At 37.4% G+C, this 72,089-nt stretch overlaps 1 protein-coding gene across 2 annotated transcripts; it reads right to left on the bottom strand.

The window, feature by feature from the left end:
* Positions 1-50,379: 50,379 nt before the first annotated feature.
* Positions 50,380-62,556, bottom strand: LOC114300624 (flavin-containing monooxygenase FMO GS-OX5). Of its 2 annotated transcripts, none has more exons than XM_028245484.2 (7): positions 61,901-62,556; positions 53,768-53,838; positions 52,700-52,849; positions 52,225-52,307; positions 52,005-52,140; positions 51,505-51,678; positions 50,380-50,842 (listed from the first exon to the last, which is right to left on the bottom strand). In XM_028245484.2, exons 1-7 carry the CDS (start codon positions 62,409-62,411, stop codon positions 50,687-50,689), a joined length of 1,281 nt encoding a protein of 426 aa, XP_028101285.2. In that variant the 5' UTR covers positions 62,412-62,556; the 3' UTR covers positions 50,380-50,686. The 2 variants fall into 2 exon arrangements, with proteins under 2 accessions (XP_028101285.2, XP_028101284.2); XM_028245483.2 differs by having other exon boundaries at positions 53,768-53,841; positions 61,901-62,541.
* Positions 62,557-72,089: the final 9,533 nt, after the last annotated feature.

Below are 72,089 nucleotides of genomic sequence, written 5' to 3'. Positions count from 1 at the left end.
CAAGACTTCAAACCACCTTTTTTAACACTGAAAATCAACTGGTTTTTAGTGGTGAAAGGACCAAAACACTGAAGTGAACAAAGCCTTACCAAAGAGGCACCAAAATGGACCAAACAAGGCCTAGAAGGGTGAGTTTGCACTCAAACTACAAAACGACCTTAATGAAAGTTCTAAAGCATGAAAATACAAGCCCTTTTTATGTTATACACAAGAGCTAAAACAGCAAGCAAGATAAGTAAAAAGCTATTGCAAGTTTGGGGAATATAAAGCAAGATGCTCACCCTTGAAGAACCCTTGAAGAACAAATGGTCTAGCCCTCTTCTTTTGATCAAAACCAGTCCAAAAACTCAAGAATCAACCCCCCAAGTTCCTCAATCTCGGAGTAAGGTGTAATAGTGTGTGTAATGGTGCAAAAGTAAGGTAAAAACCACCTTTAGGCCAAGGAAACACACACAAAGGAGGGGAGAGAGGGAGATATGGAGATAGAGTGTATCTATATCTCAAAGCTCTAGTTTTTGGTTCCAAAATTCTAACCTAGATCAAAGAGGAAGGCCCTCCCTCTTATAAGACTCCCTCTTGCAAAGCTTATACAACAAGCTTGCTTAGAGGGAGATCCCTCCATACACGTGTATGGAGGGAGGCAGAGTTGGTGCCAGCTATCACAGCTGGCACAAAATATCTCCATAAAGTGGATGAACAGTGGTCGGCTGCCCAAAAAAGTTGTTTCGACAAAAAAGAGTGCCGACCGGCAACAAACTATGCCGACCGGCAATAAAATGTGCCGACCGGCAACAAATAGTGCCGATGGAATCAAAAGACTAGCCGATGGCCTCCAGCCACTGCCGGTGGTGTGTGGGGATGCCTCACAGGGCATTACCTGCCCTTCCAAGGCAAAACACAAGTGTTTGGTATGAAACCAGACACTAAACGGTCAAATTCGGAGATCCTGAGGTAGGGCGCGCGAGCCGAAACCTCCGGGAACTCCAAACGAACACATACATGAATAATCACCGAGTGTTCCAAGCGGTGACGTCCAAGTCTCGAGGACGATCAAAAATGGGGTGTCTACAGTAGGCAACTTTCGAGTTCAACCATTGCATTGCCATTTTGATTTCTTGCCCAAGTCTTGCAGCCGTGTCAAAAGGGTCATCTTTGGGCTTTGACATTCACTCACGTCATCTCGTGACTATGAGCTCTGTCAAAGACGGGCAATTGTAGACACTCCATTTTTGACCGCCCTTAAGACTTGGGCGCCTCAGGTTGATCACTCGATGATGAAATGTTACACTATGTACGCTCAAGTTTCTCAGCAAGAGCTTTAGTTTTCCAACTCTAGAGCCTAAAATTGTGCATCAGCTTTGCACCAAACCTGTCTTGGTTTCCAAAAACCTGTTTGTTTCATACCTGACCACCTAGAGGCCTGCAGGCCAACAGGTGGCCGGCAGGCCAGAATTTAGTGGTCGGTCGTCCACTTCATGGCTGGCCTGCCATGTTTTCTGGCTGGCAGATATTTTGCTGCCAGTTGTCCCCCCAGGTGCATGCACTGCACCAGCTGTATCTATACAGTTGTGTTCGACAGAGGCTCATGTTTTTCTATATATACATGAGCACCTCTCTTGAAATGAAGGTTAGAAAACATTCTTAAAGGCCAAAAACTTGTAGAACACACACTCTCTCTATCTTGTAGAACACTTCCGATCACATCGTCCCGAGACGTGTTGATTCTCCAATACCAACATGCCCTGACCATAAGCCGGAGCAAGTCGTATCCTTTTGTGGGTAGTTAGAGACCTCCGAGTTATAAGCTAGAGGGTGAATGTGTGGTGTTTTCCAAAACACCACCGCTTGGTGTTTTGTTTCTCTTTTCTTAATCTTTTCTCTGTCTTTCGGTTTATCTTTATTTGTTTATCGCATTTTTTATCCTTGTCGAGTGTGTGTATCCTTTTCTTATTGCATGTTGATTTATTTATTTATCATTAATCTCATGCCAAGGTGTATTCAGGGCCTTTACCTCTCATTCTTTTCTTGGGACGTATGAAGTCACGTTCTTGAATGGTTTTTTTTCTTACAAATATATGTTTTCATTAGTACCGCTCTTGTGCATCTTTTCAATTACATTGCATGGAACATGCATTGCATCATTTTTTATCACTTGTATCACATTGTACCTCATTTATATAGTGTACCCTTTGTGGTTACCTTTTCTACGTAAGACGTAGTCAGGTTTGCACCCTCCACCCTCTCTGCGCGAGACACAGTTTGGCATGGAGCGTTGACTCCTTTCTATGTGAGACGTAGTTTGGATTGCATCTTTGACTCCTTTCTACGTGAGACGTAGTTTGGATTGTATCTTTGATCCTTTCTATGTGAGACGTAGTCAAGTTTGCACCCTCCACCCTCTTTGCGTGAGACGCAATTCGGCAAGGAGCTTTGACTCCTTTCTACATGAGACGAAGTTTGGATTGCATATTTGACACCTTTCTACGTGAGACGTAGTTTGGATTGCATTGTTTTATACCCTTTCTACGTGTGACGTAGTTAGGTTTGCACCCTCCACCTTCTCTACATGAGACGTAGTTTGACATGGAGCTTTGACTCTCTCTACGTGAGACGTAATTAGGCTTGCATTTTCTTACATCCTTTCTACGTAAGACGTAGTTTGGATTGCATTTTCTTATACCCTTTCTACATGAGACGTAGTTCGGCTTGTATTTTCTTACATCTTTTCACATGAGACGTGTTTGGTTTGCTTACTTCTTTCTATGTGAGGCAAGGCTCAATTTGTTTTTCTTTGGTTTAAAATGTTATTATCTTGTTATTGCCGGTTGTATTGCTTTATTGCATTGTTTTGCATGATCATAAGTTTTCAAAAGTAGCCGGCATCGTGTGTTGTATAAGTCCAGCTGGCTTTCTGCATATCATTTGCATCTTATCCCTAAACTACGCTAGTTTGATTCCTTGCAAACGGATACGTAAGCAACTTTCGAGTTCAACCATTGCATTTGCATTTTGATTTCTTGCCTAAGCCTTGCGACCGTGTCAAAAAGGCCATCTTTGGGCTTTAACATTCACTCATGTCATTTTGTGACTACGAGCTTTATCAAATAGGGGCAACTGTAGACACCTCATTTTTGACTGCCCTTAAGACTTGGGCGCCTCAGGTTGATCACTCGATGATGTAACGTTACGCTGTGTCTACGCTCAAGTTTCTCGGCAAGAGATTTAGTTTTCCAACTCCAGAGCCTAAAATTGTGCATCATCTTTGCACCAAACCTGTCTTGGTTTCCAAAAACCTATTTCTTTGATATCTGACCACCCAGAGGCCTACCAAGCCTGCAGGCCAACAGGTGGCCGGAAGGCCAAAATTTACTGGTCGGCTGTCCACTTCATGGCTGGCCAGCCATGTTTTCTGGGAGTTAGATATTTTGTTGCCAACTGTCCCCTAGGTGCATTCACGGCACCTGCTATCTCTATACAACTGTGTTCGACAAAGGCTCATTTTTTTCTATATATACATGACCACCTCTCTTGAAATTAAGATTAGAAAAAATTCCTACAGGCCAAAAACTTGTAGCGCGCGCGCGCGCATACACACACACACTCTCTCTCTCTCTCTCTCTCTCTCTCGCAACCTATACACTCCCTCTCTCTACACTTCCTAAACCAAAAATTTAGCTCTTCTTGCTGAGGTTCTTGAGCTCAAATCTCAGCCCTTGAGAGTGAGAACTTGTGGATTTGTTTGTTAACAAAAGAGTTACCTTGTTTCAAGAGGTATAATTTTGAGCATCTCTACACTACTTCTTTTTACTCTTTTCTTGTTATTTTTATACTATTTTGGACTATTTTTATGGGCTGAAACTTGTGACTTAAAGTTATCAAAAGTGTTACCCAAAAGACAACCTAAGAGGGGGGTGAATTAGGTTTTTATAAATAAAAATAATAATACCCTAATAAAAATTATGATTAGCACAATAGATAAATATAGTTAATGACATAAAAATAATTAAAACAAGTGTTCTAATAACTATGTCAGTTAATGATTTTAGCACAGTGAAAATGTGAAATATAGTTATGGCAATTTAAATAAAATAAAGAGATAAGGGAGAGAGAGGCAAACAAATTTATAGTGGTTCAACTTCAACTCGGCCTACGTCCACTCCTCAAGCTTCACTTGAGATTTTCCACTATACTCTAGCTTCACAGGGTGCTAGCAGCCTTTTCACAGATGGAGCAATCCTCTACAGATTTTACACAGACTTTCTAAGTCAAGAACACTGAGTGTACTACACTCTTACAAGATTGAAAAGAAGGTGTTTTTTCTTTCACAGAAAGCTACAAGAATTATCTCTCAAAGATAGATATAAAAATGAAGCTCTGGATTTTCTGTAAACCTCACACAGGAAAGATGAGTTTAATGCTATAAGATTCAGTGTATAATTTCTGAGAGAGGATGTAAACAAAAATTGAAGAACACTTCTTAGAGAATTTTTCAGAGAATAGATGTGAGTGATTATAGATCAAAGAATATTTTTTGATTTTTCTTAGTAACTTGTTTATATTAGAGGCTTTGGTATATATAATAAAACTTATAGCTGTTTATAACCGTTGTATTCATTTAAATTTATAGTCATTTATAGCCGTTGTATTCATTTGAATATCTTCCACTCCATCATTACTAATTTGAATATCTTCCACTCCATCATTACTAATTTGAATATCTTCCACTTGAATCTTTTGGCCTACTGCTATGCTAGGCTGTTTGAACCTTTTGGCCTGCTGCTGTGTTGGGCTGTTTGAACCTTTGTTTTAGGCTGTTTGAACCTCTGGTTTGGGCATTATTTTTGGGGTGAAATGAACTCATGATTTAAACAAATATTAAATATATTCAAACAATATTTAAGATAAAAGTTTAGGTGAGAAATAATGGGACAAAATAAATTTTGATTATATTTTTCTCTTTCAAACATAATTAAATAAATCATCAAAATAAATTTTGGATTCTATTTTTCTTTTTCAAATAAATTAAAATACAATTAAATAAATCATCAAAATAAATTTTGGATTCTATTTTTTTTCTTTCAAATAAATTAAAACATAATTAAATAAATCATCAAAATAAATAAGTCTAACAATCTCTCCCTTTTTGATGATGGCACACAATGATGCTTTGATTTGATTTGGGAGTAAGAAAGGCTCCCCCTAAAATCATGCTCCCTGAATTCATTTCTAAATACATAGGTTAGCACATGTGTAATAAATAAGCTTTAATCAACAACATGATATAAGATTACGATATCAAACTATAAATACATAACATCAGATTAGTTTGAAAATAATACCATAATACATAACATCATAATACATAACATCATAAGTTTTTCCCCTTATGGCATTATCAAAAAAGAAATCATGGCTCAGAATCGAGAGGAGGAGAATGAGGAAAATGATAGGGATAAATGACATCAAAAACAGATAATGAAAATAGAGATATATACATACATATATATATAGGATTCGCCCGTCTCTCTCTTTTCCGTCGAAAATTGCATCAGACACGTGGCCTCGCTTTTGTGTCAGCCGACCGACAAAAGCGAGACGGGTCAATCAACCACCTTGGCTCTCTCTCCCGCTTGTCATCTTCTCTTCCGTCTTCTTCTTCTTAATCACTCGCTTCTCCTTCTTCTTTCTCATTCGCTTCCATCTCTTTCTGTTTCTACGTGAGAGAGATAGAATAGAGAGACTGAGAAGAGCATAAAGGCTGCCAAAAATGACCCTTCTGTCGATTACATCTCTCTTTTCTACTTCATGGCCTCGTCCCGTCCCCTTACTCTCTTTTTGGATCCGAATGATCTTGTAAACGCTGCTAGGCCGAGTGCCCCTGCTCCTACTCTTCCCAACCTTCCTATGATGTCGATTAAGCAAATAATGACAGCTCAATCAGACATTGAAGCCAATCATTTTACACTGACGTCCTATATGGAGACGGTGACTGCAGTCACAAAATTGGCTCATCGACTGCAGAACAGGACGAGTGAGTTCCACCAGGTCAACGCCCAACTCTCGCTGCTCCAGTGCATGTACAAGGATGCGCGAGCAGAGATTTGCGCACTGAAGGCTGAAAATAAAGAGCTTAAACGGAAGGCCACCTCCATGACCTGATTTGGAGCAACGTCGTTCTTGGCCTTTGATAGTCAGCAGGGAGTCGTTGCTCTTGACGAAAGCACGGGGGCAAGGGCGTCAAAGGTCGCCCAAGGTGATAAAAAGAAGAAGAGAGCGATGGAAGAGGCGAGTCAGTAAGATCGGTGTATGGCTGTAAAAAAAAAAAAAGAAGGTTTTTTTTTTATCTAAATATGTTTATTTTGATCGACGTATGGCTGTAAAAAAATAAAGGGTGTTTTTTTTTAATGTAAATATTGGTATTTTGATTTGTTGTTGTTTTTATGTTTAAGTACTGAAAAATGAAATTAAAAAGAAAAGAAAAAAAATAAGAAAATTAAGCCCAAACAAAAATAATAATGAGAAAAAAATAAAAATAAAAGAAATTAAGCCTAATAGCAAAATAAAAAAAAATTAAAATAAAATAATACTAGCAGAAATTAAACTTAATGGGACGTTGGTGTTACTGGAATTGTAATGCAAAACAATACCAGGAGGGTTTAAAAAAAATATTAATGTATGCAAAGTTAATTTTACCTTAAGATGCAGAACCCAAAAAAAATTACACAATTGAAAAAAACGAACTGTTAAGGAGAATAAATGTATGAAGGACTTGTGAGCATTCAACTGATATAAATGTTTCCATATCAATGTAGCAATACACATATATCATTTTAACAAAAATTCAAGTTTCACAATCATAACAAAACTTTTTAAGTAGAAATCGACATTCCAAGCTTGCCACGAATAAAATTGAAGCGATCCTCGCTTAGAGGTTTTGTGAAAATATCTGCCAATTGCTTGTCGGTGTTTACAAATTCAAGTACAATATCCCCTTTTTGAACATGATCTCTTAAAAAATGATGTTGAATTTCAATATGTTTTGTTCGTGAGTGTTGAACCGGATTTTTGCTTAAATTGATGGCACTAGTATTATCACAATGTAGCATCAAGTTTAGATAAATGCCAAGGGTGTAATAGGAAGAAATTCCAAAGGTCAAGAATGAGACACACATGCTTTTGTAGCAAGATAATATGCCAACAATGAATCAACGAGCTTATCCATTATGAAGAATTTATGTTATTTCAATCTATTTTCAATCAAGAGCCAAGGAGATACCAAATTGTTAAAAGTATATGTGAAGCAGTTGAGAATGATCTACCAATCAATTTCTAGCAAAAGCGTACAGATTTTATAGAAGATAATTAAAAAAATATGTGAGGTGCAAGCTCATAAGTGTGATATCAAAAATAGAATAGAATCTGAGGAGATTTTCTTTAAAAAAAGAATAATCTAGTTTAAATTCTTTTCCTTGTTTCATTTGGCAAAATCAATAGGAGATATGATAAATAAAAGCTCATAACTGAAATGTTCTTCTCAATAATATCAAATAGGATGCCAAATATTACCAATAAGGATGCCAAAATAATATCAACATGCAATCTACCAAGGATACTAATATGCAATCTAGAAGATTTAACAATTATAGCTCAAGCATTATGTAGAATACCAAATATTGCTCATAATAGGTTAAACTCAATATAATCTCATAGCGCTAATATAATTCCAAAAAATGAAGCATGTTCAAGGTATAACAATCCATATGCCAAGAAAAATCATGAATTTCAATATATAGCACACATTTAAGCATAGGCATGATTCTTAAGCAAGAACATCATCAAAGAGTATACATTGCAAATCATATGAAGCATAATCAATCTTTTTCATATCAAAGTAATAACAGTATTAGCTCAAAGGATATAAGATAGAATTTTTACCTCAAAAGCTTAAGACGGTGTAGGAGGCATACCTTTGGTTCATGTGTTAGCAGCTTTTCAATCTTCAATTTTCTTTCATGAGGAGTTCATCTCAAAAGGGTTTAACAAGTATGTTAGCAAAATGATTTTTCCCCTTAAGTTGGTGTTACCCTTTTCTAATATGATTTTGTGTAAATATAGCATTCATAGAACAATCCCTATTACTCAATAAAAATACAGCACAAATCACTTCTTATCACAAACTCAAAAGGTGAAAAATAATTCAATGATCAAACAAGAGTTTGGAATGCTATTTTTCAGAATTTTCAAGTTGTAGCACATAGCATAATATGCATAAGAAAATAGTGTTATGCTCTTTGTTTTATTAAGAAATGATGCAACAATCTCATTTAATCACATAACATTATCAAGATGCATTTTCATCAATTCAATCCACATACTCAAGTGTGATAAAACATTTTATTTAATGTGGAACACAACATGAATGTTATAAACAATTTATCAATCAAAAACATTTCATGAGATGTATGCCAATATAATCCATATTCAAAAGATATTCAATAGGATAGATGCAATATCTCTACAAACGTATGATACTTCTTTTCATTTAGACATTGTTGATGGATCATAATCAAGGAATTTCACAACTCATTCAAATATTCCAATGTGAGGCATATAAGCATGAAATTTTCATATTGAACATATTCTTGCGATCACAAATGTAGAATTCAAAATATAGATAGTATAGATCTCAAAAACATGCTATGACATCAAAATTGATTCTACAAAGATATGACTCAAAAACGAATTAACATATTAGTATGAAGGCATATAAAAGATGTGAAAAGTATGCTCACAAAAAAATTTATCACTTCTTATCTCTTTTTTATAGCAATGGATGACATGATATAAAATGTTAATGAATACATGAATCGTTCATATTCTAATAGACATTCATCAAAATAATATAATTCTCATTTTTGAGTTCAATGAATGTTTGAAAGAAACTAGCAGAACATGACTTAGCAAACTTAGTACAATTAGGTTACATGGAAGCAATGATTAGAAACAAACCTATTGTACACAAATCACACCTTAAGAATATAGAACTTTAAGCTTAAAGGTGTGTTAGGAGTTATACATTCATTTACCTCTTTGGAATCTTCACCCATACATTACCTCTATTGTTCATCTTGGTGATTTTCATTTCATCATTCTTTTTCTTGTAGGAGCTGATTTTGCTCTTTAGATTGAACACTTTTGTTGTGCATTTCCTCTCGAAGTCCTTGGTGTTTTTTGAGATTCCACCTACAAAATATCTTGATTTCTTTCTTGGTACCCATACTTTCTTGGGTCCATGGGGGTTAGTCTCAAGAACATTTAATCTCATAAAAGGTTTAGGAAGATCAAAATCAATGCCTACTTTGTCAAAAACACATCTTTTATTACCAAGAAGCTTGTTGAGGTTTTTTTTTTCCTTTTAGAAAATTTTCAAGAGTTTTGTTTAAATCCTCAACATTGTTTTTCAAAATATTTTTCTCATTGGCAATAAACGTAAAGTAATTTTTCAAAGTAGCATTTTTCATTTTTTAAAACACCCACATTATTTGAAAGAGAAGTAACTAATTTCTTTAATTTAGAATTCTTAACACAAACATTTCTAAATATGTCAAGTAATTCATTGAAAGCACTTTCAAGTTCTACATAATTAGAAATTACCTCATCTTGAGTGGATTCTTCTTCTCCAAGAGTCATGAGACACAGGTTGGTTACTCCATCATTTTCTCCCAAAATGGCTTCCTTTTTGCTGCCATCCATCATTGAAAGTTCATGAGCCATGAGTGAGCCTAGGAGTTCTTCAATGCCTAATTTTGTTAGATCTTTTGCTTCTTGGATAGCTATAACCTTAGCTTCCCATTCATTTGGAAAAAACCTAAGTATTTTTCTTACAAGCTCACCATTAGTATAAGATTTAACAAGAGATTTTAGAGCATTAATAATATTGGTAAATTTATAAAACATCTCAGAAATAGATTCAAATGATTCTATAGTAAAGAGTTCATAATCATGAATAAGCATGTCAATCCGAGACTCTTTTATTTGGCTAGTTCCTTCATATGTGATTTCAAGTTTATCCCAAATCTCTTTAGCAGTAATATACCCAGAAATTCTATTGTACTCATTTGCATCTAGTTCACACACAAGAATAAGTTTGGCTTTAGCATTAGCTTGAAGGAGTTTATATTCACGCTCATCAAATTCATCCTCAAATTTAGATACACTGATATGATCTACTACCTTGGTAGGGATTTTAGGACTTTTAGTGATAATGAGCCACAAAGCATAATTGGTAGCTTGAAGATACAAAGTCATTTTTTCTTTCCAATGAATGTAATTACTACCATCAAAGAGAGGTGGCATATTGCTAGCTTGTCCTACAACAAAGTAAGTAGAATACATAGTTACTATGGATCAAAAATTCAAGATTGTTTGTAGACACCATATTGTTGACCACCCTTAAGACTTGGGCGCTGCTGATGGTTTATTTGGTGGTGAAAAGTGTGCAGGGCAAAGGGTCGATTTCTTCGGCAAAGAGAGAGTCAAATCCCAACTTCATACCCTTTTTGGACCAAAACTATCTTGATCAAAAGATTTTGAGATCTTAAAACCCTCTCTTTTAAAATATTTTTGAAAGAAAGTTTCTACGATGTTCCAACGCTCGCATTTTGTTAAATGTCGCATTTTTCAGTAAACCGAGCCAGGACAAAGTGGAAATGAATGAAAGAGAGATGAACTCTTTTGAAAAATCTTTCAAAACACCTTGTTTAGGGGTTTGGATTTGAATAAAAGAGGAGAGGAGAGAAGAAAACTAGTTGGAAGAAGTTCGGCATGAATCCGGGAAGGATCGAAATTGAGCGGCTTCACCAAAATAGGCATAACTTTTTTCAAAATTGGAATTTTGATGCAAGGCTACCACCATTGGAAAGCTTACTTCTGGGACTTCAATTTGGACACAAGAATGACCTAAAAAGGGGTCCAGGTGAAGGAGATATGCCCGTTTGAAGTTGGACCTACAGAGCAGATTTTCTCTGCCGGCCACCGATGAAGGGTGCCGGCCATGGATGATGCAGTGCCGGCCACCAGTGATGGCCGGCCGGCCAAAAATATCAAAAATCTGATTTTTTTTTTTTGTAGATCTTTTACCTTCAACTGTTATGCACAAGCCCCCAGCTTAGATATTTCGACCAAGCTCTCTTTTGGCTATATAATAAAGCCATATATCTCATATTGAAGGGAGAACTTCTTGAACAAGTTTGGGAGCTTCTCACTAAAAAAATTCCCTCTCTCTCTAGAAATTTCAGAGCCAAATCTCTGCCTCTCTCTCCTTCTCTTGCCTTTATGTGCATAACAAGAGCTATACTTGGAGATATACCTCTCCTTTGCCTAAGCACCCTTGATCAAACTCAACTACCATTGGGCTGAGGTTCTTTGAGGATCATTTTGAGCTCCAAAGGTTAGTTTTAGCTCAGAGTTTGGACCTTTTTTTCAGTTGTGCTTCAAGTGTAAGTATCTATCTCTTTTAAGCTCATTTTGTACACTATCTTGGCAAACTGTTTTTGGCTTAGTTTTGAACTGAGAAAATCTCCGTTTTTCAATCCTAAAAATGATGGTTTAGGCCTATTTTGTGTTAGGGGGTTGTCTCTCCCTTTTGTTTCTTAGCTTGTATAGCTTTTGAGCCATCTTCTAAGGCCTTTCAAAACAAATTTTTGTGGCCTTTTCACCATTGAAATCCAGAGGAATTTTAGTGATAAAAACCCTATTTTGAGGGCTCAAATGGGTGGGGGTTGTCCCCCCTCCTCTTCTCCTGTTTGCATGTCTTATTGGCCTATCAAATGAGCATGTGTTTCTACCATTTTGAGGCTTAGTTCAGGTACTTTTTTGTGACTTTTAGGACCTGCCTTAACTCTGTCCATGGCTGGTTTGGTCACCTTATGCATGCTTTACACACTTGTAGTGTAATTCTTGCAAACTAGCCTTATATGCCTCATGAAGTAGTATCTTTTTGTGGCTTGTGTTAGCTCTTTTCAACATGTTTTTGTGACTTTTAGGACATGATATAACTCTATTTTGGGCCGGTTTGGTCACCTCTTGCATGCTTCATGTACTTGTAGTACAAATCTTGCTTACTAGCCTTGTATGCATGTTGTTTTGGCTCTTTATTCTAGCATATTTTGGCTATGCTCCAGCATGATTTTATTCATATTTTGGGCTGTTCTAGGACTGTTTTGGGCTGCCATGGTCATATGACTCATGCTTTGCATAGCTATAGTGCAAATGCTTTGACTAGTCTTGAGTTTTGAGGCCCCTTCCATGTTATACTTGTGAGGTTTGCATGCTTTGGCATCATTTGAAATGTTATATTAGTGCATATTTCATGGTCATACACTTGTGCTTGTCACTTTTTTAATGCCTTGGAGGTTTGGCTCTTTATGCCTCAAGAATGAATTATTGTGCATGCCATCATGCCTAGGCTTTTGGGCCATCATATCAGTGCATTTTTGGTCTTGTTGTATCATGACATAACTTTGCTTTATGTTGTCCAAGTCATGCCATGTTTGGTTTTAATAGGTGTAGTGTAATACCCCTTTTGTAGCCTTGTATGCTTCATGCTTTTGGTCTTTGGTTCTAGCTTGTATTGGCTAGGTTCAAGTATGTTTTTAGTCTCATCTTGACCTACCTTGGGACTGTTTTGGATGCCCTTTCCCCTTTGAGGCTTGCTTTGCTTGGCCATAGTTTAATTCCCTTTGCTAGTTTCAAGCTTTGAGCTTTCTTGCATGCTATACTTGTCTTGTTGGAGTGGTTTGGCACCATTCCATGCATGATTTCAGGGCTTATAGTGTTGTCACACTTGCATGCTTTTCACCCTTTGAGCACTCTTGAGAGTTGTGCTCTTATACCTAGGTGATAGGCCATTACGTGTGCATGCTTTGTTTTGCATTTCATGCCATCATTTCATCATTTTGGCTACTGATTTGGACATGATTGAGGTCTGTCCATTTTGGTTTAAGTCCATCTTTGCATGTTATTGCATGCTTTTGTTTGCATGTTGTTGCATGCTTGTCTTGCATGTTGTCGCATGCTTGTTGCATATTTGGTACATTGCATGTTGTTGCATGCTAGTTCCATTGCATATTGTTTCATGTTGTTACATTGCATCATGCTTGCATGTTTTGCATTGCGTTCAATCGGATGTTGTATTGAACGCGAGGAAGATTGGTTCATTTCATACTTGAAGTGATGAAATGAGCCAATCTCCTTAGTCTCCATTTCCTTTGATTCCTCATGATAAGAAGATGGTCTTGGTGTCTTATTTGTCATGCATTTATTGAAATTCGCACATGTTGGATCTTTGGCCATCATGCATCGAGATGCAGATTGATGGTCTTGGATCTGATTATGCCTCTCCCTTGATGTTTTGAGGTGATATGGAGTGGCATAGTGCGTATATACCCTTGGGAGACCCTCCATTTCCTCTATTTTGTGTTTTGCTGTAACTTGGTGTCATAGCACACCAGTGGCCGGCAGCCTCTTATTGTTGGCTGGCAGACCTTCATTCTTGGCCGGCAGGGGGATCAGCAGCCACCTCTCATGGCCGGCAGGCCACTAGTGCACTCCTCAACACTGTTTTGGTGAGATCCAACAGCTAGTTCTCAAGGACACCCTACAGACAGAGCCTTTAGAGAGCATTTGGAGAACTTTTCGGGACGGCAACCGAGAGCATGCATCTTCTAACTTCAAGCAGAGCTGAGGCAACATTGTTCATTGCTTTTCTTATTAGTTAGCATGAATTTGTAATTAATTAATTTGTTAATTAGTTAAAGTTTTGTAATAACTAGTTGTAGCTTGTTATTAAATTCGGTTGTGTAATAATTAGTCTAATTAGATTATTAGATTAGTTAGAATAGCTTAGCATAGCTAGCTCAGCGTATTCATTCTGACCCTCCGTCGAGAGGGCCAATTGTTGTAATAAGTGTGCGTGAGTGTGTGAATGTCTTCCAACCCCACGTCTTTCTCCCTTTTACTTAACCGCTTACGATGGTTAGTTCTAGGTCATGTTTTGATTAACATCCTTATGCTTGCATATTTGGATCCATCCATCTGTCTTGCATGCACCGGGCTCGGCGCATCATACTAACTGTAGACACCCCATTTTTGACCGTCCTCAAGACTTGGACGTCACCATTTGAACACTCGGCGATCATCCTTGTTTGTGTTCGTTTGAAGTTCCCGGGGGTCTCGGCTATGCGCCCTGCCTCAGGATCTCCGAACTTGACCGTTTTGTGTCTGGTTTTGCACCAAACACTTGTGTTTTGCCTTGGAGGGGCAGGGAATGCCTTATGAGGCATCCCCACACACCACCGGCAGTGGCTAGAGGTCACCGGCTGGTTTTTGCTGCCATCGGCACTATTGATGGTCGGTCGGTATAGACACCCCATTTTTGACCGTCCTCAAGACTTGGATGTCACCGTTTGAACACTCGGTGATTATCCATGTTTGTGTTCGTTTGGAGTTCCCGGAGGTCTCGGTTACGCGCCTTACCTCAGGATCTCCGAACTTGACTGTTTAGTGTCTGGTTTCACACCAAACACTTGTGTTTTTCCTTGGAAGGGGAGGGAATGCCTTGTGAGACATCCCCACACACCACCGGCAGTGGCTAGGGGTCACCGGCTGGTTTTTGCTTCCATCGGCAATCTTTTCTGCCGGTCAACATATTTTGTTACCGGTTGGCAAATTTTGTTGCCGGTCGGCACTCTTTTTTGTCAAAATGACATTTTTGGGCAGCCGACCACTGTTCATCTACTTTATGTAGATATTTTGTGCCAGCTGTGATAGCCGGCACCAACTCTGCCTTCCTCCATACACGTGTATGGAGGGATCTCCCTCTAAGCAAGCTTGTTGTATAAGCTTTGCAAGAGGGAGTTCTATAAGAGGACAAGCCTCCTCTTGGCTCTAGGTTAGAAAGTTTGAAGGCAAAAACCAGAGCTTCCATAGATAGATACACCCTATCTCTATATCTCCCTCTCTCTCCTCCTTTGTGTGTGTTTCTTGGCCTAAAAGTGTGATTTTACCTTACTTTTGCACCATTACACACACTATTACACCTAGCTCCGAGTTTGAGGGACTTGGGAGGTTGATTCTTGAGTTTTTGGACTGATTTTGATCAAAAGAAGAGGGCTGGACCATTTATTCTTCAAAGGATCTTCAAGGGTGAGCACTTTACTTTAGATTCCCCAAACTTGCAATAGTTTTTTACCTATCTTGCTTGCTGATTTAGCTTTTGTGCATAACATAAAAAAAGCTTACATTTTCATGCTTTAGAACTTTCATTAAGGTTGTTTTGTAGTTTGAGCGCAAACTCACCTTGTTAGGCTTTATTTGGCCCCTTTTGTGCTTCCCTTGTGAGGCCTTGTTTGCTTGAGTGTGTTGGTCTTTTCACCACTAAAAACCAGTTGATTTTCAGTAATAAGGAAGGTGGTTTGAAGTCTTGCATAGGGGAGGGACACCCCTCTCCCTTCATTGTCTTATTTCCTTGCATTTTGGCTTAAAGGGTAACATGCATGCTTGCTTGATTTTTGCCTTATTTCAGAACTTTTTAGGTGTTTTTAGGTCATATGTAATCTCTGTTTTTGGTCGGATTTATATCTCTTTGCATGCTTAAAGTACTTGCTTTGCATTGCTCCTTTTGGCCTAGAAAGGCACCTTGTGTTTAGGCTATGATTCTTGCATGTGTAGGCTTAGTTTCATGAAGGTTTTGGCATTGTCTTACCATGTTTAAGGTCTGTTGGCCCTTCATTTCAGCCATGCTTGCATAGTTTGATGTCGTCTCTTTATGTTTTAGCTTGTAAGCTTTGAGCATTTTGACCTCTAGCATGCATAACTATGATCATCCTCATGATTTGGCATCATTTAGGACCCCATTTCAGTCCATAAATCATGCTTGTAAGCTTGCATTTTTGACCTCTTCCATGCCTCGAGGGTGTGCCCTTTTATGCCTAGATATGAGCCTTGGTGCACACACCTCTTTGGAGCCACTTTAGCTGCCATATTAGGAGGGTTTGGAGTCCTATTTTGCCTATAAAAATTATGTTTTTTACTTGTCTAAATCATGCCATGATTGGTCTTGTTGTTGGAAGTGAAGTGGCCCTTTTTGTGCCTTAGCCTTGGGACCATTGGATTGCTTGTTGGCATAGGTTTTTGTCCACCCTTTTAGGCACTTTTGGCCGCTGTTTTGGGGTGGATTAAGGTCTGCCCCTTTATGGTTTGAGGCCCCCTTGCATGCTTGTCTTATGACCATTGCATGATTGCTTCGTTAAGTGTTGTAATATTTTGGTCCCATTGCTTGAATTGTTCGTATTCGCATTGCATTTCGCATGCCTAGCATTGCATACTTGCCATACTAGTTACATAACATTTGGCATGCTTTGCATTTCCATCTCATTGTTGCATTTTGAGCCATGTTTGCATAACATGCATTGCACTACTTGGTTTGGGGTGTCAAACCAAGTGTTGAAGGTTAAGCGGCGTTCATACCATAAGTGATGTAACGTGCCTTAACTTTCGGTCACCGGGGCCTTTGACTTTGGCATGATAAGGCTTTGGTCCTCATTTGTATGTTGCACGCATCTTTACATCAAGTGGCAAACTTGATCCCTTGGGCTATCATGCACCATTGATGGCTCGAGGATCGAGGGCCATGCTTCCTTGAATTCAAAGCATGATAGGAAGCATGACCATGCTTACATGTGCCTGAAATCCCATGCCATACTGTCTGTCCTCTGTTTGCTGTCAAAACTGTCTTCTGCAGGAGGTTTTTGCCGACCGGCATAATTCTGTGCCGGCCGGCAATCTGTTTACAGCCGATAGATCCAAAAACGGCCGGTGGAAGTTGTGCATTGCCAGTGGGAATTTCCTCTAGCCGGTGGTACTCTGCAGCATGCAAGGAACCTGTCCCAGGGCTTTGGAAATTTTCAGAGAAGCAGGGCAGTATAAACAGAGGTGGCAGTGATGTGGTACGAGTTTTTCAGGCGAGCCGGGTTTCGAGCATGCATCATTCGCGCATCCCGAGGCAGAGGCTGCGGCCATCCCTTTCCTTTCTTTTTGCATTCTTCCCATTAAGTAAATTAGAAATTCTGTAATAATTTTATTTGCTTATTATTTGGACTGTAATATTTATTTGTGTCCTTCGAACGAGGGCAAATCTATAATAAGTGTGGGTGAGTGTGTGTATGTCTTCCAATCCCCACTTCTTTCTTCCATTTTATTTACCTGCTTATGATGGTAGATTAGGGCATTTTTGAAATTAGCATACCTTATGCTATGCATGCGTGCATTCATGCATTTGTATTGCATGCATTAGGCTCGGTACATCATGCTAACTGCATTTGTATTTCAAATTCCAAATTTAATACGTGAATCAATTGGTTGCATTTCACATGCCATATTTAGGTTAGCCGAGCCTACTCTAATTGCATCTTGCATGTGTGGCATTAGTCAACTTGACATGGACTAGGACACGCATGTTTGCTAACTAGTTTATTGTTTTGGCACGGAGTACGATGTAAGTATTTATGTTTTAGCATCCCGCATGCATGTGAGTGTTGCCATGACAGTATGCTTGCCATGCGGCTAAATGCTTATATGATAAATTGTTTGAATGCCTGTGGGTGAAGGTTAGATTGTTTGAGTTGGAGAAACTCGTTGAAATCCGTATTTTAGCCTACTTGCGAGTAGCAAATTCCAAAGTGTTTTTTAAAACAAACGGATATGCAATACTTATTTCCAAATTAGGCAATCTAGTCTATACTTGTTTGCTGCGCGCATAACATAGTAATTCTAGGCTAACAATTGGAATAAGAACACCTAATGTTTTCAAAAACGGATATCACGGTTAGTAGAGGCCGATCTTCGGATCGGGCGAGATGGGGTGCTCATAGCTGACCTTCCCCAATCGTACCCTAGCTCCCGAGCCGAGGCAACTCTGGTGATGACGGACATGTGGCCTTCGGCACCGAGTCAGGGTTTCCTAAATTCCCCATTTTAAAATATTTAGGTGGCGACTCTGTATCTGGCAAAGCAGTCCATGTTTGGCACTTCTTTTTCAAAAATCTGTTTTCTCAAAACAATTTGTCGGATTTGGACTCTTTGGTTCAGATTAAGAACCGTGACACAAATCAAGTCCGAACTGTAGTGAGGCACACGGGCGCGTCTACAGTCGGCATTGTGTTTGGTCGGCCGGCCACTGTTTCTGATCAATCGGCCACTTTTCCTAGCCGAGACCTTTTCTTGAGGGAGCTTGACCCTCTTGAACCTTTTTTTAGCTTCTTGAGGAAGCTTGAACCTTTTTAGCTTCTCCAAGAAGCTTGACCCTTTTGAACCTTTTTTTAGCTTCTTGAGGAAGTTTGAACCTTTTTAGCTTCTCCAAGAAGCTTGACCCTTTCGAACCTTTTTTTTTTTAGCTTCTTGAGGAAGCTTGACCCTTTTTAGCTTCTCCAAGAAGCTTGACCTTTTTTTTAGCTTCTCCAAGATGCTTGAACCCTTCTAAGCTTCCAAGAGAAGCTTACACCTCTTGAACCCTTGTCTAGCTTCTCCAAGAAGCTTGACCCATTTGCCTAGCTTCTCCAAGAAGCTTGGCCCTTTTGCCTAGCTTCTCCAAGAAACTTGGCCTTCTTAGCCCTTTTGCTCCAAGCTTCTAAGAGAAGCTTGGCCTTTTTGGTCAAAGCTTCTAAGAGAAGCTTTGCCCCATTGGTTTCTCTATATAAGGAGAGCCTCTCCTTCCATTAGAGAGGTTAGAAAAATCAGATATATATGATATATATATCACTCCCTCTCTATATCTCCCTCTCTCTCTACATTTGTGTTGGTTAGAGGGTTCAAAAGGGTCTAGTTCTTGGCCATTTGAACTACAACTCTTGGCCTAACATCTCCATCATCAACCTAAGGAGCTTAGAGGCCATTTTCAGAGGCTAAGGGACTGTTTTTTGGGACCAAGGGGCTGCTGTCCCCTTTTGGCTACAAAGGTAACCCATTTTCCTTCTTTATTCCCCGTTTTTGCACACACTTTTAGCCTATCTTGCTTGCTGTTTTGAGCTTCGTGTATAACATAAAAAAGTTCTGTTTTTTTGTGTTTAAGATACTTCATTAAGACCACTTTTGTGTTTGAGGTCGTTTACCCCCTCTTAGGCCTTGTTTGGCCCCATTTTGTGCTATTTTTGGTGAGTTTCGGGACCACCTTGTTTGGGCCTCCTCACCACTGAAATCTTGAGGGATTTCAGTGGTGAGGATGGTGGTTTAAGGTCCTAAGAAGGAGAGGGTCATCCCCTCTCCTTGTTGTCTTCAAAAAATGCCATTTTAGCCTCATGTGTGAGCACCATTTTTAAGTTCATGTTGGTCATTTCTTAAGTGTTATTTGTGCTTATTTTGCCATGATATAGCACTGTTTTTAATTGGTTTAGCCACACCATGCTTGCTTTGCATACTTGTCTTGTAATGCCATGAATTGCCTTAACATGTGCCTAGCATTTAGACTACCATGCTCACTTGTTTTTGCTTAGCTTTGTGAAGCTTTTATGCATGTTTTAGTGTGCTTGAGATCTATTTTGGGTCATTCGGGTCATCCATGCTTTGCTTTGTATAGCTACCATGTAACCCCCCTTGGCTTGCCTTGAGTTTTAGACCATTGTTGCATGCTTGGCTTGTCTTGTTTACTTGGTTTTGCACCTTCTACAACATGATTTCAGAGCTTTCTATGCATGCCATGTATCCATGTTTATTCTCTTTTAAGTGTGCTTAAAAGTTGCTCTTTGGTGCCTAAGTGTTGAACCTTGTGTGCATACATGCTTATATGTGCTTTGGCCCTCATTTCCATGGCATTTGGCCATTGATTTGGGCCTATTTGAGAGCTGCCCATTTTGGTTTAAGACCATTCCCACATGCCGTTGCATGCTCATCCATCTTGCATGCTTGTTAGTTTGCATAACTTGCATGCTTGCATGTTTACATTGTTTGTTCACATGCTCATGTTGCACACTTAGCTCACATGCCTAGGTTGCATTACATTAGCATGCATCTCTTGCCTCTTGAATTGAGTATGATGGAGGTTGGGGCCCATTGTTTGTTTTGTGTATTTCATTCCATATTGAAGTTGCACACTTGGCTTTTGGGCCATCACGCATTGAAATGCGCGATTGGTGGTCCGAGAATCGAGCACCATACCCCTTTGAGTCACAAACATGATAAGGGATGTGGTGGTGCACACATTGCTTTGAAAATGCATTGCCATGCCTTGTTTGCCCTCTGTTGCTGTCAAATAGGTTTCTGCAGGAGCTTTCTGCCGACCGGCAGTTCTAAGTGCCGACCGGCAATCCTCTCTCTGCCGATAGCTTCACCAATGGCCGGTGATTACATTCCACTGCCGGTGGGCATTCTACCCAGCCGATGGCATTCCCCAGTATCCAGAGAAGCAATCCTGAGGTTTTGGCAGCCTCCAGAGGAGTAAAGAAAGGAAAACAGAGGCAGCCTATGCATGGCGGCGCACTTCCGAGCAAGACCCGAGCACGCATTGCATCGAGCTCTCCTCCCGAGGCGGTTTATTGTTTTTTTCTAGCTCAGTTAGTTTGTCAGCTAATTAGGCAATTTGTAATAATTAATTAGCTTGTAGGTTAATTATCTGTATTATTCTTTTGGTCCCTCCGAGTGAGGGTAAATTTGTAATAAGTGTGGGTGCGTGTGTGCATGTCTTCCAACCCCCACTTCTTTCTCCCTTTTACTTACCTGCTTTTGATGGTTAGTATTAGGACATATTTACTTTAGCATACCTTATGCTATGCATGCGTGCATCATTCATCAGTATTGCATGCACCAGGCTCGGCACATCATACTAACTGCATAAGTATTTCAAATCTAACTTGAATACATGCTACTTGTGCATTTTCACATGTCATTTATAGACTAGTCGAGCCTACTCTAATTGCATTCTGTATGTGATGCATTAGCCATCTTAACATGAACTAGGATCATGCATATGATTACTAACTAGTTTCTGTTTTAGCTCGGAGTACGATGTAAGTATTTATGCTTTAGCATCTCACATGCGTGTGAATGTTAACATGATAGCATGCTTACCATGTGGCTAGATGCGTATGTGTTAAACTATTTGAATGCCTGTGGATGAAGGTTGGATTGTTTGAGTTGGAAAAACTCATTGAAATCCATATTTTAGCCTACTTGCGAGTAGCAAATTCCAAAGTATTTTTCCAAAACAAACGGATATGCAATGCTTCCTTCCAAATTAGGCAATCTAGTCTATACTTGTTTGCTGTGCGCATAACATAGTAATTCTAGGCTAATAAATGGAATAAGAACACATAACGTTTTCAAAAACGGATATCATGATTAGTAGAGGCCGATCTTCGGATCGGGCGAGAGGGGGTGCTCATAGCTGACCTTCCCCAATCGTACCCTAGCTCCCGAGCCGAGGCAACTTTGGTGATGACGGACGCGTGGCCTTTGGCACCGAGTCAGGGTTTCCTAAATTCCCTCAAAAATAAAATATTTAGGTGGCAACTCTGTATCTGGCAAAGCAGTCCATGTTTGGCACTTCTTTTCAAAAATCTGTTTCTCAAAACGATTTGCCAGATTTGGACTCTTTGGTTCAGATTAAGAACCGTGACACAAATCGAGTCCGAACTGTAGCGAGGGCCCCCCACGCGGGCGCGTCTACACTAACTGCATTGTATTTCAATACCAAGTTGAATACATGTATCAAACGTTGCATTTCACATGCCATCTTAGAATAGCCAAGCCTATTTTAGCTGTATTTTGCATGTGTTGCATTAGGCATTGTTGACATAGCTAGGATCATGCATTGATTACTAACTAGCTCTTGTTTTGGCTTGGAGTACACTGTAAGTGTTTATGCTTTAGCATCCTTGCATGAGTGTGAGTGTTGCCAGGATAGCATGCTTGCCATGAGGCTAACTGCTTATGTGTTTAATTGCATGAATGCCCATGGATGAAGGCTTCATTGCTTGAATTGGAACAATGCATCAAAATGTGCGTTTTAATCCCACTTTGCGAAGTGGCAAAATTATGTTTTCTAAGCCCACTTGAGGGTGGCAAATCCACATCTTAGCCTACTTGCGAGTAGCACCTTCAAACCATTTTCAAACGAGCATGAAATGTTTTGTTCCAACTTAGGCGATCTAGTCTATACTTGTGTGTTGTGCGCATCACATAGTAATTCTAGGCTAATAACAGGAATAAGAACGCATGTGTTTTCAAAAACAGAATATCATGTTAGTAAAGGCCGATCTTCGATCGGGCGAGCGGGGGTGCTCATTGCATGACCTTCCCTTCTCGTACCCAAGTTCCCGAGCCGATACAACTTTGGTGATAACGGACACGTGGCCTTAGGCACGGGTCACGGTTTCCTAAATTCTCCCAAAATAAAATATTTAGGTGGTGACTCTGTATCTGGAAAAGCAGTCCATGTTTGGCACTTCTTTATAAAAATCAGTTTTCCAAAACGATTTGCCGGATTTGGACTCTTTGGTGATTTATCGGTCTTGCATTGTACTTTGTGAGATTAGATTCAGAACTGTGACATTTGAGTCCGAACTGTAGCAGCCTAATGATCAAAATGGATTTCGCGCCGTTCGCGCGCGAGGCCTGGGACGTTCGGGCACGTCTACATTGTTAAATCTAAACAAGAGACCTAGGCTCTGATACAAATTGTTACACAAAAGACAACCTAAGAGGGGGGTGAATTAGGTTTTTACAAATAAAAATAATAATACCCTAATAAAAATTATGACTAACACAATAGATAAATATAATTAATGAAATAAAAATAATTAAAACAAGTGTTCTAACAACTATGTCAGTTAATGATTTTAGTACAGTGAAAATGTGAAATATAGTTATAACAATTCAAATAAAATAAAGAGATAAAGGAGAAAGAGGCAAACAAATTTATAGTGGTTCGGCTTCAACTCGGCCTACGTCCATTCCTCAAGCTTCACTTAAGATTTTTCACTATACTCTAACGTCACAGGGTGCTAGCAACCTTTTCACAGATGAAGCAATCCTTCACAGATTTTACACAGACTTTTTAAGTTAAGAACACTGAGTGTACTACACTCTTACAAAGTTGAAAAGAAGGTGTTTTTGCTTTCACAGAAAGCTACAAGAATTATCTCTCAAAGATAAATATATAAACGAAGCTCTAGATTTTCTGTAAACCTCACACAGGAAAGATGAGCTTAATGCTATAAGGCTCAGTGTATAATTTCTGAGAGAGGATGTAAACAAAAATTGAACAACACTTCTCAGAGAATTTTTCAGAGAATAGATGTGAGTGATTATAGATCAAAGAATATTTTCTGGTTTTTTTTGTAACTTGTTTACATTAGAGGCTTTGGTATATATAATGAAACTTATAGTTGTTTATAGCCGTTGTATTCATTTGAATATCTTCTACTCTATCATTACTAATTTGAATATCTTCCACTTGAACCTTTTGGCTTGTTGCTGTGCTGAGCTGTTTGAACCTTTTGGCCTGCTGTTGTGCTGGGCTATTGGAACCTTTGTTTTGGGTTGTTTGAACCTCTGGTTTGGGCATTATTTTTGGGTTGAAATGAACACCTGATTTAAGCAAATATTAAATACATTCAAACAATATTTAAGATAAAAGTTTAGGTGAGAAATAATGGGACAAAATAAATTTTGATTATATTTTTCTCTTTCAAACATAATTAAATAAATCATCAAAATAAATTTTGGATTCTATTAAAACATAATTAAATAAATCATCAAAATAAATTTTGGATTCTATTTTTCTTTTTCAAATAAATTAAAATATAATTAAATAAATCATCAAAATAAATTTGGATTCTATTTTTCTCTTTTAAATAAATTAAAACATAATTAAATAAATCATCAAAATAAATAAGTCTAACAAAAGGTGAAGGGGTTAACCACCCTTATTTGAACCTTATTTTCCAAGCTTTTTCCCTTGTGTTTCCCATCTCTTTCTCAACTTTTTTCTAACTTTTTACATTGATTTTTAGAGGTTTTCAGAGGCTAAAAATATTGTTTTGAAGTCCCAAAAATCAAGGGGATAGCCACCCCTCCTTTGGCTTGTTCACTAGCTTCATTTCTCCATTGTTTTAGCTAACTTTTTTTTCAACTTTTCCTTGTTAATTCCAGCACTGTTTTAGATTATCGTAGGACTATTTTTCTATGTTTATTTCATTCATGCTTTGTATAGTAGGCTTGTAGTGCCACAGTATTCATAAGTTTGGTGTTTTAAACCTTAGACACTAACCTATTTGAATTGATAGCATTTATTCATGTTTTTCATACTTGTGTTCACATATAATTATCTCTCCAACCTCCCTCATTTCTTGACTTTTTATTTCTTTGAGAATTGTTTTTATCGAGTGTTGTTTAAGCTTGAGAAAGAGACCATTCAATGCTAAATGGTTTAATCTCTTCGGAGGTTCATTACCAGGGCATTGCCTCTCTCTCATGTCCAAAACAACTTCTTGTTTGACACTCTTATCCATTTAGTGGACTTAACTATCATTTTTTTTTTTGGCTAAAATGACTATTGAATGGAAAGATAAGTAAAAGAGGTAATAAAATTGGACTAAAATGGACCAATATCATAAAATCAATTTGGGTTCAATCAGACGTTAATTGAACCCCTTGAATCTTGAGTCATTTCATACTTGTTAGTGATGAAAATGGTTTAAGGTTCAATGTCAACCACTTCCCTTAATCAATATCATGATAGGGAGAGGGTTTTGTTGGTCTTTCATTGTCATTTATTGAGATTGTATCTCTTGATTCATAAATCATTACAAAATGAATTTGTGTCAATTGATGGTTTTCGGATCAAGCCTACCCCTCCTTTGATCTATTTGATGATAAGAAGAGGCAAGGTGGACAAACATTTCCTAAAAATACTCTGTTTCTTGTCTGTCGTAGCAGGGCAGTAACAATAAATAGTGGCTGGCCGGCTACCTTACTGTACGCCCGACCACTTCTTCTGGCTGGCCGACCACCTCTTTTCGACCAAGCAGTGTCTTTTTCCTTACAAAACAAAGGAGAGGCTGAGGCAAAAACAATTCAATTTTTTGACTGTGCAATAGAAGTATTCTGGCTGTAGAACAGAGAGCATTTTCAGGTGGAAATCCGCATTCATGCATGAACCATCCCTTGTTTCTCAAGGCCTGTTAAAATTATGTTTAAATAGTAGTATGTTGTACCTATAGTAGTGGACTTGTAATAGCTAGATAGCTTAATTAATTAATTTCATATTGTAACTAATTAGTTAGTTTAATTCTAATTTGTACTAATTAGTGAGAATAACTAGTTAATTTTTGTGTTGTACTTAATTAATTAGCTAGAATAGTTAGTTAATTTGGGGCATTGTAATAATTAGCTTAATTAGTTAGGATATTCATTCGGACCCTCCTGCGTGAGGAAAAACATGTAATAATGTGTATGTCTTCCAACCCTCTTTTTTTTCTACCTCTTATTTACTCGCTTATAATGGATAGCATAGAGTATCATGTTTTAATTAGCATTTTCATGTACAAAGTATTCATTCGTCTCACATGCATAAGGTTCGGTTCATCATTCTGATGGCATTGTCATTTATTACTTCCTTGAATACGTGTGCCACTGCATGCTATCAAAGTGATTTACATGACATATTAGACAACCGAACCTATTAGTTGCATTTTTATATGTGTTACATTAGTCATTTGCATATTAGAGCATGCATTTTTCTAACAGTTTTATTTCTTTTGGCTTGCCTTGGAGTACTAGGTGAGCACTTGTTACTTTAGCATATTGCATGCGTGCGATTGTTGCCATGACAAAGCATAATACCATGAGGCTAAGTGCTTAAGTGATATACCTATTTGAATGCCTATGGATAAAGGCTAATTTCTCAAGTTGTGACTTGATAAATGTGCATATGAGATCACTTTTTCAAGTGGTACATATACAAAACAATTTCCAAACAAACATGAAATCAAAGTGTTCCAACTTTTGTAAATTAGTCTATACTTGTGTGCGTCACCTAGTAAAGATAGTTAATAATCGGAACAAGAGCATGTGATGTAAATAAAAATCACATCATGATTAGTAAAGGTCGATCTTTGATCGGGCGAGTGGGGTGCTCAAAATTATGACCTTCTCCTCTCGTATCTAAGTTCCAGAGCCGAGACACTTCGGTGATGACAAACTAATGGCATTTGGCACAAGTCACGGGTTTCCTAAATTTTTCAAAAAATATTTAGGTGACGAGTCTAAAATCTGGCAAAACAGTCCATTTTTGGCATTTGATTCAAACATCGATTTTCCAAAAGATTTACTGGATTTAGACTCATTTGTGTTTATCTATTTCACATTGCATTTGTAAAATCAGATTCAGAACCATTGGAGTTCAAACTGTAAGGCTAATCGTATCCGAAAGGAGCACGAAAAGCAAGCTACACTCATGCGCAATTGGAACTTTTGAAATTTTTGAAATAATGGGGCAATAACCTTGGCTAAAGAAGAGTGACCTCGATTGAAATGCTTAAAAGAGCTTGGTTCTTGGTTCTTGATCCTTAATAAAGTAGGCAACTGAGTCCTGGTTACTTTAAGCCGACGAGTCATGATATCGGTCGGAGTAGTATTTGAGTTTTGAGTCGACATGTTGGTTGGACAAACGATGTAGGTTCTATATCCTCAGGTTGCCAAGGTAATAAGACCCAGGGGGCAATTGTGGGGAAGTATTTTGCAGATGACGCCACGTGGCCAAAAGAGCCTAAGATGTCGACTAAAGTGCCACGTAGAAGAGTCATGTTGCTGAGGTGATCACGGTGTTGCTGAGATGTTCTGCGGTAATGTTGGAGTCCGAGGTATCCAGATAAGGAACAAGAGTCCTAGAACAGGGGAATATCTCAGTCTGGATAAGGATAAGACTCATGAAGAGTTTATCCCTATCTAGCCGAGAGTTTAAGATGAGCATTGAGCCTGAGTCCAATGAAGTAAGGCTTCTAGGAGATCAAATCATTGCTGGTTATAAAAGCATGGCACCCTTGTGAATCTGAGGTAAGTTCTTTCTTGTGAGTTTAAGTACTATTTGTTATCTGTGAGAGATATAGTTTACTAATTTGATCGTCGGACTACCCCCAGGTGGACGAACCGTCGCTGAATTCTCATCTTCTTGTTATAGGTTGTTGGGCTTAATCTATTCTGTTGGTGCTCTCCAGCTGAGTTCCTCTTTTGGTTGTGTGGTAGAAAATCTACACCTACAAAATCCAACTTAAGTTTAAATATATGAGGGACTTACATGTAAGTCCTAATACGTAGACTTATTGTCCCATAGGTCCTATGATAATTTATGACATTTCATCAAACACTTTTAAAAAATGTCACAAATTTTTAACTTTTAGGGACGGTTTGAAAAACTCATCATAGAAAAACGTCACTAATTGTAAGTCTTAGCGATAATTTATAAAAACTGTGACAAAAAAAAGTTGGTAATTGTCAATTTTTAGTGACATGCAAAAAATATCACAAAAAATTATTTTTAGTGACGATTTTACTAGAACTTATTTTCAATAGGACTTGATGGAAATTAAATCCAACTATTAGGACCTATTAGTAGCTTACCCTAAATATAATCAATACAAATTAAATTAACTGCGAAATTTGACTCAAGCTTCTAGTACTTCCTTTGGTTACCTAATAATTCTTGTATATGAAAAATTATTTAGTGTAATTAAATCCATTGTAATAAAGTAATAAGATGAAAGCATGTCAATATAAATAAAATTTATATATATATATATATATATGTAAAAAAATAGGTTGGATTATCGGGTTGATTCGGTTTAGGCAAAACCTAAACCAAGAACTAACCCAATTCTATCAGTTTGATGATTTGAAGATCCAGAACCAAACCAATGCACTCAAAAACCAAACCAACCCAACCCAAAGAGGTCGGTTTGGTTCGATTCTTCAATTTACTAAGTAATTTGAACACTCCTAATACAATAAATTGAAAACAAATCAAAACTCCCAAACCAAAGTTAAAATGTCCTAACCATTTATCACTTTGATAAGTTTAACAGCATCATTATCAATACCAAATGATCATTTGCAAACCCAAAACATATCTTAAAATTTTCAAAATTTTCTAATTATCAAAACAAAGAATAAATATGTTAAAAAAATGATTTTGTTAACATTTGCTCTTAGGACACATATTAAGAAAACATTAAATGAATATATTTATATAAACTTATATAGAAAATAACTCAACTTTAAAAGCTATCTTAATTAATTTTTTTATATTTATAATAAGACTAAAACACCTTTTTTCGCTTTGTACCCTTCTCCTCCCCCATTTTTGTATGTCTCTTCACTTTTTCTTCAAATTTGATGTTTTATATTATTTTAGTTTGGTGAAAAAAAAAATCAAATACTGTTATTTTCATATAATTTTTTAACATAAAATAATATTTAAAAATTCACACACACATATATATATATTAATATTTTTTTTTTCAAATAACTTTTCTAAAAATAAATCCAAAATACAAATTCTAAAAATTAAATCAAATAAAAATATTTTGCAACTAAAGATTTTCAACATTACCTTCATATATTTTGGCGGGTTCTCACCTTATTAAAAGAGTGCTGTTATTAACACCCCATCAATTATTTTGGACCCCCACTTACAAATTCTAAAACCCTTAAAATTTCTTTTATGTCCCCAAATAATACTAAAATTATCCTTATAAAAATATTTCACCTATTCAAATGCAAACCCCCACACCCCAAAAAGTCTCTCTTCCAAAATCCTAGCAAAACTAATGATGGTGGAACCTCCCAAAACCAATGGAAAAAATTTGTGGTGATTAATAAATCCTTTCTCTGCTTCATTGCGAGATTTTTCAATCTATTTAATTTTTTTTTTAAGTTTTTTTTTTTTTCTATTACCTCTTTTCACACACACAACACAATCCATTTTCATGCTTTTTTGGTTGGTTTTCCGTGATCATTCATTCATGGCCTCACTTGTATGCTCTCTATGTGAGCAAACTTGGACAGGATTTCAACCCCCGATTAACCCCCTGTTCAACTAGTCGGTCGAACACCCAAGGGTGGTCCGACCTCCTTTATTTGCCTACTTCTGTTGTTGCTTTGGTTATTTGTTTCCGAATAAATAAGAAATGTTCGGTTACCTGTTCCTGAACAAATAAACAATGTTCAGACCTGTGTTCCCAAATTTTGGTCATATGTTCGGGAGTTCAATCCCAAAAAAATGACAAACAATTTTCATTATTTTTGTCATCTTTTTCAAGAAATTTACCCTTATAAGGCCAATCTTCTCTGAGCTAAGAACACTATCAAAGTTATAAACCACTTTTGAGTTTTGTACTCCTTTCGTCTCATGGAGTTGTGGTTACCGGAAAAACTTGCACTCATTGTCGTTACGAGAGAAATGTATGTAATCAAGTGATTGCTGCCGTTACCGTCGGAATATTTCCGCCAAAGGGTTTTAAGGTTTTGAGGATGGGTAGGTGTGGTAAAGTGGTTTGGAAATACTCTTAGATCAAGTTAGATGCTCTTGATCCTCTGATTGCTACCTGAAAAGGGGATGAACACTCCGATCGGGGGTGTTAGAATTAGCACTCCGATGAACAAGTCAATATCCTCTCAAATTTGCTTATATCTCAAGTTATCTTTTTTGTTTTCACATATCTCTCTTTGGTTGACATTCCTCCCTTTTTATGTTACGCCTAGGCTCAAGGGTCGGGCCCACTCTTAACCTTGCACATGATTATTTAGTCAGCCTTCCAGTTGAGTGTTGGCTCCCGTTCGGCTCCTTATACGGCCGATTCGTATACTCGGCTTCATGAGCCCCTGGTCAGGGCCAAATTGTCTTCGACTTGATGTCTTAACCGGATGGCTTGGCCTTTCCTCATTGATTCAATTCGGCCTCCACAATTGCCCCCTGAACATCCGACTAATACCAATTAGTTAACATGTTTGGTTTTACGTATCAAAAGTAAAAAATACGGCGCTTGCACTTCTTTCAATACTAAAGCGTCAAAATGAACACGATTTAGAAATCATTATAACTTCCCACCCCTTCGTACGCGTTGCTCATTTAATGCAATATAAAACCGCACTGTCCCTTCGAATATTTTTGAATGTGCAAGGCTTTTTGGTTGTCTTACAGTATCATTCCTTCTTTACGAACTCTGCGATTTCTGCCTGCTCCCCACTGTCATTCTCTCTCTGACCTGTAAGCTCTTCTCCTCTTTGTATTTCTTTCTCATCCCAGCTCCTATTTTCTTGTTCGTTTTTAGTTAGCATATTTTCTATTCTGATTTGAATGGCGAAACACTTGAAAGTTCTCCTTTCTGTGGACTGTGTTTCTGCCTTTCGTCGCCATTTCTCAATTCTAGATGACGTCCATCTGTCACTCGTGGCGGACAATGTAGTTGACATGAAGAGGACTGATGCGAGTACGATTATCTTTCCCCTCCTATCAATCACTGAGGGTGGAGTCCGTTTTTCCCTTCATCCATTTTTGAGGGCCGTTCTTCGCTATTGAGGTCTACTCCCTTCACAACCAAATAGAAATTTTTACCCAATTATAATGGGCATAATAAAATTAAATCGCCGACTTAGGATTAACCTACGAATCCTTGCTATTTGGCACTATTATGCCTTGGCGAAATCTTCCGGTCGGCAGAGACGCTACTTTCTCAGGGCCAAGGACACTGATCACCATTTGGTGACTATTCTTGCCAACTCTGGTGAGCGTGTTGACGACGTCATGGTCGTTGTCTAAGGCAACTGGAAATTCGGCAAAGGCAAAGATCGCCTGGACCCTGTGCTTAGACAAAAAGGCGACCCTGGTGGCCATACAGACCCATTTCTCTTTCATTTGCTCATTTCTTGTATGTTTATTTGGCTTCAATTCCATGTACTTATCTTTTCGTTTGTGCAGGTAGCGATCTGAAGAAAGCACTCACTTCGGCCTCAAATTCTTTGGCCGTCCAAACCTTCAAAAGCAAGGGTGAGTCGCCCACGTGCAACTGCGATACAACCCAACATATTTGACTTTTTCAGCTATTGATCATATCCCAATTCTAATGGGTGAACAGCATCTTACGGCACTCATCTTCCTAAACTTCAAAAGCCTTAGGGACATCGGCCTTGAGGGTTCAGATTCAAACCTAGGCGGTGAAGTCGGTGATCAGGTTACTGAGTAGCCGAGCCAGTCGAACTCAAACGGGTCTGAGGGTCGCTTAGGGGAGAAAATTGAGACAGCTTTTTATTTGGCATTTGAAGAAGTCGTCTTCAACCTCCCATCCACCTCAGGTCGAATTGAAACATCTTCTTTAGAAGACAGCATTTTCACTGATCTATGAGACCTACCTAGCATAGATCCTGAGAACGTGGCTGGAGAATCGCTCGCACAGATAGCTAGAAGGAAAAATACTGAAAAGATGGCAACCTGAAGGAGGGCCGAAACTGCTAGATCAGTGCCCCCACAGTCTGTTCCTATTGAGGAAGTGGAGCAAGAAACTATTGTGGCCGACTCGGTCATTGAACAACAATCGGGTGATTTAGGCACCGAACAGAGGGGGGAGAAACGCCCCACCGAGATGGAGGCCGAGTTTTTTGAAGAGTCAATTGATAAACGGCCTCGAATAGAAGAGTCCCCAAACTTGGTGGCATCATTTATCATCCAACCTAGAATGATGAATGCGCCAATTTCTGCCAATGTGTTAGCTATGAAAGATCCCATCATCGCCCTAAGTGTGGCTTCGTCGATTTTTTTACCGATGGACAAGGTTGCGTTCCGTACAGAACTGGACGTGGTTTCAATAGCATTAGCTGTGCAGTCAGCGATATTGGTACGTAATTGGCAAACTCCATACTTGTAGTTTTTTTTGTATGCCGACTAACTTGCCTATGTTTTGTTTCGGGCTGGCGGGTAGAATCATAGAAATCGGCCGCCGTCACTATGACACTGTCGAGCAAATCGGCGTACTTAAAGCCGAGATTGAAACTAAAAAGGGAAAGCTAAAGAGGCACTAGCCGAGTTGGCGGTGGCGTCTCTTATAGTTGATTCTGAGGCTAAAAAGGCAAAGGAGCGAGCGAGCGAGGGCCAACGCTGAAGAACAAAAGGCTAGACGCGCCAATCTAATCCGGGTGGCTGTCAAGAAAAGGGCAAATATGAGTGATAACGCGCTCAAGTTGGCCAAAGAGGCAATCGCGAAGCTAAAGGCCGATATGGAAGAATCAAAGAAGGGGAAAGAACTCGCCGACTCAGAGATTTCCAAGGCGTTCGATGCCGGAGAGAATGCGGCCATGGAGAAATACGTGGAGGAGGTATTGAAGTTTGAGAACCGAGGCTTCAAACATAGCTGGCTTAAAGCCCTGGCGGCCGCTAATGTGACATTGGAGCAACCGATTCCATATGAGCAGCTGGGGGTTGAACCGTTGGAGTCTGACCCTGAAGAATAAATAGTGTTAGTGTAATTTTGCTTCATGTTAGGTATTTTCTATATGTAGTTTTTATAGGTTTTTGCTGATTTTGTTTAGAAGTCATTCGTAGGGCAGTTTTCATATATAAAGTGATGGTTGTTTGTATTCAGTTTATTAATGAAAATCACTTTTTTGTCTCTGTTCTGTATTTGCTAATTTAAATTAGTGGCTAAGTAGGATAATGTAGCATAATTCGGCACTAAATCTACCCTTGCCCCATTTGGACATGTCGTTCCAGAGCCGAATAAAACATATGGCCCAATGCTAAGCTCGTCTGGCCAAGTGGAGCAGTGTACCGTGATTCGACTATAAAATAAGCTACCAAATAGATTCATATATCTACCCTTGCTCTATTTGGACGTCGTTCCAGAGCTGAATAAAATATATGGCCTAATGCTAAGCTCGTCTGGCCAAATGGGGCAGTGTATCATGATTCGGCTATAACATAAGCTACCGAATAGATTCATATATCTGCCCTTGCCCTATTTGGACGTCGTTCTAGAGCCGAATAAAACATATGGCCCAATGCTAAGCTCGTCTGGCCAAGTGGGGCAGTGTATCATGATTCGGCTATAACATAAGCTGCTGAATAGATTCATATATCTACCCTTGCCCCATTTAAACATGTCATTCCAGAGCTGACTACAGATGCGGGGTTAGCTGCGGGGTGCATCGGAAATCGTGCATCCGTAATTAATAAACGAGGTACTAATATTTAAGAGGTCCCAGGCATCGTGGAACAGATCTGGCACAAACGACGAAAGGGGTAGTCGATAATTTGAGAATGAGCAGAAACTTGAGTGTGGACGGTGGTCGTGAGCGGGGCCATAGATGTCTCAGAGATTATTTTTCAACAGTAAAGGAGAAGGAAGGAGCTTAGCGGAGCTAAACGCTAAAATGCATCGCGCTATTGAGGGCGAAGCTTAGAGAACAGGAAACGTGACAGCAGAGGGGAGAGAGAGAGAGAGAGAGGTCGATCACCCAGACGTCGGAGTAGGTCCCCCAGAAGAGGTGAAGTAGCAAAGTCCCCCAGAAATAGGGCGCAGCAACGAGGGGGCTTAAAGACCGTGAGTGGACATGCCGCTGCGCGAAGTGAGCCGAGCAGACCGCCGCGCCCGCTAAGCTTTTCGGTCTTTATTGGGAACAAACCAATGACCAAAACGGACTCAATAGTTCGTGATCTAACGTGGCGGTGGAATTCACGTGGAAAATATTCCCACCAAAGGTGCAGCAGTCGCTTGTCGGCTGGGGTCATTACAAGATTTTCAGGGAAGGTATACATGGGGCGATCCGAGGACTTTACAGCGCATATGAAATCGACATGCGTTTGCACGCAGAGAAAAGAGAGCTCGAGCAGAAGGACGGGCGCATTTGGGATTTGGAGCACCACGTGGAGAAAGCAGAGAGTGAGCTAAAAAAGACCAAGGCAGCTGAGACACAGTCGGCGTGTGCCACAAACCCGGTTGTTACAGAGAGAGTCAACTAGTGCCTGCTAGATCATGCTATGGCCGATAAGGAAACGGAAAACATGTTCACTAAAGAGGCTATAAGAACTCGAGCCTATGAAGAAGGCTTTTTTAACGGCCGAAAAATCAACACTGAAAAGACTAAGGAAAAATTGATAGAAGACGTTTGTCGATGCGAGAACCGTGGCTTCAAGCACGGATGGGTTAGGGCTTTACAAGCCATAGGCGTCGACTCGGCGTCTCCGTTATACAAAGAGTACAAGTTTCCCGTCGAGGCTTTTGATGCTAAGAAGACGGATGACGAAGAGGAATGCGTCGAACCAGAGAAAGCCTAAATATTGTACTTTACATTCTAGTAGGACTCATGTACTAGCAGGAGGAAGTCATATTAGTTGAAACAAATATTCATTGTTCTAGCGTCTTATCAATTAGTGCATTTTTGTGTTCCAATGCTATTCTATTGCCCTTAGCTTGTATGTTTTGAACCGTGTGTTTATTAGCTCTCGTAAATTAACTGCTCTGTTTAGGCAATGAACTTATTTGAAAAACCCTTTCAGCTGGTGCTCCGAATCCGGTGTCTTATTTATGGCCAATCGTGATATCCACGAAGGGTGCTCCCAATTCAGAGGCTTATGCAGCCCAAATATGAACATGCACGAAGGGCGCTCCGACTCTGGAGTCTTATTTATGGCTAATCGTGATATCCACGAAGGGCGCTTCGAATTCAGAGGCCTATTCGGCCCAAACGTAAACATGCACGAAGGGCTCTCCGAATCTGGAGTATTGTTTATGGCCAATCATGATATACACAAAGGGCGCTTTGAATTCGGAAGCTTATTCGGACCAAATGTAAACATGCACGAAGAGCTCTCTGAATTTGGAGTCTTATTTATGGCCAATCGTGATATCCACCAAGGGCGCTCTGAATTCGAAGGCTTATTCAGCCTAAACATGAACATGCACGAAGGGCGCTCTAAATCCGGAGTCTTATTTATGGCCAATCATGATATCCACAAAGGGTGCTCTGAATTCGAAGGCTTATTCAGCCCAAACATGAACATGCACGAAGGACACTCCGAATTCGGAGGCTTATTTATGGCCAATCATGATATCCACGAAGGGCAGTTCGAATTCGGAGGCTTATTTATCCTAAACATGAACATGCTCGTAGGGCGCTCCAAATTCAGAGTCTTATTTATCATTTAACCATTTTTGACGAGAAAGAGATAAAAAAGGCATATTGCATTGCGAAATAAGTAGATGCGTACATGTTAGTATAGTAGCAAAAATAAAAAACAAACTGGAATGTCGTACAAGTTGGCTTAATGATAAAATTTATGCAAGTGAGTTGAATTCTAGGGGCGTGGTAAACTTCTGCCAACCATGTCTGAAAGCCGATACGCCTCTGTTCCGACAATCGAATCAATCTGGTAAGGATCGTCCCAGTTGGAGCCCAATTTACTATTTGTCGGATTCTTTGCAGCAGGAAGCACTTTATTGAGGACCAGTTCTCCATGCAAGAGCACAATCGCAACGCTCTTCAATCAAAGTCAGATCTAAGGCCAACATCATGTCATTACACCCCATGTCAAAAACCTTGGATTTCAGTGTGGGCAGGCCAACTTCAAGAGGGATAATAGCCTGTGTCCCAAAGCACAAAGCGAACGGCGTTTCTCGGAGTGGTGCGATGAGCCCACAATATGCTGGGCAACTCTTCAACCCATTTTCCCTTGGCCTTCTCCAATCATTTCTTGATACCGTCTAGGATCACTTTATTAGAAGCCTCAGCCTGACTGTTGCTTTGCGGGTATGTTGACAAAGAAAAGTAGGGCTGGATACTATATGTATTGCATAACTCCCAATAGATCCCATAATCGAATTGCGTGTCATTGTTGGATACAAGTGCTCTCGGTAATCGAGTTATAATATTTTTCCATACAAAGCGTTTAACATCGACATCTCGAATATGTGTTAATGCCTCTGCTTCGACCCACTTTGTAAAATAGTTTGTTGCGACGATCAGGAATCGTTTGTTTCTTGGAGCCTGCGATAATGGTCCAACAATGTCAAGTCCCCATTGAGCGAACGACGAAGGACTAGTAATGGAATTTAATTCTTCGGCAGACAGATGAGTTAATGGGGAAAACTTTTGGCATTGTTCACATTTCTTTACATAGTTCTCGGCATCAATACGTATGGTCAGCCAATAATACCCATGTGTTATGGCTCGGTGGGCCAATGAGCGTCCTCCAAAGTGGCACCACAACTACCTTCATGTATTTCGGCCAAGAATGCCTCAACCATGTCTAGATGAACACATTCCAAATATGGCCCAGAGAGAGATTTTTTGTAAAGTTTTTCCTGTGGATCCAGATAATATCGCAAGGCTTTATTCTGCAATTTGTGGGCTTCTTTCTTATATGTTGGGAGTTGTTCTGAGGAAAAAAATGCAGCGATAGGATCCATCCAACTCGATCTTGGCTCAATGATGTTAATCCAAACTGGTTCAAAAGAGGTGATGCTCGGCTTTGGGATGAACCCTATTTCGATTATTCGTTTGACTTCTGAGTTAATGGCGAAAAGTAGGCAAGCAAGGGCATCCACATGCATGTTCTGATCCCGGGTTATCCGCTTCAATTCGTGGTGGTTGAATTCTGTGAGTAATGAATTTGCCATTTTCATGTAGGCTGCCATGCGATTATTTTTAGCCACATATTCCCCTTTCAACTAGTTGATGACTAACTTCGAGTCATAGAAAACATGTAACCGTCGTGCACCAAGATAAAGTGCGTTACAAAGGCCAATTAGCAATGCTTCGTATTCGGCCTCGTTATTTGATGCATCGAAGCCCAGTTTGACAGCCTGCTCGATTATTGCCCCTTTGGGGCTCATGATTACTACGCCTGCCCCACTGCCACGCTGGTTGGATGATCCATCACAATACATTTTCCAAATGTCTCCAACATATATTCGCCAGTCGGGTTTAGGTTGAAGGTGGGTTTGATCGGGCTTAAAGTCGGCATGGCACCCTGTGAACTCGGCTACAAAGTCGGCGAGCACCTACCCCTTAGTGGTCGTTCTGAGCAAGAACTGGATATCATACTGGCCGAGTTCCAAAGCCCATTTAGAGATTCGTCTCGATGCTTCTGCGATAGAGACTGCTGATCAGAGAGGATAGTCCGTTAATACCCCTATGGTATGAGCTTGAAAATAATGCATCAACTTTCTTACAGGCACTACGAGAGAAAGGATGAGCTTTTCTAGTGGTAAGTATCATGTTTTGGCGTCGACCGTTGCCTTGCTTACATAGTAAATTGTTCGCTGTTCGGTCGGATATCGCTAGATACGAGATGAGCGGATTGCCTGGCGATGGGGTTGCCAAGAGTGGTACTGAACGGAGATAAATTTTCAAGCCATCCAACGCGGCCTCACACTCGGGGGTCCATTGGAATGCTTTACCCTGGCGAAGTGTGAAAAAATGGTCAGCGGCGATCTGAGGAACGACTGATAAACCTATTGAGGGCAGCGGCCATTCCCATCAACTTCTGAACTTCTTTGACAGACTTGGGGGAGTCGAGTTCTAGAATTACTGTGATCTGCCTCTGTTTGGCCTCTATTCCACGATGGTTGACAATATAGCTGAGAAACTTGCCGGATCGAATGCTGAATGCACATTTCGAGGCATTTCAATTTTATCTTGTACTTTCGGAGGACACCGAAGGTCTTTGATAAATCGGCTAGATGGGCGTGCTTTTCCTTGGATTTCACCACCATGTCATCGATGTACACTTCCATGGTGCCGCCGAGTTGTTCCTTAAACATAGTGGTAACTAGCCTCTGGTAGGTTCCTCCGCATTCTTTAGCCCGAAGGGCATGACCTTGTAGCAATAGGTTCCCCTTGGGGTGAAGAATGAGGTCTTTTCCTGATCCTTCAAATGCATGGCAATTTGGTGATAACCCCTGTAGGCATCCAAGAAGCTCATGCGTTGATGATGTGCCGTTGCGTCTACAAGTTGGTCGATTCTGAGAAGAGGAAAAGAATCCTTAAGACAAGCCCTGTTCAAATCCGTGAAATCCACACAGACGTGCCAAGATCCATTCTTCTTTTTTACAACCACGGTATTGGATAGCCACGTGGGATAAGTTACTTCACGAATTGCCCCGGCATCAAGCAACTTGTCAACTTCATCAACAACAGTCAATGCATGCTCTGCGGTTGACCGCTGACTTTTCTGAATGATTGGTTTGAATTTTGGATCGACATTTAAATGATGCTGGGCCACGTCTGGATCCACCCCCGGCATTTCGTATGGTGTCCATGCAAACACGTCGAGATTACTGAGTAACAAGGAAACCAACTCACGTCTGTCAACTCCATTCAGGGAAATGCCAATCATGAAGAATTTGTCAATGCTCTCATTGATTTCAATTCGATCAAGTTCTTCATTTTCCTTCTCACTGGGGATTTTCCCAATGTCCTCGAGACTCTTTCGATTTGGTACTTCAATCGAGTTCACTTCCAGTTCCTTTGGCCTTTTTGTAGCAGCAATAAGATAGCATGCCTGTGCTGATTTCTGAGAGCCCCAAATTTGCTCAATGCCATATTCAGTTGGAAAGCGGAGTAGTTGATGGTAGGTGCTTGGCATAGCTCGCATAGCGTGCAACTAGGTCCTTCCCATGATAAGATTGTATGGTGACGGGAGTTTGACAACCAAAAATTCCACGTCGACTGATTTGGTACCCGCTCGTACTGGTAGTATGATCCTGCCTAAAGGATACTCAGGGTTGGCGTTGAAGTTAAACAATGGGTAATTGGCCAGTAACAAATCTGAATTAGTGAAGCTGAGTTTAACAAACGTCTTATAATACATTATTTCTAAGGTGCTTCGCTGATCGATGAGAACATGCTCAACTGTGAATCAGTTCACGTGTAGCTCGATGATGACGGGATCAACGTAAAGGAGAGTCACTCCATCTAGGCCGGTGTCGTTGAAGCTGATCTTGCCATTTTCATGGGGTCGTTTGGTTGGTGTGATCGGCTTGGATAGGCTAGGTTGCAACTGAATTGTATGTACTTAAGCTGATGACGGTAGGCTATAGATTATGTGAATTACACCGAGTGGAGGTGAATCCAGCTATAGAGATACTGTATTTGGTGGATTGTTCTTTCGAACATGTTGCGCCAGCCGGCCGTCTTGCACTAATTCCTCCAAGTGATCCTTCAGTGCATAACAGTTGTTAATGTCGTGGCCATGGCCCTTGTGATATTTGCACCGCCTATCCTTTCTTCTAGTATCAAGGGCCCCCATCATCTTGGACTACCACTTACAGAATAAAAGATGCTGGACTTTGGGTATAATTTTACTTATCAACTCCATCAATTTCGTATATTTCTTATCCGAACGTCTGGTGAGCCTGATATCCACTTAATACTGTTCGTTTGAACAGTGCGAACACTGCCCACTTGATCGATGAGATTCAGGCCAGCTGTCTCGTTTAGCTTGAGTCGTAGGTTTAGGGCTTCTTGGTGGCACAGTGCTTATCGGCTGAACCAGGCCAGACGAAGCCGATTTAGCGACTTTCTGTTCAGCTTTGACTCGCAGGGCATCATTTTCCACCTTACAGTATTCCTCATCCTTCTTCATTAGTGCCCAGACTGTTTTGGGAGGCCATATGGTCAACGAACTGTGGAGAGGACTATCGGGATGTAACCCCATCTTAAAGGCAGCAATGGCCATGGAAACATTGCAGGCATCATCCACCAAGTTGAAACACTCCCGATAGAGCGCCAAATACTCATAGAGAGTCTCTTTTGGTTTAATCTGCATCGCCCACAAAGAGTCAGCTTGCCTTGGCTGAACTTCGTTGGTAATGAATCTTGCCCTGAAGGATTTTTGGAGTTGATGAAAGCTTCTTATTGACGCTGGCTATAGCTTATAGTACCATCTGACTGCCAACAGTCCCAGGCTACTTGGAAATATTCGACACATGAGGGCTTCATCATCAGCATGCAACGTCATTGCTTGTTTGTAGTGACAAATGTGATTTGTGGGATCTGATTTTCCGTCATACAGGGTGAATGTTGGTGCTTTGAACTTTTTAGGCAGCACAGCTCTTGCAATGCGTCGTACGAAAAGGTCGTGCCTGTCCTCTTTATCCAACATCACTTCCTTTCCCTCGCCAGTGCCATACATACGGACTTCCTTTAGATGAGCTCCATACACCAACGCGCCCCTTCTTTCTGGGTTCCTAAGATGGCGAGTCGGAATCACTACCACTATTATCCTTCTTCTTTTCTGGGGATCAACCTCAGTCATGACGTGCGGCTTGTTGGGATTTGGCTAACTCCAGGGCCAATTTCCTTACGTAAGTGCTCGTTCTCAACCATCATATCTTCCAGACGCTGTTCGTTTCATTTTGCTTGATCTGTGATCATTTGCATAGTCTCCTGCACAAAAGTTAAGGGTGAAGTTTGAGCTACTGGGTCAAAGTTTAGGGCCCTTCGCGCGGTGATATTCTCCGGTCCAAGCATGTTTCTTGGAGTAATGCCATCTCTTGGTGTAACATCGTCAGCAACTATCGAAGGATCATCTATCATGCCTGCCATGGACGCACTTGAGTATTCCCACAGATGGCGCCAATTGTGGTAAAGTGGTTTAGAAATACTCTTGGATTCAGTTCGACGCTCTTGATCCTCTGATTATTACCTAAAAAAGGGATGAACACTCCAATTGGGGGTGCCGGAATTAGCACTCCGACGGACAAGGCAATATCCTCTCAAATTTGCTTCTATCTCAAGTTATCTTTTTTTGTTTTCACATACCTTTCTTTGGCTGACATTCCTCCCTTTTTATATTACGTCTGGGCCCAAGGGTCGGGCCCACTCTTGACCTTCCACATAATTATTTAGTCAGCCTTCCAATTGAGTGTTGGCTCTCGTTCGACTCCTTATATAGCCGATTCGTATACTCGGCTTCATGAGCCCCTAGTCAGGGCCGAATTGTTTTCGGCCTGATGTCTCAACCAGATGGCTTGGCCTTTCCTCATTGATTCAATTGGGCTTCCATAGTAGGTTTTGAATGTGGGATTTGGAGAAGATGGATGGGTGGTGATGGAGGTGGGTGGTCTCATAAACCCTAACTCATGATGTAGTGGGTGTGTAGACTTAATTGTAAGATGGGGTATCCTAAAATTTTTGATGTCCTTTTTAGTAATTTCATTTAAGGTTATTATTGTAATAAAAAAAATTAAAAATTGGAGATCCAAAATAATTGATGAGGTGCGAATAGCTGCCCTCTATTAAAAACCATTAAACAATACAACAAAATAAAAAATATATATATAAGATAGTTTTATTTTTTTTTATTTTATTTTTATCACACTATGTAGTAGTAGTTAAAAAAAATTTCTTAAAAAACAAGGGTACTTATGTCCAAATGGAGAAAAAAATAACTATTAAAAATCATCATAATTAATTTCTCTCCTACTCTTACATTTCCCATGCAAGTGGAGGTAAAAGTCATTTATTGCTTTGTTAATATGTGCCCTTAGGGCACAAGTTAACAATACCCCCCCCCCCCCCTCCCCTCCCCAAAAACAAAAAATATCCACTCAAAACTTTTGAATAAATAAATCCATTCAATAAGAATTAATAAGATCTGCCAATAATTATCCCTTGTTTGAATTGGGTGAGGGGCTACTTGAAAGTCAGCCTTAGATGTAAGTATGATCTTGATTTTGGATCATCAATTCCACAATAGAGTTTTTAATTTTTTGATTAGAAGAAATTTTCTGACCATAAATCATCTATCTCTTGTGTGTAATTAGAGCTGCGAATGAACGTAGTTATTTGTAAACATACTAAAGCTTGGCTCAAATCGTTAAATTTGTTAGAGCTTATTTGAATGCGAATCGTTAAATTTTTATTGTGTTTGAGCTCGAGTTCATTAAAATTTTAATAAATAAATCTAATCATATTAAAACTCAGTTCGTTAGTTGAGCTAGTTTAATATTTATTTAAATAAAATAAATATATCATTTATATATTAAATAACGTAAAAATATGTATAAGTAATAGAGTAACTATGTTATTTGTTAAGCCCCGACTTTTATTATTTGAATTCATTACCAAGGTCAATATAATGATTTCATTTAGTTGAGAACATGAACAAAAATAAATAATAACATTCTCTCACGATAACAATGATGATATAAATAAAACATGGCACAATGCCCTTAGGCTTACATTGAATGACAATAATTAAAACAAAAGGGATTTACCCTTGTACAGTACATGGCACTCGGCCTACAAATAAAGGGGCCCGTGGCAACAATTTAGAAACTTCAAGTCATGAATAATCCTCCAACCTTGTACCTGAAAAAGGTTATCAACACGTGGGATGAGCACTAAGCCCAGTAGAGATCCCGAAGATCCTAACCAATCACAACATATAGATAAAAATGATCATGAATGCATCAAGACATATCATATAAGTAGTGTGACATTTAATCTCCAAAATATATTCATATAACTATATTTTCTCGAAAACTCCCCTTGACACAATTCAGTATAGAATCATTTCTTTTCTTTCACATTCCCATCATTACTTTCAAAAGAAAATGTTTTAAAACCTCATTCTTTCTTTGATAAAACTTCCCATATTAACATAAAAGAATCTCACTTAAACAATCGTTCTGAAAATACAACCCTACATATAGATCAAGATCCCCATCTTCCTTCTCAGTATACCATAAGGCTTTACATCCCAATATCTATGACCATAGGCCCAAGGATTTAAAAAGGTGACCGATATGAAAAACAGTTAACACATATATTCATTCGAACGAGATAACTGAAGTAATACATAGTACTAATCTCATCTGCACCGGCCTACAGCACGGATGACAGATTCAACTATACCAATAACACATAACACTTTATCGGCCTCACTCCGAAGGAGGTTCTCCTCAGGTCATACTTTACTGGGCGTAAACTGGAAGGGAACAAAGAACCTATCATAATGCGACACGCTTCGCCGACTAAGATACGACGAGAAATGGACCCCCTTTTCACACTTTATTGTGTGCAAACCGGAAGGGACGAAGAAACCTCTGTCAAGGCGCCACACTTTGCCAGCTCAGCACGACAGGTAACGGACCCCTAAACATCATCATAATAAAATATAATCATGCTAATCAACATCAATAATACACAGTGTAACACATACACCTAGTTTGTCGCCTCCATAACAATCACTACCAGTTAAACACATTAACTCATTTCTTTTAAAATGTACTCCACAAATCACAGTTCCACACGGGTTTTCCTTTATTTCCAACATTCTCAAAACGCATCATGGGGTACTAAACATCAAGACATCACTATTCAACAACTGTCTCTCAACGGAAACAACATTTACAAACGTTTCACTTACCTTTTTAACAACATAATTCATAACTTAACAATGGAATCGTCTATTCACAATGTTCATTTATCAATGACAACACATCGTGTTACATCGCATAACCCATCCTACAATAATACTCATATTCCTTTTGTAACAATAAGCAATACCATCCTCCACTGATGGCCAAGGAGAAAACTCTAGACGTCAATCACATAATCGGAAAAATAAATACACCCTTAGGTAATTCCACATTCCCGTTTAACGCAAACTCGCACGTTTTATAAAAAGGGTAATTAGTTCCACTTTGTTTTGAAAATACAATCTTACTACTCCAAATCCCAACAAACACTGCAATGGCCACGTCCAAAAATGTTAGTTCAAAACCCCAATTATTCATAAACAATCACATCATATTCCCATTTCTATTTAACATTAAACTTCTCTTTGGTATTCCAAATTAATAAATGATATACCAAACCTTTCCAATTTATATCCTAAACATGATTTGTAACCCACAACCAATCGTACACAAACCCATAACTTACCATTTTAAACCCAAATCCACTAATATGCTTTTTAACCAAAAATCAACAATAAACTACATTTTTAAATGCCGTAAAAATTATCACAAGTCTATCTATGGTGAAGTATTGAAAAGAAGCTCAAGAATCCCTACCTCTTGAAGTGAAGAGGAGAAGAGTCAAAAATCTACCGACAACGAAAATACGATCTGCTCAGATTAAATCGAAGCCCTCACGACCCTTTACATTTTTGATCTATTGGACTAGGGGTAGAAAATGGGTATAACTAGATGAAACCCAAGCTTTTAGGTCCAGGAAAAGGGAGGGAAAAGAGAGAGAGACAAAAGGAAGGGAAGAGAGAGAGAGAGAGAGAGCGAAAGAAAAGCAAAAAGTGACTTTTTCAGCGTGTTGCGGCCTTATATAGACGTACAGTCCACTCAAGCGTCCAGACACAACAGTGTGACTAGTCGAGCGTAAGAAGTGTTGCTTGAGCGTAGAATATCAGAAGTTTTACAGACAAGTGACCACCGCTCGAGCACAAGGAGTACTGTTCAAGCGATCACCGCTCGAGCGCAAAAATGGCCACTCGAGCGAAGAATGACAACTCTCAGTATCTTTGTAGACCTGCAAAAGTGCTAAAAGTTCACAATGACTACTTGAGTGCAAAAGAAAAAATTCTAGGCAACAACAGTTTGAGAAACAAGTCACCAACCTGTTCCCAACGTAACTAAGGCACTCCAATAACCAAACCCAATGAATAATGAGTAGAGGCAAGACATGAACAACCAAAAAGGCAATGAAACACGGATCCAAAACATCCACGGGTCGGATTCAAACCAGGGAAGCTATAACCTCCCCCCTCCCCCTTTAAGGAATTTCGTCCCCGAAATTAGAGAGGATGACAAAACACAAGGTACCCAATGGTGAAAAGAAAAACACCCACCAACACCAAAGTTAGATCCATAGGCGGAATATTTTTCCCGGATCTCGATCCAATGCCTTAGTGCCCCAAAGATCCCCGAGCAACACCCAACAAGAAAGAAATCACAAATGACTCTCTAACCCACATATCCGATGGGATCCAAGAGACTAAACCAAACAACCGAGTAACCCACACCCCAAACACCAACCGCATTCCAACCGTACACAACCAACCAAACAGAAATCGAGTTTTCCACACTCACACATCACGGGAAAATCACACTCACAACCAGAAACTCTTAAGCAACTCTCTCCAAAGAGCACTACACCTATAACCCATGGTCTACAGAGACAACTCTCTGACACAACCAAACAACCAAAGTCAATCCACTTAAAACCAAGGCACATCACTATTGATTAAAATCAAATTATAACACCATTCACCCATACAATATGAAACAAAACAATCACATGAATCTGGTTATAACGACAATTTTCGTATTATTTCAAAAACTCTATTATCACTTACTCCGTTTTCCTCAAAAGTCATTCAAACTTACACCATTTTCCAACAAAATTTTGTTCCAAAATCACAAGAAGACCAATTGTTTTGCAAACATTTTCTCCAGACAACCCATGAATTTTCAAACCTAAGTTTTCAGTTGAAACAAAATGTCATAACAGGCCATAAAACCAAACTTACTTCTCAGTTTATTTCTCAAAAACATTCGGTGAACCTCAACCATCCCCCAATTACAACCATAACACCCACGGTGATTCCACAATTCAATACACACATTTCTATCACAACAATGAATAGAAATAAATACAGTACCAAGAGATATAATACAACGCAAATAGCTTTCCAAATCTCGAAAGTCTCAAATCAGCACAATACCAGTAATATTAATCAACATAATTCAATGGCGCAAAAACGCTTACAAAATTCACACATTAACACGTTACCCCAACTTAAGAGGTTTTACACATCTACACCAATCAAACGCACCCATAAGCGAGGCTCCACGCCCCCAAGAAAAATCAGAAATACCCCTTAACCTTACAACCATTAGCTCAAACCGAAAAAATGATTTTCGAGGTGACTATGTGTCAACCAACTTTGAATACCATACGACCAAACCACCAATCCTCTCTTCTCACAACTCAAAGTCCAAAACAAAACACACTCCTACCACTCAACAAGGCATATGAGACCAACATGAGACATCACAAGCCAACCCGTTTTCCCAAGACATCAATATGGCATAATAAAACTAGGATTTCCAATCATTACGACATTTTTCAACACATTACAAATGAATACAAAGTTAAGTACATAACCACATTTAGGTTTACAACCACATACACATATGCATAAACAACATTCGTAGGCATATAGCCTTACATAAGATAACATCAAACGACACTACAAAGCATCAAAACTCTTTCACACTTCCAACCTCACTATTGTCTCTGCTTGGACTACTGAAACTGTCTCTGCTCCCTCAGAAGGCAACAACGCTAGACATAGCATGTCCAACCACATCTAGAACACCAAGGTGGTCTCTTATTCTGAGACTGACTCGAGGACGCCTCAATCTAACTAGTCCCTCCACAGGATGAGTCCGAAGAAACCAAAGTAGCTTGAGGCGTCAACTGCGCCTGTGCCTGAGATCTTGCCCGCCTCTAATTCTTACTAGGTCTACCACCTCTCTGAATAGTCGAAATGGTCGGTATGGACTCTTCCTTCTCATCCTAACCAACACTATTAATAACGGTTTCCACGCCTAAGTTACAAGACACACTTAGTCTCGAAACACATAACTCTATCACATAAAGACAATTAAACACTTAATCACATAATCGAACCAAGTCCACGAGATAACTATTCGCCCCAAAACTCTCAAGGAATTTCTATCAAAAACCACGTTAATCAAGCGTATTTCCAATAGAACCTCAAAGTAAGTTTGTCGGTGACAAGCATTTTAACCCCATGCTCACACAGATGCAACACATAATGTCCTAATGCATAAATCATCTGTATGCAATGTCCTCACCAAGTATAGCAAACCCACTATGGTAAAACCACTTCCCACGAGCCCAAGGTATTCGACCCGACTCACTCTGATACCAAGTTGTCAAGCCCCGACTTTTATTATTCAAATTCATTACCAACTTCATTATAATAATTACATTTAGTTGAGAACATGAACAAAAATAAGTAATAACATTCTTTCACGATAACAATGATGATATAAATAGAACATGGCACAATGCCTTTAGGCTTACATTGAATGACAAATATTAAAACAAAAGGGATTCACCCTTGTACAGTACATGGCACTCGCCCTATGAATAAAGGGCCCTGTGGCCAACAATTTAGAGACTTCAAGTCATGAATTATCCTCCAGCCTTGTACCTGAAAAAGGTTATCAACACGTGGGATGAGCACCAAGTCCAGTAGAGATCCCTAAGATCCTAACCAATCACAACAAATAGATAAAAATGATCATGAATGCATCAAGACATATCATATAAGTAGTGTGACATTCAATATCCAAAATATACTCATATAACTGTATTTTCTCAAAACTCCCCTTGACCCAATTCAGTATAGAATTATTTCTTCTTTTTCACATTCCCATCATTACTTCCAAAAGAAAATGTTTTAAAACCTCATTCTTTCTTTGATAGAACTTCCCATGTTAACATAAAAGAATCTCACTTAAACAATCATTCTGAAAATACAACCCAACATGAAGATCATAATCCCCATCTTCCTTCTCAGTACACCATAAGGCTTTACATCCCAATATATATCTACAACCTTCCCTGACCATAGGCCCAAGGATTTAAAAAAGTGAATGGTAAGAAAAACCGTTAACACATATATTCATTCAAACGAGATAACTGAAGTAATACATATTACTAATCTCATCTCCACCGGCCTACAGCACGGATGGCAGATTCAACAATACCAATAACACATAACACTTTACCGACCTCACCCAGAAGGAGGTGCTCCTCAAGTCACACTTTACTGGGTGCAAACCAGAAGGGAACAAAGAACCTATCATAATGTGACACGCTTTGCCGGCTAAGATACGGCGGGAAACGGACCCCCTTTTCACACTTTACTGCGTGCAAACCGGAAGGGACAAAGAAACCTCTGTCAAGGCGCCACACTTTGCCAGCTCAACACAGCAGGTAACGGACTCCCAAACATCATCACAATAAAATATAATCATGCTAATCAACATCAATAATACACAGTGTAATACATACACCTAGTCCGATCGCCTCCATAACAATCACTACCAGTTAATCACATTAACTCATTTCTTTTAAAATGTACTCCACAAACCACAGTTCCACATGGGTTTTCCTTTATTTCAAACATTCCCAAAACACATCATGAGGTGCTAAACATCAAAACATAACTATTCAACATCTGTCTCTCAACGGAAACAACATTTACAAACGTTCCACTTACCTTTTAATAACATAATTCATAACTCAATAATGGAATCGTCTATTCACCATGTTCATTTATCAAAGACAACACATAGTGTTACATTGCATAACCCATCCTACAATAGTACTCATAGTCCTTCTCTAGCAACAAGCAATACCATCCTCCACCGATGGCCAAGGACAAAACTCTAAACGTCAATCACATAATCTGAAAAATAAATACACCCTTAGGTAATTCTACATTCCCGTTTAACGCAAACCCGCACGTTTTATAAAAAGGGCAATTAGTTCCACTTTGTTTTGAAAATACAATCTTACTACTCCATATCCCAACAAACACCACAATGGCCACGTCCACCAATGCTAGTTCAAAACCCAAATTATTCATACACAACCACATCATATTCCCATTTCTATTCAACATTAAACTTCTCTTTGATATTCCAAATTAAGAAACGATATACCAAACCTTTCCGATTTATATCCTAAACATGATTCGTAACCCACAACCAATCATACACAAACTCACAACTCTCCATTTTAAACATAAATCCACCCATATGCTTTTTAACCAAAAAACAACAATAAACTATGTTTTTAAATACCGTAAAAATTACCACAAGTCTATCTATGGTGAAATATTGAAAAGAAGCTCAAGAATCCCTACCTCTTGAAGCGAAGAGGAGAAGAGTCGAAAATCCACCGGCGACGAAAACACGATCTACCTAGATTAAATTGAAGCGCTCGCGACCCTCTACGTTTTGATATGTAGGACTAGGGGTAGAAAATGAGTGTAACTAGATGAAACCCAAGCTTTTAGGTCCAGGAAACCCTAAAAATGGTGAAAATTGAAGGAAGAGAGAGAGAGAGAGAGAGAGAGAGAATCAAAAAGTGACTTTTTCAGCGTGTTGCAGCCTTATATAGACACACAGTCCGCTTGAGCGCAAGAAGTGACGCTTGAGCATCCGAACATAAAAGTGTAACCGCTCGAACACAAGAAGTGTCGCTTGAGCGTATAATACAAACTCTCAGAAGTTTTATAGACAAGTGACCACCGCTCAAGCACAAGGAGTACCACTCGAGCGATTACCGCTCGAGTGCAAGAATGACAACTCCCAGTATCCCTACAGACCTACAAAAGTGCTAGAAGTTCATAATAACCGCTCGAGCACAAGAAGTGCTGCTCGAGCGCAGAAGAAAAAATTCTGAGCAACAACAGTTTGAGAAACAAGTCATCAACCTGTTCCTAACACAACCAAGACACTCCAATAACCAAACCCAATGAACAATGAGTAGCAGCAAAACATGAACAACCAAAAAGGCAATGAAACCCGAATCCAAAACATCCATGGGTCGAATTCAAACCAGGGTTGCTATATTATTTATAAATTTAAATAATGTAAATGTAAATAATAGCTAAATTTATTTATATGTAAATAATAGCTAACTATAGATAATAAATTTATATAATAGTAGTGGTAAATATTATTATTTTGGTAGGATATTAACTTTTCTTTTAGTATGTTTACATATAATGTATATATAATTATATACTCAAAATTTCAATTATAACTTTAATCTCATTCGCAAGTATGAATTTATAATTTTTTTTGACTCGTTAAGGCTGGAGTTTGAGTCAAGCCTAAGCCAACTCGGCTCTCTCGATTTGTTAATTTTTTATTGGACTCGAGTTCGAACTTGTTAAAATCTTAATAAACAAGTCCAAGCATACTAAAATTCAACTTGTTTACAGCCCTATGTGTGATTGCTTAGATGATATTTTTATCTCAAAGTACTAAACTGACTTTAACTAACGCTATATTTGGTTGGGAGATTTAGAAATAAAAAGAAAAAAGTTGTGTGAAATTAGATAAAATATATATAAATAAAAGTATCATCAATCACAAATGTTTTAATCAGTTCAAAAAAAAAAAATCACAAATGTTTTAATCAACCTTTCTTAAAATAAAGTTGATTTTATTTCTAAATCCAGTAACCAAATTATAGAAATCCAAGAGATCCATAGAATAAAATCTTATAACTTCATACACTTGAAATCTTTTAACAACCAGAGTCTGTTGAGAAAACTTTCTCACAATACATTACAATGGCAGTTGCACATGCATTTGTTTAGCTATTTCTTTTCCTTTTTCTGGGGCTACACATAATTTCTTTATCATCTTTATCTCTATTTATTTATTTTTGCTGGGTTATTATCTTTTTCTTTAGACATCAATTTCTTTATTATCTAATACACTCCTACAAAGCAATATCTTACTTTGATAGTTCTGTCTGTGAAATTTCACTCTTACAAAACAAGGCCTTGTTAATTTCTATGCTGTGTAGGGCAAACCCATTCATCTCTAAACGTGTGGCCTGTCGGACTAGCAATGGTTTTACAGATTTGCCAATATATCTCTCTTAGCCGCTCCTCCACCGGGAGTACTCCCACTTGAGCAGCAAGCCAGTCCAGGTACTCAAACTGCAATTAAATAAAAAAAGAAAGTCATGTTTAAAAACTTGCGTGATTTGGAGAGAGAGAGAGAGAGAGTAGAATTTTCTCGGCCCTAGTCACCTATTTGGATAATTAAAGAGGAGAGAAATGGAGTGAAATTGGAAGAAATAAAGAGTTGTAAACAAGCGGGTCCAGTCGAGTAGTAAGTTGTCCAGTTTGGTTAAAAAATTTAATGAGCTTAAAAAACGTGTTTAGGCTTAGTTTGTTTATTTTTCTAACCAATGTCAAATGAGTCCTACTAGAGCTGATGCTGTTTGAATCTCTCCAAAAGTGAAGATTTGTAGTGGGAAAAAACCCCAGCTAATGTCTGTCTTTACGAAAACTACTCCACAAAAGAAATTAAAAGAAGAAATAACATGATGAGTGGTTATTTTGGTAAAACAATGTGTACAAAGACAGCAACCATTATCTTTTCTCTCCCAATTTATGTAATCATTTATTTTATTCTCTCTCCTTGATTACCAAACAGACTTTAATTTGTTTTTAATAGAATGCCAAAATGAAACAGAGAACAGAATGCCAAAATGACAAAATATGCATTTTGTTTTTGGCCTCTAGGGACTAGAATGTGTCATCTGGAAACTAGTAAAATATAAAACAACGATACAGTGGAAATGAGGATAGAAGACCTCATTTGGATGAAGACGATGGGTATGGTGCTTGGGGATCCCACATTCCTCCATACACTGGTAATGTCGTTGAACATCGGCCAACATCTCCTCTTTGGATGGCAAATGGACCTTACCAGATAAAACTTGTGCTATCCACATCGATTGCAATTCCATCATTAGAAATAAAATTGCCTGATTATCAAGAGAACTTTCCACTCTCAGTTAGAGTTCATTCAATTATTTGGACAAAACAAAAGGTAAAACTATATGGAAATTCATTAAGAATGCTTTTTCTTGACCAAATGGTTTCTTGAGTATAGTTTTGACCTCTTGGTTGGTTCTACAATAACATCACAGCTTGTTTCAAGAAAATTAGTTTTTTTTTTCCTATTTTTCAAATTCCCACTCTTTAGATCAATGATTATTCTTAGAAAGGCAGCGTAAATAATTCTAACAAAAAATAAACTGGAAATAGCAACAAAGTGAGAACGAGAAGAATAAGAACGACTCTAACTAACCCGATAAGGTATGCCAACAAAAGAAAGCTGAGGACTAAGCTGTGGGGGGAAGACATGTTTGTAGAGTGGTCCAACACGGTTGTCCTCAACACTTACAATTCCATTTGTTCTAAGAAACGGAAAATGGTATTTGTACCTGCACAAAAAAACATTCAAGGACCCATGTACAAGTTTTTCTTCCCGGGTGAAAAAAGAAAAGAAATTAGTTTTCATAGCGTACCCAGTAGAATGGAAAATGACATCTGCGTGGATGGAAATTCCATCCTGAAATGATACTGTACCATCTTCATAGACCTGGTCAATCTGTAAGAATGTTGTAAAATGTTAGAAATTAATTCTGAAAAATCTAGACAGAGATAGTCTTCTCTAGAAGTTTTTTCAGTTTCCTAAACCCTTTTTGTTGTTAATTTTGTGTTCTACAGTCCTCTAACGTAACTATAAAAGAAGGCCTCGGCTAAGTTAAAGTGATCCAAGATGAAAAACAGTGCATACTGTTTATAAAGAGAAAAACAATATAGTTTCTACTACAGTTTCTTTTCCAATTCTCTCTTTCCTTTTCTTTTCACTTCACAAATCCTTTTCGTTTCTCTTTCTTATTTGTAATTGTGATTTATGCCATAATTATTGATAGTTCTACTTCAATGTACTGAAATACATTATTGTAGAAAATAAAATAAAAAGTAAGAGAGACCTACCTTTGAATGCTGCCATACATTGTTGTGGTTATTTAATTTTGAGACTTCAACATCAGGGGATCTTGATGAGAGATGAACTTCTCTGGCCACTGTTGCAATATCCCTAGATATATCATGCGCGCTCGGTCCATCTCCAATCATAACCACAACCTGTCAATTGTTGTCCATTAAGACAATTTAATCAGAAACAGAAGCTTGAAAAAATAGGACTGTTTTGGCAGTCCAATTGAACATTGAATCAACAAGTCTAATTTACTCGACTAACATCAAAAGATCACGTAGAAAGCAATGGAATACCTAATATATATGTATTGGTATGTAAAAATAAGAAACCAAAATGTTAAATTTGCAATATGCTCTCACTCATATATATGTATATATCATCAAATTTAGTATGTGTCCGTTAAAAAGTCTATTAGATACATGGGCAGGGATGTGCGTGCTCAAGAAATAAAAAATTAATACATAATGTTTTCTATTGGTTTTAAAGTACTTTTGGAGTAGTCCGTTAGCAAGTGGAGCTTATTTTAACCATAATTATGATTAAACTCTATTTGATAGGGGAGAAACGATTATGTAGAGGTTTGTTTTCCTGCTAAATAAAGTGAAGGAGAAACAAGTTTTCGATATGGATACAATACTCTTATGAAAATTTTGATGAAATGTTGTTGATTCTTTCGGGAATTGTTAAAGAAAAAACTGGCAAAAAAACTAGTTGAAAATTACTCCCTTGGAAATCTCAAAGAGGAAACATATTATTAATTCGAATAAATGAAAAATGGCTAGTAGGCTTTGGAAGTTTTTTTTTGCAAATTTAAAATAAATAAATTAAAAAAAAAAACATTTTAACCGTTGCAAAAGGAATTTACCCATTGAAAAACCATGAGGGTAATATATTTTTGAAGGACCGAAAAGAAGAGAGAGGGGAAAAACTATTTTTTTTTAAACAAAAAGAGAGCAAATTTTCGTAACAAGTAGCGTTAATTTAGAATATTTACTCTATTAATTACAAATATAAGATAACTACAACCAATAAAAATAAATAAAGAAAAGAAATTGCATATGTACCTGATCTCGAAATGGTTCGGGAATACGATAATTGTGACTATGCACTTGCTTTCCGGGCCATCTCTCTACACCTGCTGCCAAAAACATGCATCAAAGCCAAACTTTATTATTCGGTAACAATTTTGTTTATAACTTTTTCTATTTATGCTAATAAATATTTTGAAATTTTAAAAAACAAACCAAGAAAAAAAAAATAAAAACAATTTTCAAATCTTACTAAATATTATGATAATGATTTCCCTATGTATAATTTTTCATTCTTTCACTCTACCACCAACTTCAGCCATCCCCACCTCTCCAACCACTGGTGTCGACAACTCCCTTCGACTATTGTTGTCGTCAACTAGCTCCAATAATTCCCTACCACATCCGGCTGCCAACAACCACCTCTCACAAGTCACCCCTCACTTGCTTTCAAAACAATCACCTCTGGCGAGTACCCACCACCTCTAGTTATCGGCAACCACCTCCCACAAGTCACCCTTCACTTGTTTTCAAAACAAACATTTTTTTAGCATAAATAAATGTTTTATGTAAATAAAAAAAATTATAAATTACACTTTTGAAGAAAATAAAATAAGTATAGCAATTTTAGGCCTTGTTTGGCATGATCTAAAAAAGTTAAAAAGTCAAACAATCACTATCCTATTTAAGTCACATCATCTTATTTAAGTCACATCACCTCTCTAACACATCACTTCAAACCCAACCCATATTTTATAAAAAGTCAAAAAATATACTTATTTAGATCATCACAAACCACCTCTTAGTATAATTGCATCTAACTCCTTTTTAATAAGGCTAAGGGAGGAAAAAAAACCTTGCTTCTTTCCGCTTTTTTAAAAAACATTTTATTGGGTATACCTCCTTATTAGAGTGTGGGACCCAATTGGTTTGTTAAAGAGTTTCAATTTGACTTGATTTAGGTATAATATATTTTTATATATTATATTTGTGGAGATCCAATTCAATTTGGATACAACTAAGGTTTGATTAAAAACCCTAGATTCATTATATTATGTTCATTCAAGGCATCAAAGCGGTGGCACTAGAATACCAGAATACACATTGATTAGTAAGGTGCCGTTTGGTAACACTTACGTTTTTTGTTTTCTGTTTATATTTACAAAAATTTAAAAAACTCAAATAAAAACTTGTTTGGTAAAATTTTTGATTTATAAATCAGTGGTCTCAGTTTATAAATTTGGCCAAAAAATGAAAACACAAAAAATGTGTTTCCATTTTGAGTTTTCAGTTTTTTTTTTTTTTTTTTTTTTTTTTTACCACCCAACACTAGCCACCACCCGCCACAATTTTCCACCACCGTCTTCCGCCACCACCACCCACCTGCCACCCACTCGCCACCACCATCCACCCCTCGCCACCACCACCACCACCCACCACCCACCTGTCACCCACCCGCTACCACCCACCATCCGCCACTACCATCCACCGCCCGCCACCACCACCCACCACCTACTTGCCACCACCACTCACCACCCACCCGCCACCCACCCGCCATCCACCTGCCACCACCCACCACTACTACCACCACCACCCACTCGCTACCACCTACCACCCGCCACCGTCACCCACCCCACCCCACCCACCATCACCACCACCACCACTCGCCATCACTCGCCATCACCCCCCACCACCCGCCACCTGCCACCACCACCCGCCGCCGCCGCCACCGCCACCACTACCCACTTGCTACCACCTATCACTCGCCACCGTCACCCACCCACCCACCATCACCACCCACCACCCACCACTATCCGCCACCCACTTACCACCACCATCCGCCACCCACCTGCCACCACCACCCACCACCCGCCACAACCACCCACTCGCTACCACCCATCACCGTCACCCACCCACCCACCCACCCACCCACCACCTACCCGCTACCACCACCCGCCACCCACCTGTCACCCGCCACCACCACCACCCACTCGCTACCACCCGCCGCCGTCACCCACCACCACCACCACCACCAGATACCCACCACCCACCGTCATCACTTTCCACCACCGTCTTCCGCCGCCACGTGCCGCCACTTGCTATTTCTCACTCTTTTTATATTTTAAATTTTTTTTAAATATTTTGTCAATTACCAAACGCGTTTACAGTTTATGTTTTTCTAAAAATAAACAAAAAATAAACAAAAATCAGTTTATAAAATTTTTGTAAATATAAACTGAAAACGTAAACGTTACCAAACACACCCTAAGTGTGCTTGGTAATTTGTTGGGCTTCAATTGATATTGATTGTTGCCCTGTTTGACTTGGTCAATTCTTGACCAAGAATTGGTGCCATCAAATTCAAGAATTTATGCTTTGCTTTGCAACTCTGTTCGGTTCTGCTTTGAAGGTCTACATTGGAGGTTTTGATTTGGGTTCGTTATTTTGGGTTCGTTATTTTGGGTCTTCTTCAACTCTGGTTCTGAAGATTTTGGTTCATCTATTTGGTGAGGTCTTTCCTCTTTGTTTATTTGTGATTATTTGGAATTCACCTAAGGGTGATTTTTGTGAGATCATTAGTGTCTCGTTTGTAATCGTTTGAAACTTATTTGGTTGATAGTGGAATCGGATTTCGATCCTATGGACGTACCTCACATTGAGGGAACCACGTAAAAATTCTTGTGTTGCCTTTGATTTAATTTTTTCGCATTAGTTTTTATTCCCATTGATTGATTTACTTGTGGGGAATCACATCGATTTTCCCTAACAACTGGTATCAGAGCTTACGGTCTATTTGGGTTTAATTATTTGTGTAAATCAATGGAGGGGAATGTGGGTCGTATGTCTAGCTTCAATGGAAGCAATTGGGTAACTTGGAAAACTAAAATGGAGGACCTATTATTTTGTAAAGATTTATATGGACCCATTGAGGGTGATTCTGGCAAACCCGAGGGTATGAAAGATGATGAATGGAATAGGTTTAATCGAAAAGCCGTTGGTGTTATCCGTCAATGGATTGATGACAGTGTGTTTCATCATGTCGCTACTGAAACTTCAGCACATGATTTATGGAAAAAATTAGAGGGTCTTTATGATAGGAAATCAGCCACAAATAAAGCTTTTCTGTTTCGTAAGTTGGTTAATTTAAAATATAAAGAAGGCAACCCTATTCCGGAACATCTGAATGAAATAAAGAGTATTGTTAACCAACTTGCTTCTATGAAAATTGTTTTTGATGATGAGTTGCAGGCTTTGATGCTACTGAGTTCTTTGCCCGAAAGTTGGGAGACTTTGGTTGTGACGGTTAGTAATTCAGCACCTGATGGAGTTGTCACAATGGGCCAAGTTACTAGTAGCCTGTTGAATGAAGAAACTAGAAGAAAATCAGCGGGTTCCTCTCATTCGGAAGCATTCGTTGTGAGAGGCCGAAGCAAAACAAGGGGGAGGAGTAAGACTCCTCATGGTCGTGATCAAAGCCGTGACAAATCAAAAGATGGTTCTTTTTCAAAGAAAGACGTTGAGTGTTATTATTGCCATGAGAAAGGGCACATGAAGTGAGAATGCCGAAAGCTCAAGAATAAGGAGAAAAGGCGTGACAAAAGTGTGGACAAGAAGCAAGAAGACACAACGGCAGTTACTACCAATGCTGATCTCATGGTCGTTTGTGAAGATGATTGTATCAATTTTGTGGGCCAAGAGAGCAATTGGGTGATTGATTCTGGTGCTTCTTTTCATGTGACTTCTCTAGTTGATTTCTTCACTACCTACACTGCAGGAGATTATGGTTCTGTTCGAATGGGTAATGAAGGTTTGTCCAAGATTATCGGCATGGGTGATGTTTGCTTGGAAACAAATTTGGGCTGCAAGTTGTTGCTTAAAGATGTGAGGCATGTTCCCGACATTCGCCTCAATTTGATCTCTACTGGGAAGCTACATGATGAAGGCTTCAACAACAAATTTGGTGATGGAATATGGAAGCTCACAAAAGGTTCCTTGGTGGTGGCTAAGTGTAAGAAGACTCATACACTTTATTCGATGCAAGGAAAAATTTGTAAAGGTATTGTCACTGCACTTGAAGAAGATACTTCTACTGAATTATGGCACAAGCGGCTTGGCCATATGAGTGAAAAGGGGCTGCAAGTATTGTTCAAGAAAGAGCTTCTACCCGGTTTGAAAGGTACACATCTTAAAACTTGTGTTCATTGTTTGACGGGTAAACAACATAGAGTTTCTTTTCATAAAAATGTTGCTTCTAGAAAAGAAAATGTTTTGGAGTTGATTCACTCGGATGTTTGTGGTCCTTTAAAAGTTAGAACACATAGTGGTGCACTTTATTTTGTTACTTTCATTGATGATTATTCAAGGAAAGTTTGGGCTTTTCTACTAAAAACTAAAGATCAAGTTCTAGAAGTATTTAAGCATTTTCAGGCTATGGTTGAAAGAGAAACAGGGCAGAAATTGAAGTGCATCCGATCAGACAATGGTGGTGAATACATTGGGCCATTTGATGAGTATTGTCGCAGCCAAGGTATTCGGCACCAAAAGACAGTTAAGAAGACTCCTCAACAAAATGGAGTTGCCGAGAGAATGAACCGCACCATTGTGGAAAGAACAAGGTGTTTGCTTTCACAAGCTAAATTGCCAAGATCCTTTTGGGGTGAGGCATTGAAGACAGCGGTTGACTTGATCAATTTGTCTCCTTCCTATCCATTGAACGGTGATGTTCCAGAAAGAGTTTGGACCGGTAAAGATATATCTTATGAGCACTTGAGAGTGTTTGGTTGCCGAGCTTTTGTTCACATTCCAAAAGATGAGAGGTCCAAGCTTGATAGCAAGTCAAGACAATGTATTTTTCTTGGCTATGGGCGTGATGAATTTGGTTATAGATTGTGGGATCCGGTCGACAAGAAAGTCATTCGAAGCCGTGATGTTGTGTTTCTTGAAGACCAAACAATTGAAGACTTTGGCAAAGGTGATCAACCGGTGCCAAAAACTAGTGATCTCATTGACATGGATTCATCTCCTTCATCTTCAGTTGATGATGAAAACGGGGGAGATGTGCAGCCACCTATTGAAGATGTAGAGGATGATGCTAATTCTAATGAAGTTGAGTCAGAAATTGAGGAAGAGCATCCAACTCAAGAACTACCACCACAACTTGAGTTGAGGAAATCTACAAGGGACCGACAACCTTCAAGAAAGTATCCTCCCAATGAATTTGTGTTGATTTCTGATCAAGGGGAGCCGGAGAGCTACCAAGAAGCAATTGAGCATGCAAAGAAAGGTGATTGGAAAAAGGCCATGGAAGAGGAGATGAATTCCTTAGTTGAAAATCACACTTATGATTTAGTGAAGTTGCCTAAGGGGAGGAAAATTCTGAAAAATAAGTGGGTCTTCAAATTGAAGAATGATGGCAAGAATCTGAGGTACAAGGCACGTCTTGTCGTGAAAGGCTTTGGGCAAAAGAAAGGTATTGATTTTGATGAAATTTTCTCGCCAGTTGTAAAAATGTCTTCTATTCGGGTTGTACTTGGCATGGCTGCAAGTATGAACCTTGAAGTTGAGCAACTTGATGTGAAGACCACATTTCTGCATGGTGATCTTGAAGAAGAAATTTACATGGAGCAACCGGAAGGATTTGTGGAAAAAGGGAAAGAGAAATTTGTTTGCAAATTGAAGAAAAGTTTGTATGGTCTCAAGCAAGCCCCGCGGCAATGGTACAAAAAATTTGACTCTTTCATGATGAATAATGGTTTTACTAAAACCACTTCGGACCATTGTGTGTTTGTGAAAAATTTTCCAGATGGTAAATTTATTATTCTTTTGCTTTATGTTGATGACATGTTAATTGTGGGTCAAGATTCTACCATGATAAACAGGTTGAAATTGGAGTTAAGCAAGTCTTTTGCTATGAAAGATTTGGGACCGGTAAAGCAAATTCTTGGTATGAAAATTGTTCGTGATCGCAAAGAGGGGCTGATTTGGTTGTCTCAAGAAAGCTACATTGAGAAAGTTCTTGAGATGTTCAATATGGATAAAGCGAAGCCGGTTGGTTGTCCACTTGCGGATCATTTCAAGCTTAGTTCGAATCAATGTCCTACAAGTGAGAAAGACAAGGAAGAGATGCAGAAAGTTCCTTATGCTTCAGCAGTTGGTTCTTTGATGTACGCCATGGTTTGTACAAGGCCGGATATTGCTCACGCAGTTGGTGTGGTGAGTCGGTTTCTCTCTAATCCGGGTAAAGAACATTGGGCAGCGGTAAAATGGATTCTAAGGTATCTTCGAGGGACTTCGAAGGTATGTTTATGTTTTGGGGATGGTAAGCCGATGCTTGATGGGTTCACAGATTCTGACATGGCCGGTGATGTTGATTCTAGGAAATCTACTTCGGGGTATTTGATGACTTTTGCAGGGGGAGCTGTGGCATGGCAATCTAAATTACAAAAATGTGTTGCTCTCTCAACTACCGAAGCTGAATTTATTGCCATTACGGAAGCTTGCAAAGAAGAGTTATGGTTGAAGAAATTTTTGCAAGAGTTGGGTTTGAAGCAAGAAAAGTATGTGCTTTATTGTGATAGTCAAAGTGCTATTCACTTGAGTAAAAATTCTACTTTTCATTCGAGATCGAAACACATTGATGTGAGATACCATTGGATTCGTGATGTGTTAGATTCGAAATTGTTACAACTCGAAAAGGTTCACACAGATGATAATATTTCAGATATGCTGACAAAGACTTTGTCGAGGGACAAACATTTAAAGTGTCGAACTTTGGCGGGTATGGTTGATCTCTCCACCTAAGTCGGTAGGGGGAGAATTATTGGGTATACCTCCTTATTAGAGTGTGGGACCCAATTGGTTTGTTAAAGAGTTTCAATTTGACTTGATTTAGGTATAATATATTTTTATATATTATATTTGTGGAGATCCAATTCAATTTGGATACAACTAAGGTTTGATTAAAAACCCTAGATTCATTATATTATGTTCATTCAAGGCATCAAAGCGGTGGCACTAGAATACCAGAATACACATTGATTGGTAAGTGTGCTTGGTAATTTGTTGGGCTTCAATTGATATTGATTGTTGCCCTGTTTGACTTGGTCAATTCTTGACCAAGAATTGGTGCCATCAAATTCAAGAATTTATGCTTTGCTTTGCAACTCTGTTCGGTTCTGCTTTGAAGGTCTACATTGGAGGTTTTGATTTGGGTTCGTTATTTTGGGTTCGTTATTTTGGGTCTTCTTCAACTCTGGTTCTGAAGATTTTGATTCATCTATTTGGTGAGGTCTTTCCTCTTTGTTTATTTGTGATTATTTGGAATTCACCTAAGGGTGATTTTTGTGAGATCATTAGTGTCTCGTTTGTAATCGTTTGAAACTTATTTGGTTGATAGTGGAATCGGATTTCGATCCCATGGACGTACCTCACATTGAGGGAACCACGTAAAAATTCTTGTGTTGCCTTTGATTTAATTTTTCCGCATTAGTTTTTATTCCCATTGATTGATTTACTTGTGGGGAATCACATCGATTTTCCCTAACACATTTTTCAAAAAATTATATTTTTTTTATTTTTTGTGTTTTTTTATTTTTATTGAATTTTTTTAATATTTTAAATAATTTTTTTATTTTAGACTCACCTAATACCAAAAATATAAAAAAATATATATAATAATTCAATACATTTTTTATATTTTTATGTATTTATTAATTTTTTAAAATATTTTTTCATAAATTTTTTACTTTTTAGATATATTTAAATAAGATACATCTAAAAAAGTAAAAAAAAAATATTTAAAATTTAAAAAATATTCACTAAAAATAAAAAAACACAAAAAAAAAAAAAACAATTTTCAAAATACTTAATTCAAAAAATTCAAACCAAACACGTACTGTGTGAAAACATAAAAATAACAACATAAAATATATAATTTTAATCTACAAGAGATGACAACATCCCTTTTCTATCCACATTACTAACAAATTTACGAGGAAAATGAGACAGAATATTGTGTGATTTAAAAAAGAAACAAATAGTAATCATAAATATCACCAAATTTGTCTGACTGGAATGAATATGGACATTGAATCTTAGCTTCACACATTTAAAGGCTCACAAATAGTTGCACTAACTTGTAAAGAGAAGAGCAAAGAAGAGTTCACATACCTGGAAGATTGGCCAATCTGGGTTCAGTATGATGACCATTACAAACCACCACAGCCTCAAAAACCTCCTCCAAACTTACCCCGCTCGTTCTCGACTCAACCACCCACACCGAGTCAACAACAGCCTCAACTCGTACAACCTCAGTCTCCAACCGAATCAACTCAACGAGTCCAAACTCCCTCGCAAACTCGTTCAAAAACGAAACCACCTCTTCATGCCCTGGAAAATTCCTCGGATCCCCAATTTTCTTCAATGGGTAGTCGGAAAATCCCATTATGTGTCTGGGAAAATTCGTGCGAAGCGAGAGATAAACACTACTGTGAACAATATCTCTGTCTGAGTCGAGTCCGAGTGGGTCATCTTCAACTCGGGGATCGTAAACCCATGAGCCGCCGAGTCGGTTGGATTTTTCGAAGATGGTGACTCGGTGGCCTTCTCTTTGCAGCTCGCGGGCGGCAACGAGGCCGGCGACTCCGGCTCCGATCACCGCCGCCTTCACAGACTTTGTCATAGTCTCTGTGTTTTTTTGGGGGGCGGGGGGGATAACATGTAGTGTCTCTGTTAGATTTCTGGTTGGTTTGATTTGATTTTGTATACAAATGAGGATGACAATGGTGGCCTCGTGGATTGTGTTTTCATAGTGTGAGGTGGTGTTTGGTAGGTTGGTTTGTGGTTAAAATAGTCAAAAAAAAAAAAATAATAATAATAATAATAATAATAAAATAAAATAAATTATTTTAGTCATAACAAATAAAATATTAAATTTAATTTATAATTATTATTTTTTTTTTATAAAAAATTAAAAAATTCTTTCCAAAGAAAGCTTTTTAATCCAAATTAAAGTAATTAAAAAAAAATTAAAAAGTCAACCAAACTTTACAAACGGAGGCTGAGTCAGGTTGGAATTTGGGGAAGCCTTATCTGCAGATAGTCTGTGTTTTATTTTGATTGAAGTTTAAAAATTTATTCAAACGGAGGCTGAGTCAGGTTGGAATTTGGGGAAGCCTTATCTGCAGATAGTCTGTGTTTTATTTTGAAAAAATGATTGGGAGCACTCATTAGTGCTCCCACTAATTAGATAGCAGTGAGTTTCGTTATTAATAATGTGATATTTTAATTTTAAAGTTGTGTTTTTTTATTTTTTTTTTACTTTTTTAATGTATTAGTGCTATTAGTGATGATGTTTTTAGTGGGATGAATCATTGTCTTGGTTTCATTTTTCTAAAAACACTTTCTAAAAAATTTTATTTTTTTATTTTTATGTTTTTTTTATTGAATTTTTTTAATATTTTAAAGTAATTTTTTTACTTTTTAGACATACCTAACATAAATATGCCTAAAAAGTAAAAAATTTATGAAAATATTTTTTAAAAAAAATCACTAAATACCAAAAATACGAGAATTCAGTACATTTTTTTATATTTTTATGTATTTATTAATTTTTTAAAATATTTTTTCACAAGTTTTTTATTTTTTAGATACATCTAAGTGAGGTGTATCTAAAAAAGTAAAAAAATTGTTTAAAATTTTAAAAATATTCACTAAAAATAAAAAAAATACAAAAACCAAAAAACTTAATTTTTAAAAATTTAATCCAAAAAATTCAAACTAAACACATTAATTGATACTTTAATAGTGGATTTCTTTTTATAAATTAAGTTAAATCTGATCGATAATAAGTTATTCTGAGGTCAAGCTTTACAAATGGTATGATATCACTAAGATATTGTTTGGCAAGTTAGTTTGCAGCTAAAATAGGTACAAAAGATAAAATAGGCTATTTTAGCCACAACAAACAAAACATCACATCCAACTCATAATCATTACACTCTTTTCTCACAAAAAAAAATCAAAAAATCTAAAAAGCTAAATAGTCTTTTCCAAACCAAACTTTTTAACTCAGACTAAAATAATCAAAAAAAATCAAAAAATTAAAAAGTCAACTCACTTACCAAGCGGAGGCTAAATATTTTTTGTTCTATTAAGCCTCCGTTTGGGAAGTGGGTTGACTTTTTGGCTTTTTTACTTTTTTGACTATTTAGCCTGTGGCTAAAAAGCTTGGTTTGGGAATGACTTTTTGACTTTTTTGACTTTTTAACTTTTGAATGAGGTGTCTTTATGATAAATTACCAAACTGCCCTTTACATATGATTCTCATGGCAACTCACACTCAAATGGTCTTCCACGTCAGCGGCATGTACAGGACCGAAATTGTTTGAATTTTTTTTTTTTTCCCGGTTTGGATGTGGCGTATTTTCCTTTTAAATTTTTTTATTTTTTTATTTTGGGTTTGGATTTGGCGTATTTTACTTAAATTTTTTATTTTTTTTATTTTGGGTTTGGATTTGGCGTATTTTTTTTTATCTTTTTTATTTTTATTGGTATAAAATAAATTTTTTTATTTTTCAAAAATGAGTTTTCATGTGTTTTATTTATTTTTAAATTACGTCGTAAATGATAATTTATGTTTTTATGTTTTTTTTTTAAATATTTTTTAATGAGGCGTATTTTTCTCGTTACTTTTTTTTAATTTACGTTTTTGTCATTTTTTAATTCGTACACATTAATTTGTTTTTATATTTCAAAAATGGGTTTTCATGTGTTTTATTTATTTGTAAATTACATGGCAAATGGTAATTTCTTTTTTTATTTTTAATCTTTTTGGATGAGGCGTATTTTTGTCGTTCTTTTTTTTTTTGAATTTACGTTTTTGTAATTTTTTAAATATTTTTAAATATTTTTGAATGAGGCGTATTTTTTTTAAATAATTTATGTAGTTTAATTTTTTTTTTTTTTTTTTTGCAAATGGTTCTTTCATGTGTTTTTTATTTTTATTTTTCATTTTCTGTGAAATGATAAAAAGTGAGGTTTTATTTTATTGCCCTGTGTATTTTAAATAATTTATTTTTTTTAATTTTAAATATTTAATTTTAATTTTAATTTTAATTTTAATTGTTATTTTTATTTTTATTTTATTTTAAATATTTAAATAATGTAAATAATCTAAATAATTTAATAAGCAAAAATTTAAAATAAATATTCAAAAAATTTAAGTCGTAAAAATTTAAATAATTTAAATATTCAAAAAATTATTTAACAAAAAAGTTTAAATAATATAAATATTCAAAAATTTAAATAATTTAAAATGTTAATATTTTAAATTTAAAAATAACTCTACACTCAAATCGTAACCAAACACATAAAATAAAACTCAATTAATAAATTATTTTTAAAACTCATAACCAAACACATAACTCGAAACTCAATACTGTGTTTGGTTTGAGTTTTCTGGATTAAATTTTTTGAAAATTGACTTTTTTGGTTTTTGTGTTTTTCGTTTTTAGTGAATATTTTTTAAATTTTAAACATTTTTTTTATTGTTTTAGATGCACCTTACTTAGATGTATCTAAAAAGTAAAAAATTTGTGAAAAAATATTTTAAAAAATTAATAAATACATAAAAATATAAAAAATGTACTGAATTCTTATATTTTTTTTGTATTTTTGGTATTTAGTGAATTTTTAAAAGATTTTTTTTACAATTTTTTTACTTTTTAGGTGTATTTATGTTAGGTGTGTCTAAAAAGTGAAAAAATTGCTTAAAATATTAAAAAATTCAGTAAAAACAAAAAAACACGAAAAATAAGAAAGTAAAATTTTCTGAAAAGTGTTTTGGAAAACTGGAAACCAAGCAAGGTGATAATATTACTTTCACAACTCTACACTCAAATCATAACCAAATACATAACAAAAAAATTAAAATATTTAAAAATATTTTAATAAAATAGAATTTGAATTTATTTTTATAAAATATTTTAAAATTTAAAAAATTAAAATCGTAATATTTTGAAATTAAAATATTTAAAAATATTCAAAAACATTTTTTCTTTTCTTTTTTTTTTTTTTTTTTTTTTTTTTTTTTGTTGTTGACATGACTTGTGTAGCTGAGGTAAGACTTTAGTGTAGCTGAGGTAAGACGCTTGGACGGCAGTGGCTAATTGAGTTCAACATTTTCAACGTGGGACATTTTGGTAATTTCAACCTGTCCTGGGTTCAACATTTCCAACTGAAACTCATTTGGACGGTAGTGGCTAAATTAGTAGCCCAAAATCGTCTTCTCAAACAGCACCTAAATAAAAAAACATGTAAAAAGGTGTTGTTCGTATTTTGATTAGTTGAGTTATTGACTGGCCATGCAAATGGAATCAGATGTTCAATGAATTTGAATGACACCTGGAATCTGTTTTTGGATTTTTGTCTAGGTGTTGTCAATTTTTAAAAGCTTACTTCTTGTTTGGCGTGGGCACATCAGCCAATGAATTATCATCGTTAACAGCAGCCACGATGGAATAGATTAAAATGTGTTAAAATGATTGACGTGGAACGTAATTTTATGAATAATGTTAGAAATTATGAAATAATATTATGAAAATTATTATAAATTTTTTTTATCATTAAATTATACATATAATAAAATATTATATATAAATTAAATAATAAAAAATCTTCATAAGTTTATTTTATGATTTTTTTTTTTTATGATTCATAATATTTTTTTTTTATAGTGTTAAGGTTGGTTGGGGTTATTTGGGAATAATTTTAAAAATTATCTTATTATATTTTTATTCTATTTTAGTCACATTATTTCTTTATCATATTGTACAATTTTTTTATTTTATTTTTTTGTAAAAAATAAAAAGTTATTAGAAGAATCTATTCCCAAACAATTCTTTAATTTAGGCCTTGTTTGTCATAACCTAAAAAAGTTAAAAAGTCAAAAAGTCACTATCCTATTTGTACGGGCAAAGAAAAATCACATACTTGTTGATAAAGAAATCCAACGAAGAAGACGAATAGCACCACTACACAATCGCTATCTACAAGACAAAACACCCTCAACCGTAGCCGGGGTTCCTCCGACGCCCAATTCAGTCCTCCAATATTATCAAAATATTTAATGGAGTAATTCATAGAGAGAAATTGCGTCCCTCAACCCATAAGGGTGTTGCCTATATATAATATCCAATGACTTACCTCTCGAGTAATTTGAATGTTCCAGAAGTCCTATACCAAACACTTTCCAGTTGTTCAGGACTTCTATATCAATAAGATTTCATATCCTGATTAGTTTTGCATACCATAAAACACTAATGCAATGTTTGATAAGAATTTGATAACTGTCATATACATGATAATCCATAACCATGCCACGTAGCAATTCCTGGACCCACATAATTCTTGTGGTTATTTTTATTCCCTCTCAATTGCCCCCAAGCTTTCATTCTCTTTGAACCCAATGAAAGAGTGAAAGCTTTCTGTTGTCATAATAAAAATAGACGTGTAATAATGCCTAGCTAAAACCATACATAGGTGCTAGGGCTTATTCCAAAATGCATAACTTTATTAGGACTTATTTCAAAAATGTCTAACCTTGCTGAAACTTATTCCAAGAATGCCTAATCTCGTTAGGACCTATTCCAAAAATGCCTAGCCTTGCTAGGACTTATTCTAAAAATACCTAACCTAGTTAGGACTTATTCCAAAAATGCCTTGTTAGGACTTATTCCAAGAATGCCTAACCTCATTAGGACTTATTCCGAAAATGCCTAGCCTTGCTAGGACTTATTCCAAGAATGTCTAACCTAGTTAGGACTTATTCCAAAAATGCCTTGTTAGGACTTTATTCCAAGAATGCCTAATCTTGTTAGGAACCACCAAAACACCAACTTGCTTATTGGCAAGCAAAACCTGCTCAGCAAGGAATCACACTGTTGGACAAACCACCAACCTGCTCTACAAAAATTTTCAAAGTTGGTCGAATCTGCAAACTCACTTTGCCAAGCAAAACCCACTCGACAAAGATTTTTCAAGTTGGTCAAACCTGCCAACCTACTTTGCTGAGCAAAACCCGCTCTACAAAGATTTTCAAAGTTGGTCAAACCTGCCAACCTACTTCGCCAAGCAAAACCCGCTCAACAAAGATTTTTTAAATTGGTCAAACCTGCCAACCTACTTTGCTAAGCAAAACCCGCTCTACAAAGATTTTCAAAATTGGTCAAACCTGTCAATCTACTTCACCAAGTAAAACCCACTCGATAAAGATTTTTTAAGTTGGTCAAACCTGCCAACCTACTTTGCCAAGCAAAACCCACTCAACAAAGATTTTTAAAATTGGTTAAACCTGCCAATCTACTTCACCAAGCAAAACCCGCTCGATAAAGATTTTTCAAGTTGGTCAAGCCTACCAACCTACTTCGCCAAGCAAAACCCGCTCAACAAAGATTTTTCAAGCTGATCAAACCTGCCAACCTACTTCGCCAAGTAAAACCCGCCCAACAAAGATTTTCAAAATTGGTCAAACATGCCAATCTACTTCACCACGCAAAACCCGCTCGATAAAGATTTTTCAAATTGATCAAACCTACTAACTTATCTCTTGCCTAAACCAACTTGGCAAAGAGATAAAATTTGCAACCAAAAGGTAGTGTAATTCATATTGCCCCTATGATCCATAAACGCGAACTCCATCTCAGCATATTTGACCCAAATAATAGTCTTCATCCACGCTTGGTATAAAAACTCATATTTTCAAATAATAAAAATCTGATATAATAATTTGACTTTCCATGTATTTGTGGTCAGAATAATAATGGATAAACTCCGTGCTCCATAGATGATCAAAATTTAGCACAATAAAATATATTCATCCGCAGAGTAATAATGCATAAAATCCATACTCCGTAAATAATAAAAATCCAATATAATATCTTGGCTAGGAAGCTAGTGTCTTTTTGCCATGACTTATACTTTGATTTATGTAACCATATCGCAACTCATTTATTTCTTTTTCCTCTGTTGAGTTGTGTCAATCCTCTTATGTGTACGATTAACTTTACACCAAACCTAGAAGCAACTCCGGAAAACAAAAACGAGTATGTACAGACAAAATCTTGAAACTGGTTGCATGTGACTTTGCTAACGTTGCTTTTCATCATATCCGCATACACACATTATACTTCTATATATATTGAAATAGCAAATCTTTGATAGAGCCTTATGAATGATGACCATTATAAAAGCAGTGGCTTAAATCCATGTAGATTTGAAAGCATATTTATACAAGAACATTGTATTTGTTTTTGTTGTTGATGAACTCCAACGTAAAAGTATGTATATAGTAAAAAAACAACCAATATCATGAACAAAGCCCTCCAAAAGAAGTTTACCGTGGTTTATTAATTATCTTTGTTGAATTTCATCATTTCTCACAAACGGCGCCAATTGTACGGGCAAAGAAAAATCACGTACTTGTTGATAAAGAAATCCAACGAAGAAGACGAATAGCACCCCCACACAATCGTTATCTACAAGATAAAACACCCCCAGCCGTCGCCAGGGGTCCTCCAACGCTCAAGTCAGTCCTCCAATATTATCAAAATATTTAATGAAGTAATTCATAGAGAGAAATTGCGTCCCTCAACCCATAAGGGTGTTGCCTATTTATAATATCCAATGACTTACCTCTCAAGTAATTTGAATGTTCCAGAAGTTCTATCCCAAGCAATCTCCAATTGTTCAAGACTTCTATATCAATAAGATTTCATATTCTAATGAGTTTTGCATAACATAAAACACTAATGCAGTGTTTGATAAGAATTTGATAACTATCATATACATGATAATCCATAACCATGCCACGTGGCAATGCCTGGACCCACATAATTCTTGTGGTTCTTTTATTCCCTCTCACTATTTAAGTCACATCATCTTATTTAAGTCACATCACCTCTCTACCACATCACTTCAAACTCAACCCATATCGAACTCATATTTCATAAAAAGTCAAAAAGTACACTTAGTTAGATTATCTCAAACATCCCTAGTGAGTTTGTGTGGTCTTACAATAGAAATATTAAACTAGAGAAAAATGTCTTGTAACTCGAAAAGAGAGGGGCTCGAATGACCCGAATTAGTGTTTACCGGATGACCGGTTGAACGACAATCCAGACTCCGGACAATTGGGTGAAATACTTATCTACCGCAGTTGTTATCTTGTCGGCCGTAGTTGTTAACCTTCTTGCCAAACGACCGATCGAATGACTAGCAAGATAAATTTTGAGCCATTTGGACCAAGTTCAAATTCGAACTACATAATGGTATTATGAAATATATATTAAAGTGTATAAAATAATTAAAATGTTAAAAAAAAAATACAACAATCATATACCCACTGCACCAATCTCTCTCTCTCTCTCTACCATTCACTAAGGTCTCGTTTGAGAACATATTTTTTAGTAATTTTTTGGTTTTTTGACTGAAATATGACGTAAAAAAAATTGATATTTTTGGGACGACTTTTTAGTTTTTTACGAAAGGACAAATTACACTAATAGTCCCTATAGTTTGGGTTTTGTGTCACTTTTAGTCCATGACTTATCAATTGTGACACATTTGACCCTGAATTTTGAATCTTGTTCCAAACAAGGACAATTGAACATACCATTGCTTAATTTCAAGGGCAAAATCGTCAATTTGATAAAATATAAACTAATTTGACAAAAATAAATGTCAAAAAAATATTTCAAATTATTTAAAAATTATTTCTACCCACCAAAAATAAAATATGTAAAATTAATAAAAATTACATGATTAATTTTTAAAAATTAATTTTACATGATCATCATCCAAATACCTAATAAAAATTAATTTGGTAAAAAAAAATAAATGTCTAAAAGATTTATCAATTTTATATAATTTTATCTTTAGTAGCTAGAAATAATTTTTAAAAATTCAAAAATAATTTTTTGACATTTATTTTTGTCAAATTAATTTATATTTTATCAAATTGACGATTTTGTCCTTGAAAAATTCAATGGTATCTACAATTGTCCTTATTTGGAACAAGATTCAAAATTCATTGTTAAATGTGTCACAATTGAAAAGTCAGGGACGAAAATGATACAAGTCCCAAACTATAAGGACCATCAGTGTAATTCAACCTTTACGAAAAGACGTGTAAAAAGTGGAGAGAAATTTTTTTTTTTGACTTTTTAGTATAAGTTGTTGACTGTTTGATTGTTTAATAATTTTTTTATTTTTTAACTAAAAAAACTAATTGCCAAAGGAGGCTTAAGAGGAATTCTAATAGTGTCCTGTATGACTTCTTATTACTATATTTTATGATTTTGCCTAGAAACTTTTAAATGGTTACTCCAATGAAAAGCATATGAACTGCTCTATAGCCTCCGTTTGGGAAGTGGGTTGGCTTTTTAGTTTTTTGGCTTTTTTGGCTATTTTAGCCTGGGCTTAAAAGCTTGGTTTGGGAAGGGCTTTTTGGCTTTTGGGCTTTTTTGAGTTTTTTTGTGAGAGAAGAATGTAATGATTATGGGTTGGATGTGATGTTTTGTTTGTTATGGCTAAAATAGCCTATTTTGTTTTTTGTGGCTAAAATAGTCAAAAAAGCCTACAAACCCACTTGCCAAACACATGGCCATGGCTTCTCTGCAGTTTCAAATTAGATTAGAGTCGTATTGTTGGGCTTATTAGGATTCAAATTAGATTAGAGTCGTATTGTTGGGTTTATTAGGATTATTTTTGAGTCTCGTTTTGATGATTCAAATTATTCATATTTTAAGATTTGTTAAATATATCATTTTTATAAAAAATTAAATCGATCGAATAATAAAAATTACATGTTCAGATCAACTTTTTATAAAAATAAACTGCAAAATTGAATTTGGCTACCCAAATTCTTAGCATCTGACACTAGTGGAGATGTTAACATCCCCATTGTTGATACTCTAATGGGGGAATTCTAAAGAGTTTGCACCCTATATACCTTGTTATATGTTTATATTTTTGTTGTGTTTTTTATGTTTTTGTTATAAATATTATATTTTTTTTATTAAGAATTACGGCAATTATTGGTTTTAAAATAAAGTTACGCATTTTGTGATAGTATTATGAATTTTTTTATCTAAACATTTTCTAACAATAAAACATGTAACAATATTACAAAATACGTAATATTATCAAAAAAATAAATAACTTGATTTCTCAAACACAAATTGTTATAACTCTTACCAAAAAATTATGTAATATTTACAACAAAATTACATAATACACCATAAAAATATATAACAAAGTCCATTTGATACACACTAATATTTCCCTCATTAATCTCTAGCAG

This window comes from Camellia sinensis, chromosome 5 (genome assembly GCF_055761805.1).
Source record: "Camellia sinensis isolate YWXY chromosome 5, ASM5576180v1, whole genome shotgun sequence".
Lineage (NCBI taxonomy): Eukaryota > Viridiplantae > Streptophyta > Magnoliopsida > Ericales > Theaceae > Camellia > Camellia sinensis.
This window is presented reverse-complemented; position numbering and strand designations above follow the sequence as displayed.

Bases quoted from the DNA above. Each gene is read 5' to 3' on its own strand.
- LOC114300624 (XM_028245483.2), bottom strand. From the start codon at position 62,411: ATGACAAAGTCTGTGAAGGCGGCGGTGATCGGAGCCGGAGTCGCCGGC. The intron at 52,141-52,224 runs GTACGCTATGAA...TTTTTTGTGCAG, and splicing joins GTCATTTTCCATTCTACTGG to GTACAAATACCATTTTCCGT. The intron at 51,679-52,004 runs GTTAGTTAGAGT...CTTGATAATCAG, and splicing joins TTGTTGGCATACCTTATCGG to GCAATTTTATTTCTAATGAT.